At 45.2% G+C, this 71,063-nt stretch overlaps 3 protein-coding genes across 19 annotated transcripts in view; all 3 read right to left on the reverse strand.

The window, feature by feature from the left end:
* Positions 1-3,421: 3,421 nt before the first annotated feature.
* On the reverse strand, positions 3,422-25,690 carry drn (zinc finger AN1-type doctor no). 8 transcript variants are annotated; one of them, XM_077626884.1, is made up of 6 exons: positions 25,238-25,466; positions 24,575-24,688; positions 22,289-22,507; positions 16,069-16,196; positions 5,678-5,846; positions 3,422-5,078 (listed from the first exon to the last, which is right to left on the reverse strand). In XM_077626884.1, the coding sequence occupies exons 3-6, from the start codon at positions 22,440-22,442 to the stop codon at positions 4,930-4,932; spliced, it is 600 nt and encodes a 199-aa protein (XP_077483010.1). In that variant the 5' UTR covers positions 22,443-22,507; positions 24,575-24,688; positions 25,238-25,466; the 3' UTR covers positions 3,422-4,929. The 8 variants fall into 8 exon arrangements, with proteins under 8 accessions (XP_077483010.1, XP_077483015.1, XP_077483008.1 ...); XM_077626889.1 differs by having other exon boundaries at positions 5,678-5,828; positions 25,238-25,462; XM_077626882.1 differs by lacking the exons at positions 24,575-24,688; positions 25,238-25,466 and adding an exon at positions 25,540-25,690.
* Positions 25,691-28,650: 2,960 nt separating this feature from the next.
* Positions 28,651-44,538, reverse strand: FeCH (ferrochelatase, mitochondrial). Of its 7 annotated transcripts, none has more exons than XR_013306284.1 (12): positions 44,201-44,536; positions 44,077-44,118; positions 43,281-43,403; positions 43,047-43,187; positions 42,459-42,531; positions 41,384-41,552; positions 38,761-38,859; positions 37,982-38,089; positions 34,688-34,852; positions 33,140-33,199; positions 32,196-32,424; positions 28,769-28,905 (listed from the first exon to the last, which is right to left on the reverse strand). XR_013306284.1 is itself a non-coding variant. In XM_077626880.1 (12 exons), exons 1-11 carry the CDS (start codon positions 44,251-44,253, stop codon positions 30,596-30,598), a joined length of 1,074 nt encoding a protein of 357 aa, XP_077483006.1. In that variant the 5' UTR covers positions 44,254-44,533; the 3' UTR covers positions 28,769-28,905; positions 30,558-30,595. The 7 variants fall into 7 exon arrangements, 2 of the variants coding, with proteins under 2 accessions (XP_077483005.1, XP_077483006.1); XR_013306282.1 differs by having other exon boundaries at positions 43,047-43,195; positions 44,201-44,535; XM_077626880.1 differs by lacking the exon at positions 32,196-32,424 and adding an exon at positions 30,558-30,628 and having other exon boundaries at positions 43,047-43,195; positions 44,201-44,533.
* A 7,965-nt stretch (positions 44,539-52,503) lies between these two features.
* The window catches only part of chb (CLIP-associating protein), a 141,814-nt gene continuing 123,254 nt past the window's right edge, over positions 52,504-71,063 (reverse strand). For all 4 annotated transcript variants that reach the window (XM_077626891.1, XM_077626890.1, XM_077626892.1 and 1 more), the window contains 3 exons: positions 63,831-63,899; positions 61,173-61,292; positions 52,504-54,616 (listed from right to left, as the gene is read on the reverse strand). In XM_077626891.1, the coding sequence (XP_077483017.1) occupies positions 54,515-54,616; positions 61,173-61,292; positions 63,831-63,899 (291 nt within the window). In that variant the 3' untranslated portion in view covers positions 52,504-54,514. The remainder of the gene's footprint in view (positions 54,617-61,172; positions 61,293-63,830; positions 63,900-71,063) is intronic.

The raw sequence follows: 71,063 nt of genomic DNA on the forward strand, positions 1-71,063 counted from the left end.
TCTTCAGCGCGTGGAGTCCCTACTCCAGGGCCCCATTGGATCTGGCGGCTTTCACAGCATGTTGTACCAGCCTTCGCTGGGAGGCTGGATTGTGGCTGGGAAGCGCTTCCTCCCACTGCTCCCGACACGGTTCTTTCTGATTATGGAAACTATAATTGTCCTTGCACTCCCACGTTCTGTAATACATTGTGGGTCTGCCTCCGCATTTGGGGCACGTGTCCCTGTACTGGGTTGGATACATCTTATTTAATATGAAAATATTAGCTAGGGTTTCTGTTTGGAGCCTCTTCCACATGAACGCCTCTTCCTGAGTCAGGCTAGAGTGCAGTTCCGGATATCTTTTCCTTACCCCCCTGTAGTAGTTGGTGATTTCTGAGAAGGTGGGCATTACGTTTTCTGAGGCCCCCTCCGGGCTGAGTGGATGTGAGGCTCGGTTCGTGGAGGCTCGAGCGGTCTCATCGGCCATGAGGTTGCCCCATACTTCCGCATGTCCGTGTACCCAGAAAACAACATGCCTCGCCTGGTCCTTTTTTGGAGCCACTTGTGCTAGGACCTGTCTTGCACATTTACCCATCTTTCCTTTCATATAGCTCCTGCACGTCTCTTTCAAGTCCGTTAGGATGATTAAAGATTTTCCGATCCAGTTGCCTTCGCCGATCACTAGAGCAACTGCGAGTTCCTCGCCCTCATCAACCATACCGTTTTTAATGGATGCGCTAGCGAATTCTACGCCCTCCCAGTTGAGTGCTACCGCTGCTATTCTCACGCCTCTTCCTCTATATCTGGACGCGTCCACATATACTGTATTTTCTTTGACCGCCAGTTTCTCTTTGATGTATTTTGCTCTCACCTTTCTCCTAGCCGGGTGTAGGTTTGGGTCCATGTTTTTGGGGAGCGAGCAGACTTTGATAGTGGCTCTGATGTTGTCTGGGATGTCTGCTTCCTTTTCTAGTATTTTTTCCAAGTTGTATCCGAACTTTGCTAGGATTCTTCTGCCGTTTCTTGTTAGCACCAGCCTTTCCTTTTGAGTCTAACTGTGCCTCTTCCAACTCTTCGAATCAATGGAATGAGCACCAGCCTTTCCTTTTGAGTCTAACTGTGCCTCTTCCAGCTCTTCGAATCAATGGAATGAGCAAAGTAAAACCCACAACTTTCCAGCGAGTGGTGGACGAGACGCACCTGGGATGACTGAATGAAGCTTTATTTGTAAAGGGGAAGCAACAAGGACAGCGGGGCAAAGTGTTAGCCATGGTGGTGGCACCTAAACTAGATGTCTCCTTATCAGCTACCTAGTTTGCATCTTCTATTCGCTTGGGGGATGCTACTTTTCGGCCATCAACTGCATCGAGGTTGACACTTGTAGTGCGACGCACATCCTCGAATCTCCCACCTTTCCTTTCATTAAATTACTTTCTAGCCCCAGCAGAGGTATGGCTGGCCATGTCCAGATACATCACTGGTCTGTTCACAACAGCCACTTTGCACTTTAATATGCAGCACTCCTCACACTATAATCTTCTAAGTTTTAAAAAAAGTTGCAAAAACATTTGTCGCTCACTATTCACTGCAATCTGTCGGCAAGTGCAGACATCGCCGAATGATGAGGTATATTCCTTTCAAACTGCAATTAGATGCTAATGCACCAAACTTTAACAGCAACCCAATTCTCACTTTACTGGAAATGGCGAGATTACAAACCATGCACTCTCTCACCTCATGGAAGCAATGACCTATCGCCAGTCTACTGAACAATCCAACAGTTGGGGAAAAAAAAAAGATTACGGTACTTCTCAACGCAAAATTTGAGCACAGCTTGATTGTGCGATATATATCAAGGGAGAAAACTTTGACGATGCTCAGTCTACCTTAAGAGTACAATGCGAAGCATTGCCATTTGTGGCAGAAGGCCTTAAGGGGGGTCACTGGTCTTTGGGACCAAAAAATGACCCAAAACCAATTTTTTAAAAATGACATTTTTGGAGCCTGTAGATAATATTCTTCAACTCTAGCAGTTTTCTCCTGCAGGAAATCGGTATTTGGCCATATTAAATTTAGATCACTGTGTGGGCTCAATTTGTGCAGGAGCAGGCGATTGAACACCATGAAAATTTTTGACACTTGGCCGTCTTAGTACGTCATTATTTCAACTTCTAGGACAGATAGACATGTCATATTGTTTGCTAAGGGAAGCTGAAGGCACAATGCATGCAATAATTGAAGCACAATTGTTCAATCACGCTTCAAGAATTTAATTTTGCAAAGTTTATCGATGGATAATATTCACACTTTAAATGCTGCTATTCTTGCTGTAAAATTACTAAAGAGGGTAAAATGGAAAAACTGCTTTGATTATTGCACTCTTTACTCACCATACTATGTAGCCATGGGTTAAAAGTAATTTTTATTGGGCCATAAGGTACTAATAAATGACTAATTAAAATTAATTATCGTAGGAACTAATGAATTAAAGCAATTTCATATTTGAAATCAGTATAAAAAACTGAGCAACATGATACAGTTTCATTAGGATTGGACTAAAAATAAGGAAAATAGGTCTAAGACCAGTGTCCCCCCTTAAACTACCGAGCTGAGCGGCACGGTGCAACCCTTGCAGTGTTGGGGAGTCCAGTGTTTGCGGCTCCCTGCAAGAACGTGTTGCAATGTGATCGTCTCTGTGCTTCAAGGAAGAACACTGAAGCCACAGAGGACAAGTCCTCGTTTTGGAGCAGGCCACCGGCACATTCAGTGTAGCACATGCCTGTCCCCATGGTGAACTGCACAGACTCCACAAACAGCCACCACAGACGCCCATGTATGCAACCACAGACAGTTTGAAAGCCAAATAGCAGACTCCAGTTGTGACTAGCAGTTTTGTGGCAGATGTTAAGCTGATTCAAATATAATCAGCCATGCACTTGTCTTTTCAATATGTGTCGCCTGAAATAGGGGGGTTGCAGGAGTATTTGCCTACAGCCGAATCCACCACTGTCTCTTATGCACAAGGTGGTTGCAGTGCACGTTCTAAGCATGACAGCTTAGGCAGTCATTTAGCAACAGCCGGCGCAGACAGACCTCTCTCACCTGCCCCCACAGTATCCTCCTCCACTTTCAATCTTTCTCTTCCAACTCTACCCCTCCTCCACATTTTAATTTTTGCTCTCCCTTCAGCATCGCCCCACGTTCATCCTTTGCCCCCTCAATTTCTTCGCTTTGTTTTCGCTCTGCCGGTTATGCCGATGAACGCAAAGCAGGTACGCGCGCCTATGATCTGCACTCCAAAGTGCTCAGCACTGTTCAGCAAAGAAAATCCAAGTAAAAGGTCTTATCTAATTAGGAAACCCAAATTCTCTGCGACACCCCAGGAAAAAGGACATTTCACAGGTCAAACGTATTGATGGTTACAAAATCCAACCAAACCAGCTGATTTCGAAATGTTTATTTGTACAAGAAGATATAATACAAAGTGGTCTCCGCATTCAGCAACCACTGCCTATTACTAGAAAAAGAAACAATCTTAACTTCGACAGTTACCACTGCACAGTATAATTTTACCAATACCCAAGTGAATGACCGGCCACAGCGCTCAACAGCGCTCACACCACACACATGCACGCACAAAAAGTAGAGGCAATTTTTACTGTGCTAGCTTTGTACCGCCAAGGTCAAACAGCAGTCAAAAGTTTTGGACTATAAACCATGCAGTTCACAGCATACAAAAACAAAATTGCAGTGCACCCGAAAAAGCCGCTAAGCTTTAGCTCTCAAGCTGCGTGATCTTAGCAGCCCATACTGAATCATTTGCAGTGCACCTCTTTCAAGTTGCCTGCTATTACAAGCCCACTGGACGAGTGCAACCGCCTCACTTTGCTAGCCACTGACAAGCGAGTCTGGGAACTGTATCTGCCAGTCTAAATGTAAATTAGAGAAGAAATCTTGAACATCAACGAAGCCAAGAACTGCTGCTGTGGTGTCTAGTACTGCACATGCTTTCTGCATCAGGACTAGCAGTGCAAGCCAATCGGCACTGGCCTCCAGCAGTCCTGGTCACAATGCATAGCTTACACCAATCACTAAACAAAAACAACAAAGTATGAAGGAGTCGCCGAGAGCACAACAATTGTGCAACACCATTTACTGCAAAGCAGCGCATTGGCTTAGCCCTGGTCAGATAAAAAAAAACTAAACCACACAAGCGTACTGCCAACATTCTTTTCGTGAGGCAATGACACCTGCACACCACTGGTGCCCATCAAGAAAAATGCCTGCATCCAGCTATACGCTTCATTTCATTATAAGCACAATGGCAGGGCACGGGGCACGAGGGCAAGTCAGTCTCGTCAGATTCACACACACACGCGCACGCACACACATACACACACCACTCACGTGCACATTCGCTCCAAATTAAAAGAAAAGAACAGAAGTCTCACACAAACAAGAAAGAGTGAAGCAAGATGTGCAGAGGAAAAAGAAGAAAAATCTTTACAACAGTGCACCGAAGAGTGGGCACGCTATGAATTTTTTAATGTACCTAACACTTCTTGGTCTGCTTTTTGTTCCTGCTAATATGTCGAGTGGATGAGAGTAGAGAAAGAGCAGCATAGTAGCACTGTAGCAAACTGAAAGGAAAAGCAGTACACATTCACAAAGTTATAAAGAAAAAAAAAATAAAGAGGGCACGCAATTGCCACTATAACAGTGGCACCAGCAGCAGCGACTGGCAATGGCAGGAAATAATAAGGAGTGAGAATGAAAGAAAAAAAAAAGCACAGAAGGCGAGCGAAGAAAGACTGCTAAGGCTTTAAAGAAAAAGAATAACTTGGCTGCAATCTTGCTTGCGTGATGCTTTTCTTCTGCCCTCCTCGTGAGCACACAACCCCTCCCGCACGGACCAAAAAGGATGCAGCACCCTCCTACACTAGGGGGCCCTCAAATCTTCTGGATCTTGTCCCCGACGACCACCGGATTGTTCTTTCGGATCTCCTGGGCACCCATTTCCTTATAGTCAAAAGTACAATCGTGCTCGTTGGAATATCTATGCAGACTGCAGAACAGGCCTCCACAGCGACACTGGAAGCCTGCACAGCAAAGAGCGGCAAAGAGTGCAAAATCAACCACACACGACCGAGATCTGCGCAGCAGCTTGTGATGTCACACAAGCATGGGCCAAAGCTGTGCGCTATTCTGGCTCTGTTCTGGCATTAGGCACAGCAACTTGCCAGCTAAACATTGAGCCTACCCCCCCAACTCTCAGGAGAGTACTCACAGAACCCCTGGACCATTAGAAATTAAGAAAAATGGGAGGCTGCTCTAAAGCTCAGCTCAGACAAAAAAAGTCGTCATTCAAGCCCAGGCAGCCGCCAGGTACCACGGGATCATGGTAGAATCCTAGCCTTGGAGGTTAAAACCTCCTTGAATTTTATTAAAGCTTTCTCTCTTAAAGAACGCCATCAGAAACCAGAGCTTCAAATGGGTGGGTCTTTATGCTCCCAACCTATGACCGGGCTGAGCAATGCCAAAAGTCATAATTGGGTACTTAGCTAATAACTTTTTGCTCAGCAGCAGAATGCCACAGCTGCTGAGCTATTACGAAAAGCAGCAACCTAAAGAATGCTTTCAACACACTAACTGACAGCTATTGAGTTAATGTCACAAAACGTGCAAAACAAATGCTCACCGGTGAGGCCGACTTTCTTGCGGCATATCCGACACCGGTTCTTCTTTTTCTTTTGGTCCTTCTGGTCATCCTGCTGGCTGCCTGTTTCGGAGGTCACACTCTCTGTTGATTTTGACGGTGCACCACATGCATCCAGGTTCAGGTCTGCCTTCTGCAACAAGGAACAGGCCTTATAGGACCCATACAGAGACAGGGTATCAGCTACTCTCACAACACACACACACACACACATACACACAATGCAAAACATAGAATATGCACCGGGAACAAGGCATGAAGCAGCCACATACAATACACCAATCTTCCACCTGCAGCACAGAACACATGGCTCATAGCACCCAGACGCCAAAATCTGTTGAGGAGCACGGTGCAATGTGAAGGAAAAAGCCATAGGAATAAAGCCCAAAGGTTATATACAGCAGCTCAAAGTGCACCAAAGAAGCAAATCGAGCAAGAAAGGTTTCAAACCCACACTGTAAAACCCCTTTAAATGGGATAATTTTGACTGCCACTAGAATCACAGCCAACGCCTACCACATAGGTGTTTTGAAATTGCTACTGATTTGAGGAAATTCGAGATTCAATTGTAATCAAACTCGAAGAAGATGCGCCACTTCTGCAAGGCGAACTATCGCCATTGACAGATTTCATTCTCTCACATTCAGCTGCCGCAGCGCCACCACTGCCAGCCATTAATTTGCAGGCATGCAAACAATCAGCCCATTAGTTTAAGGGGAGACGCGGGTCTTAGAAAAGTAAAAAATGGTAAAAAAAAATCGATTTTGAGCAAAACTCATTTTCGTAACGTTTGACCCTTCGAGCACCTATTCTCAAATTATTAACGCTAAATTTGGTCGGGAAATGCGATAAAATATGCTTTCAATATACTACGGCAGCCACGAAATTTGTTCTAACTTCCTGCGCGCGCCACGGACGCTGCAGCCAGCCGATCGCCACCATGTCGGACTTGGTTTGAAGCTGTTTTCTTTGTGCAAAATTCGAGTTCTCAAAATGGCGTCACTCAAGCAAAACGACGGCCCTGGCCGGTTTTCCGAAGACCGTTTCCGGGTCGCTGATTGGCTCACGCACGGTGCGCTTGAAAAGTGTGCCGTTCCGCGCCTGCCACTGACTGGCGTGACTGGCGCGTCATTTTTTTTTTCCTTTCGCTTTTGCGTTCACCAGTGCCGCTGCCGCTTAGTGCGCGTCTGCTTTTGCGTGGAACAAAAAGCTGAAGGCGTTGGCCACAAGCACGCCATCAGGATCTTCGTTAGAGCCAGCCGGTGCCTGACTCGCTGGATCTGCCAGGAACGTCAACCACGCTGCTCGCTGACGACACTGTGGGACCGAGTTCCAGCACAAATTGCAGCCCGGATCACGATACAGTTTCGTGTTGATGCCGTATACTATGCGGCGGAGCAGGCGCAGCTTGTTGAGCGATCGGCGCACACGAAGTCCGCTCTGTCGGAAAAGTCAGCGACCCAGCGCAAGTTTGAAGTTCTTGGCGTCAGCGCAGAGTGCCAGACCGGTGACGCTGGTACCGAGTTCGTGATTGTGGACTTGAAAGTTTTAAACAACTTTTTTGCGCAAGCGAAGTGCGGAACCTGCGGCGCAGGAAGTCAGACTTTGAGCAACGCAACTGACAAGGAGTATGGCTTAGCTGTGAAGATCCAGCTCGTCTGCGGCAGCTGCAACTTCGAAAGGAAGCAATTTTCTTCCCTGCGAGTAAGTGGAACTGCCAACATAACTCCCTTCGAGGTCAACATGAGGGCCATGAAGGGAATACAGACTATAGGGAAAGGCGTGACTGCCCTTGCAGACTTTTGCGCCTGTATGAACCTGTCACACCGAGGTCTGCACCACAAGGCCTTTCAAAGACACCTGAAAACTTGTGAAAGCCTGCAAGAGCACAGCGACCGCAAGCGAAGCTGCCTCTGCCAGCGTGGCAGTCATCAAGGATCCCTATAGAGGCTTCTTGAATCCAGTTGGGAACATTGACGTCATTTCTGATGGTTCGTGGATGACCCGAGGTCGTAGCTCTCACATCAGTGTGGGCTGCATTGTTGAGCTGTGCACTGGTCTTGTAATCGGCCACATTGTTTACTTGAAGGCTACAGTGACTGGCTCGCCACCCACGAGTGCCAGCGAAACATTGTAACTCTGGCCGCATGGAAGTGGAGGCTGCGCTGACCATGTTTCAGAGGTCTCTGGCCAAGTATGGTCTGCGCTACACGACCGTCCTCTCAGATGGAGACAGCCGGACTTTTCACGCTTTGTCAGAAGCAAAAGTGTACGGATTCATAAAGATTGACAAGAAGGATTGCATAAACCACGTTCACAAGCGAATAGGGACTGCTCTATGGAACCTGGTTGATAGAAAGAAGGCTCAAGGTAAACCTCTTGGCGGAAGAGGCAAGCTGACGCAGGAAAGGATCAAGAAGATCACTAACTACTATGGCTATGCCCTGAGGAGCAACAGTAATGACATTCCAGGCATGAAGAAGGCAGTGGAAGCTACACTCCTGCACATGACTTCTGCAGATGATGTCCCGAACCACTCCAAGTGTCCTGAGGGTGCTGACTCTTGGTGTAAGTTCAACAGAGCCTTGGCCAATGGTGAATATCCACCTCCACACAAGAATGCCCTCCCGGCTTGTGTTGGGGCTGCTCTGGAGCCAGTGTTTGCAAGGCTCAGCGATGAGAACCTGTTGGCACGGTGCAGTGAAGGAAAGACTCAGAATGTGAGAGAGCCTACACTCTCTCATTTGAACGCAAGCTTCAAAGAATGGAAATGCTTCTTTGGAAAGTGTGAAACGGGCTGCTGCTGAGGCTGTTGCCATCTACAACCAGGAAGGAGGGCAACTAATGAATCCATCACTGCAAGTCTGGGCTATGCTGCTGGTGGCTGCTTTGTTTACCGAAGCCTAGAAAAAGATGCCCTGCGCTTGCACAAGGCAAATGAAGCTCAGCTAAAGAGCACTAATACGAAAGAGACTGACAAGGCGGCACAAAACGGGCGTAACTGAAGATTAGTCCTGGACTGCTATGAAGACGTTCTCCAGCAGCACAGGGAAGCATGCTGCCTAACACCCAGGCGGTTCTTTTCAAAGAGAGAGTAGAAGACGTGTCGAGCGTCGCACCCAACGGTCCTTTTCAGGACCACCCAACTGCTTGCCGTGGTGGGGGCTCGGATCTCCTTGGCTTTGGACCGCTAGGTTTCTCAAAAAACAGTTTTCAGGATTCAAAATATTGTCTTTAGAGCTCAACACCCTAGCCCTGCATTCCATTGTCTCTAAAATAATGTACCGATAACTTCATCAGAAATCATTTTCTTTACAACTTCCTCACGCTTACACCTTCGACATTTTTTTATTAATGTTTCCTTGCATGGAATAAGACACTTTTTGTTTTGCTTTGTAGGGAAACCGATAGAGAACATCTAAATAAAATCCGTTGTTGAAGATTCCTCCCAAAATTTTCTGTAGTCAGCGCCAAAACTTTAAATGCGATTTTCTCAGCTTCATGTTTTTAGCCAATGTCACTAGCCTTACGGAACTTTTCGTTATGTTTTTGTGGTGCAATTTTAATAAATTTTACACCGTTGAATTCAGAAAGAATTGAACTGCGGAGCTATGCTCTATTTATGTGGCTAAGTTGAACATATCGAATTTTGTGAACAATAATGCCAGCTAATTATATTCCAGAATTGTGATGCATCGACATAATTGAACATTTTTATATGATGATATACCTTAATAACAATATAGATAGCATAGCTCCACGTGGCAGGTCATTGGCTACTGCTGGATTTTAATCGGAACCAAAAAATGGTGAGGGAAAGTGTCTTAATGACACGCAAGAAATGACCTAATTAGGCTTCATTTATTTTTTCATGAGTATAGAACTAATTGAGATAAGCTGAAACTAATTACATTTTTGAACACAGGAGGAAGAAATACATGTGCATACTTAATTTCATTACAATATCTCTAATATTAAAAATTTTCGTTTTAAGACCAGTGTCTCCCCTTAACCTGGAGGGTTAAAACAATAAATTGCAAACTGTGGGGTTTTAAGGGAAAATAATTAATTTTATTCAGGGAATATGGTTTCATGTGCCAATTCTAAAACAACCTATCTACTTGCACAATGAACCAACCCCTCACTTTCGTTGTTGAGAATTAACTTTTTTTTAACCTCGCATAAATATGCACCTAACCTTCAGGGCCGGTGTTCAGTATGTTCACATTATCTCGCCATGACTGGCCAGCACATCATCGACTACCGTAAAAACCTACACAATACGCACCCACATATAATACGAGGTGTAATTTGGGGATAGCAAAACCTGACAAGCAGTTTTCCTCCGCCTGCCCGAGCAACGAAAGCTGGTCAGCTCGAAGACGTTCCAGAAGTTGCGGAAACCAAACGCCCTCAGATTATAATGTGTACACCGGTGCGCCTGATATTATGCATGTAGCGAGAGCAGCAGGTATAGAGGTGTCGGGCCCGCTCCCACTGGCGTCCTGTGCAGACCAGTTCAGGCGTAAGCACTGGCGCGCACACTTCGGAAGTGTCCGTAGTTAGGTGATTGTTGTGTCAGGTGCGCCGTCTTCCGAGAGGCCCTTGTTAGAGATGACTTTTCACAGAAATGCCTTCGGTACCGTCCAGCACGTTCGATAACAGGTATTTCTTGAAATAACCACCGAGCTCCTCGGGAATGCTGGCCCAAGCATCCGAGATCCAACTGTCCTAGAGAGGTCCGTGCACAGCGGCACTAACTGCAGGCTCTCTGCCTCATCCAAGCCAAGTAGCAGTGCTCGATGAAGTGCCGATGCTTAAGGCAGGTACTACGGCAGCTACGGTCACTCTCCTTTTAAAATCAGCTGATTGCTGCTTCCGCGGTACCGACACCATGAGAGGTGCTATCACTCTCGGTGGTACGACCTGAAGACAGCGCAGCGAAATGGCATAGAAATCGAAGCTACCGACCTACGCCAACGCTATATAGCGCCTCCTCTTGCTAGAAATGCGATGATGGAGCTCGATATTAACGAAACCAGGATTGCAAATTTTGGGCTGAATTTTTTTTTTTGGATCCTCATATAATATGAGGTGGAAATTTGACATGCTAGAATCTGGGAAAAAAAAACTTCCGTTATAATATGCGGGTTTTACGGTAACACCAAAAACATTGGACCGCACCATGATACAGCAAACAACTTTAGATGCGAATGATACTAAACACCGGCGGCACCAACATGGGTGATGCGGGGCCGCAACTTGTTGAGAGTGCACTTTTGTTGATTATGAATAGACGGACGGGCGGCCAAGTGGACATAGACATACAATATACAATATGAAATTTCATATTGTACAAAGAAAATTTTACAAAAAAATCTGCCAAAAACTTCTCCCCCTATGTAATAACTCTCTTCTAATTGATGTAAACTTTTCTAGAAAAAAGTGGTTTCTTACACGAGTAAATATGGTATGTCATTTAATTTCATGTAAAACAAGTCGTTGTGCACTTGCACAATATGTCACGCAAGTCTTGTGGAGAAAGTGTTCTGGCCAGCGCATCGACTACCGTAAAAACCCACGTAAAATACGAACCCACATATAATACGAGGTGTAATTTGGGGAAAGTCATAATTGGGTACTTAGCTACAGGGAATTTGTCGAAATGCATGCTATTGGTTTTATGGGATTTAACGTCCCAAAGCAACTCAGGCTATGAGGGATGCTGGAGTGGAGGGCTCCGGATAATATTGACCACTTGGGGTTCTTTAACATGTGCTGACACCGCAGTCCACAGGCCTCTAGATTTTTCTCCTCCATCAAAATGTGACCGCCACAACCAGGACTGAACCTTCTTTCGGATTAGCAGCCGAGCACCATAACCTCTGAGTCACCATGGCGGCTAATGCGGCTAGTGCACTCATTTGTCAAGGAATGCAATAAAGGTAAAATTATTAACCTGCCTATCCTAGAAGATGAGTTACGAGGTGTTCAAGTCACCCAGTTCAGAAACAGGAGGAAAAGTTTGTATCCCTGTTTCTTGAGTGGCAACTTATAAACCCTATAATTCAGGTTCTACGATAGGCAGGATGATAATTTTACCCTTATTGCATTCCTTGATGTTATGAAAAAGTAATGTCATGCATTTAGGCAAGTTCCTTGCAGCAACATTTCTTAAAAGCTCTATCCAAAAACTTTCACAACATACTACATATGAGCATAAAGACTTTTACACGAAATTAAAAGATCTACAGTCAACGACCAATTTTTCAGACTCCAGAACCGCAAAAATGTCCGAAAAATCTAATTTGACCAGGAAAAGTCACTAACTTGCCAATATGCCAGAGGAAGGACTCGGTAGTTTTGTGCGAGTTCTGAAGCTTCTTATGACAATCTCGCTGCACATGTCGCCGAAGAATGCACAGTTTGGGACAAACACTAGACGCGAAAGCGAACTCACTGCACTGCACCTGCAGTACGAAGGGCCCAGAACCAAGGTGAAGATGACGAAAGGACAACAACCGACAAATGGACAAAGCAAGAGCTCCGTTAGAATTAGGCCTAGTGACGAGAGTCGAAAACCTATCTCTAAGCCAGCGGTACATTACTGCATGCACTCAACAGAGGCTTGCATGTATACAGGCGCCTTGACTGCTGTCAAAACGGCAGTCGACAGTTTTACGATAGAAAAGTAGGGGCTCTCTAATACCCTGTCACACGGCCAGTTTCAATCACCCTCGAGTTGAGGGTCTTCGAGATTCTCAATCGCCATCGAACTCGCCGCTGCTACACGGCAAATCTCAATGGCCATTGAAATGGTTCTCGTGTCTTACGCCACGGATGTGTGGCGCCACAATCGCTACTTTGGATTTTGTAAAAATAAAAATATTTGATAAATGTATACTAAATGCTGAAACACAGGCATACGCGAAAGTCCTTTTAATTGCACGTACGCGACGGACATATGCATACACTGCTGTAGCCACACTAATACAAAACGAGCCAAAACCAAGCCAGTCCAACTGCGTCGGAGCGCTGCTTCGTCAGGCTTAAGACCTGGGAAATCGCCAAGATATCTGAAAAACAAGAGCTATTTGCCTCTAGAAACTTTATGCGAGGGTAAGAATGGGCAAATTGAAGGCGAATACAACAGCTTAGAACACGATATTGCTTTGAGGGATTAGCGACGAAGCTGTTATCGCTGTGAAGCGGGCGGGCAGGGTGCCGCCATGTTGTCAACGCAAAGCAAGCAAGCAACGCAAAGACTGCAACGCAAAATTAATGCGCTTAATGCACTTAAAACCAGTCTAATATAATTTTAAAATAATTTTACAGGCTGCTTGCATTAAATTTTATGCGAATAATGTTTGTTCATGTTTTTGCACCGTGAATGTGTCGTGTACGAAAGTGCGCTTGGCGCCGCTCGAAGCAACGCTAGCAACCTTGGGCAGCGCTCGAAGGCCCTCGAAATCTCGATGGAGTTCTGCGATGCTCCGTTGACTCTATAGGCTATTGACTCGATCGCCATTGAAACTGCCCGTGTGGCAGCGCTCGATCGCCTTTGAGTCGGACTATCGGTTCGAGGGCCCTCGAAATGCCCGTGTGACAGGGGTATAAGCCAGCGGTACATTACTGCATGCACTCAACAGAGGCTTGCATGTATACAGGCGCCTTGACCGCTGTCAAAACGGCAGTCGTTGACAGTTTTACGATAGAAAAGTAGGGGCTGCAGTGCGTTTTGCTTCAGGAACACCGACTTCGCTTTGAAAAGCAATGCCATATTCTTCCGCTGGCCGTCTCCATGAGCCGTACGCCTTCTGCACGCTTCGATCTTCGATGCTACCTATTTTTGCATTCGGAATGAAAGACTGCAAAGGTGACTGTCCCGCGGACTGTGGCTAGTGTTGTGTGGACTGTGGCTAGTTTTTGTGCCGGACGACATCCAAAAACTAAGAATTCAAAACCATGCAGGCGCATTGTGCCAACCATCACAGCCAGTCACTGAAGAGGTTCCCATTTAACTTGAATTTAATTTTGTTGGTTCAAGTTTTCGAACTCCCTTGCAGCTAGAGTTAGTGGTTTATGGTTTGTGGTTTGTGGGGGTTTAACGCCCCAAAGCGACACAGGCTATGCGGGACTCCATAGTGAAGGGCTCCGGAAATTTCTACCACCTGGGGTTCTTTAATGTGCACTGACATCGCACAGTACACTGGCCCCTAGAATTTCACCTCCATCGAAATTCGATTGCCGCGGACGGGATCGAACCCGTGGCTTTCGGGTCAGCAGCCAAGCGCCTACCCAGTGAGCCACCGCGGCAGCACTAGAGTTAATGAGGTTCCACTATACACATTAGATGGCAGCTTGAATATTGGCAGTGAGTGCGAATGAGGTCCAAAAAAATCAAGCAGTCAGTTGCAACGCGTCCGAAATTTCAGGCATTCTCATACATTAGCTTTACGGGCAGTGTCACGGTGCCACGGAAGTCCAAATAATCAAGCATGTTTGAAAAATTAGGGTCTGAATTTTGGTCGGTGACTATTTAGAATCGACACACAAAAATACATGTTCCCTGAAGATTGCATAACTGCGACTTCTTTAAAGGAAGTGTCATGTGGCCTAAATTAGAGTGCATGCCGCGGCCATCATTCAGTTGATTAACCTTAAACCAAAACAGTGTCAAGAAGAAACTCAATTTTAAATTATTTAGCAATCATTGGCAAATACCACGGGGTACTCCATGTATACCTATATCTAACACATTATTTGAAGGAAAACACAAAAACAAAAATTCTGCGTACAGTTATTTAATAAAAACTTTTTAAACAGCAGGGTCCCTCAACATCCCAAAGAAACACATGAGCAATGAGGGATGCATCAGTGGAGGACTCCCGATTAATTGAGACCACCTGGGTGTTCTTTAACATGTACCAGTAAAAACAATGAACCAGTCTTTTCTCCTGCTGTGCACAGATGCATGCCATTTAGAACACTGAGTTGTTGCTGGTCTTTCCTTTTTGCATCTTGCCACCTCAATGCCGATGTGCGTTTTCCTCATTTCGAACCAAATTTGCTCTTCTGTTCTTTCTGCGCACTCGTCACCAGCTGTTTGTGCAGTGAAGCCTCCTCGCATGTAACACCACATGTGAAGAGGCTCCGTAGGAGACAGTTATTACGAAGCAGTCCTGCTTCCAACACTCCCGATAATGTGTATGCATTAAGGCACTACACATATCTGCAAAAAATCTTCACTGCTCACAGATTTCGTTTCAAAAGCTGATGCCCACAGCCCCAACTTTCACTAAATAAACTTCTTACACGAATGGTTTCTGGCAGCATATTTGGGAAGAATCCAATAATTCGCCCTTCAGATAATTTGAACATTTCTTCAGGTCCCTTGAAATCCAAATGAAGTTCCACGTATCACAAAGATCTCAAGGCAAAAGCTGCATGCCACAAAATTGTGTTTATAGAGGTACTGAGCTATTCCAACCTTATACAGTCGAACCTCGTAATAGTGAACAGATAAACCTGAAGATAGGTCAGCATAGCTGAAATGCATAATATATAAAACTTCCATCAAAAACACATGAAAGAACAGCACTGTTTAGTAAATGAAGGGGCAGCAACTCTGGTAACTCTGATTGCCAAACATATGACACTCCGCACAACAGGAATGTTGGGAAATCAGTCGACATCTGCCTAATGGAACAAGTCAGTAAAACGGCGAGTTGAGAGAATTGGTACATACCCGAAGAACAAAAAACAGCGCAGCAACAGCGCAGCCTGTCCAGTCTTCGTTCTTGTCCCTGTTGCTGCGCTGTTTTTGTTCTTCAAGTGGAACACGTCAACAACACTGATGCAGGGTATGGCAGCAAGCCGGCAAGACCTGTGTTTGATTATGAGTGCATTCCACACTTTTGACAATGTAAAATTTTGAAAAACACAATAGGCAGCTCATGCACAACATATACGAGGTGAACATCATACACAAGAATCGTTCATCCGGCGTAACGACGTTAATGAAAAAAAGATACTGACTCTCTGGATAAGTAATGCCGGCCAAAGTGACATAATTGATAATATCCATGGCATTCTTTTTGTATTTTAGATGATGCTTCATGTATTTATTCCAAGCAAAGCAATAAATTACTCAGCTTTTAGTCAGCACTGTGTCAAGTGTCTTGTCCGTGTCCTGTTACCCTGCACACCGTTTTGCCACGAATCATGCACTAATTGGCCCGGATGATTCCAGTGATACCTATGAGAAACGTTCCCTGCACAGCTAGTTCTCAACCAAGTGGACGTTATCCACGGCTCCCTGGCGTATTTTCGGGCACACGGATAAAAACAGGTACAACATTAGCAGGGCTCACCTCGCTGACAGCAGCGTCCTGGGAGGTGGAGGCCACAACGGGAGGAACCGTAGGGCTGGCTGTGTTCAAGGCAGGGTCCGACACGGCTGCGATGCTGGCGGAAGAGGCACTCTCACTGGACGACGAAGCTGAAAGTTCGAGCAGCAAACATCACAACCAACACTGTAATGGCACATACAGCGAAAAATGCAACTTAAATCAATAGCAACAAGGGGAGCAACGAGCAAGCTAAGTGCACAGTCCATGCCAAATGGATCCACACACTTCCTAGCAATCTGTTTTCAAAGTTCACTTTGAAGCCAGCACAAAAATTCATATCAAGACCTGAACCTACAAATAAAAAGAAATATCTTCTTGCCAACGAGTACGGTATGCTATGCGGGCTTTAACTCTTTCCTTACCACGGCACTAGGCGTCGATCACCGGTGATCGAAGTTTTTGAGCGCGCAATTTGAAAAAACCACAGCTCCGCCGGATTTGTGGCGCCATCTAGGTGGTTGTATACAAAGTAGAGTTTCCGTTTCTGCACGGTTCACATTTTTACCGCATGGCGGCGATTTTTAAAGGACGCGCGGGCTCAGAGGTTGACGCGCACTTGAGCGGAGCAATGGCGTCGACACCCGGACTCGCGCGCGCTCGAAAGATCGCAATTTTGCTCGATCCCGACGATCCGGCAAGTGATCTTTTGGACGCATCGAGCACAGATGACTCGGACATCGATGTTGCGTCGTCAGAGTTCAGCTCAGATGAGGAAAACGCAGCTGATCAGCCGGGAACATCAGCTGTTCCCCGCAGGTAATGGTTTCGGATTTGCCATCCCCTTTGTTTATGGATATCTAGAGTCTGTTCAATTGCCCTCTTGGTGTCCAAACTATTATTTTCTTTGTTTATAGAGTGTCCACTTCATTTGGGCAAGATGTGCTTCCGCCAGGTCAAAGAAGCGTTGAGTTTCGACCCCAGAGAGATCCGGGCGTTGACCTCGGGATGGCGCTCCGTAGCGGTCCGAAGCGGCTATCGCGAGCACTCGATTTTTTTCGCCTTTTCTTTACGGCGGATGTCATTCTTGCTATTTGTAGAAATACCAACAAGTATGCATGGATGCACATCCCCGAGAAACCTACCTACAGCGAGAAGGACGGTTCGTGGAAAGAAGTAACCCCAGCAGAAATGATGAAGTTCATCGCCTTACTATTGTATATGGAAATACTGGAACTGCCGCGGCTACATTTGTATTGGAGTACATCAAAATTGTTTTCCGGGCTTCTCCCTCCAAACATTATGTCAAGGCGACGTTTCACCGCGCTCCTGGCCATGCTGCATATTTCGGACCCGGAAACTAACGGCGCTGGCGCACAAAAACTCGACAAGGTGTCCTGGCTTCTTTAGCACATCAACGACTGCTCTGCATCATTGTTTCAGCCGTATCGCAAAATTTCAGTGGACGAAAGGATGGTGAAATCCAAAGCGCGCTCTGGAATTCGGCAGTACATAAGGTTGTGAAATGGGGCTACAAATTATGGGTTCTTGCGGACCCGAAAACCGGCTACACCATCCAGTTCATAGTGTATACAGGGAAGCGTGAGAAACCTAGTGCCAATGGGCTAGCCTTTGATGTGGTAACGAAGCTTTGCGACAAGTACCTTGATCGTGGGTACATTATCTATATGGACAATTTCTATACTTCGACCTCTCTTCTTGTGCACCTCTTGGAACGCCAGACACTAGCCTGCGGCACAACACGAAAAGATCGCAAGGGATTCCCCACAGAACTGAAAGGCGTCACTTGGGAGAAGAAAGCTAAAAGAGGAGACATCCGCTGGCTGAGAGACAAGGGAGTCTTGTATCTTCAATGGAAAGATCGGCGTGTTGTGCATATGGTTAGCACTGCAAACACAGCTAACTCGCACGTGCTTGCCAAACGAAGAGAAAAGAAGGATGGGAAGTGGCATCAAATCGCCATAAAAAAGCCACAGCTCATTGACGAATACAACGCCGGAATGCTTGGAGTCGACAAATCGGACCAGCTGACTGCCACGTACAATGTTTTGAGGAAATGCATCCGATGGTGGAAAACGTTATTCTTCCATTGCATCGACATCGCAGCTGTGAACAGCTATATTATTTTTCAAGCATATCGCACGCAGCATCCCCAAGCATCCGAGCTTTCTAGGCCTTCTCGATTTGACCAGCTGGCCTTCAGGACAGAGCTGATTGGACAGCTTCTAGAACTAGAGGACACTGCACCAGTTCCTGTCCCTCCCTCGCCAGCTGCACCACGCAGAGGTGTACAGCACAAACCTGAAAGAAAGGACGTTTGCCGGAACTGTAGGAAGTGTTACGAGGAGAAGGAAGTTGAACACAAGACGAATGTGTTTTGTCGCACATGCAATGTGCATTTGTGCTTCACCACGAGAAACTGTTTCGGCGACTGGCACACCAATCTGGTCGAATGAAACATTTATGGCTCCAAAAGTTATCGAGCTATGACTTTCAACTTTGCTGTGATATTCTCCTATGGAGTGTTAACTATTTTCTGTCTGTCATAAGCTTTGTAGAATTTTTTGCACTGAAAATTTGTTACTCATTAGAAATGTTTGTGGTGAATTTTATTAATTATTTGTGATTGCTAATTTTTATTGCGCATTTTGATATCACTGTTTTCCTTTCAAAATGTGCTTTTGTAATGTGCATTTAACACACGCGTTTTGGTATATAATATTGTGCTATAAGTTAATCTTTTTCTTGAAAAAAAATTGTATGTTGGACCAATCAAGAACTTGAATATTTCACTATGCATCATGTAAATTTTTCTAACTCAGAGTACTTAGTTTATGGGTATAATTTTTTAAGGCATTGTAGCCTATTAAAATACCCGCAATTTGTATATTTTAGAATTTCTCTAAAAAAATTTTTGCCAGAGATATTACTCTGTACTCAAAACTTTTTCGAGAATTCTTGTTTTTTTTTTTGTTCAATAAGTTTTTTTCATGGAAGTAATTTTTTTGCATTTAAAAAAAAATAAATGCTATTTGAAAGCGCGTTCATTTACCTTCACTTTTATGTATTGCATGACACTGTAAACTTAATAGCTGTTGCACAAAAATATCCTAAATTAACCATACAAAAAACAGCCATTTCCCCGTGGTAAGGAAAGATTTAACATCTATAAGTGTCACACACATAGGCTATGATGGACGCCGTAGTGGAGAACTACGGGTTCATATCGACCTGACCACCTGGGATCCTTTCCGTACCATGCCCACTGACCATTGTCAACCTACTCTATAAAAGAAATTTGCAGCATTCTTTAGAGTATGCCCCATGTTTGCGCAGCGTTTGTGAAGTCCTTCCAAGTAGTGCTCCCGGTGGACCATCTTTCCTGCCACGTTAGCAAGTGCCTAATTGAAGACATGAGCAGTGATGTATGTGACCGCCAATTTCAAACACTTCTGCGCCGTTGTTGTGACAAAAGCGAAGCATAGAAGTTAAAAATGGCCACCTCCACCAGCATGGCACATGCCCTGAAACGCAACGTATCTCGCGGTTCCAAGTAACAGCAACTGAGGATGCTGCTGATTAGAGTTTACTTCACAGAGTTTTTGAAAAAGACTAGGAACCAGACCCGGTTATCGGAGGCAGATCATTGGTCAATCTTATTTGGGTCGTTTTGCTCACCTCAGTGTCCATTTTGAAAAAGATCCTGATGTTACGAATGTTATTTGTCTTATCTGTCAGATTTCCATTCCATTTGGGCAGAACTTGATACTGCCTGCTCTGCAAACGGTTTGCCCGGCTTTCACCCAATCGCATGACCAACTACATACGGGGCGGGGCCTAAAGTGATTGTTTTCTATCCAGAAAACAAAGAGCTAGAACTAGGAGTATTTGCTATTTGACAGACAGACATTTTGTATCATTTATTTTCTTTGCAATTTGTTTAAATTTTATGTAAAAATTGATTTCAAAACTAAAATATGATGAAACAGGTCTATTTAACGAAGCTGCTGGTACAAAGAGCATTTAATTGGGCTTGTTTCGATGCATAGCATTACATTTTATACCTTATAGTTCCTAGACCAAAAAATTAACAAAAACCCACAAAATACGGCCATTTTTCCCAGAACAACTCCACTGAATTGTCTAAAGTAAAAATTGAGTCTATGGCTCTTTCTGGGCATGTTCATGTTTGTCCTGTCACAAAAGATGTAGTTACAGCAGAGGAAGTTGCACTTATTATCCCGCTGCTCGATTCAAACTCGCAACTGCTACACCTGAAAGAACTCTTGACCGCAGTTTTTATGTGATTGGGCCACCTTTGGTCTGCACAAAGAACTGTCAACACACTGCAATTTACTAGCAAAATCTGCTGGATGTGGCGACACCTGAATTTCGTTTCTAGCCCTTTCTTGCCTATAAAAACTGTTTTTGGCACAAACACAATGTGTCCTCATGGTCCTTTTCAAGGTGCACCGACATCTCATAACATGCGAGCATGTCGAGTTTTGCTTCCATTGGAATGTGGCCGCCCCGTTTGGGTTTGAATTCGAGTCTTCAGGCTCGGCAGCCAAGCACCCAATCAGCATTGCAACAGGGCTTTTTGCCAAGAAGGAAATTGGTATATGGTTTATGGGGTGTTTGTACCAAAGTGACTAAGGTTATGACGGACGCTATGGTGAAAGGCTCTCAGAATTTCGGCCCCCTGGGGTTCTTCAATATGCTGGAAGAATGCATTGACAATATGGACTCCAGAGCAGCATAAGCTGGAAACACTGCATCGCTTACGTTCCCACTACTGTAAATTATTGTTCCTAGTAAAATTTGATATTCTTGCTGCTTCTGGCTATTTTGAAGCTTTTCTGGCAGCAGAAAATTCATTCATTGCCAAGAAAATTGAATTTAAACATGTTCCCACCTGTCTATGCAAACTCTTGATGTCCTTACTGAGAAGGTCAGGTTGCCATAGTTTTGAAGTGAATGGTGGTGCCACATCGTCTCTAGGGATCCATGCCCAAAAATTGGAGTTGACGCAAGCATTTCACTTGCGACAGTGGGCAGTGATTGTTTTCAGTTTTTTGGTCTTTCCTAACTTTTAAATGTTCTGTTTTCAGCCAGAGTGGTCTTTTTGTGATTAAAACACAGTTCCCTATCTACACAGGCTAGTCTGTGCTACAAGTCTTTTGCAGCAAAAGACTCCACTCCGCCTACAATATGGTTTGTACAGATGGCGATTTCCACAAACATCCCAGTTTAGCATTACAGCAACTACACCAGCACCTCTTCTTTACGGTAAATCTTCCCTCAAAAAATGCTGGTGAATGAAAACGAGGTGTGTGGGAGGTCTTGAATGCACTATTTCAGTTGGGTTTCCTTTTCTTGCAACTTTCGCAGGAACAAACATGCAACCTGGCATTTTTCCTGCTGCCCGCTGCTGCAGCACTTCACAAGAATATATTGTGGTATGTCTGCCACTTAGCTGCTTATGTAGCATGTGTCTATATGCACACACATTCAGCAATTCTCCGTTTGCCCTTCTGCCAGACCTGGGCCTCGCAGGAAGCATGACTAACTGCCTCTGAATGAGATCCGTGCAAACCTACAAAGGCTATACAGTAAAGCCGGAGTCTTGAAAAAGCAGCCCAAATACCTATCACGGTAGATTAAAATTTATTTTATATGATAAAATTTGACACATAAGTGTCAAGACAGGCTTTAGTTTGCTATTTTCATAATGCAACTATTTCTTGTCGACTAATGTAAGCAGTAATTTGAAACCCAGGAAAGGACTTTGGAGCCTTTCAAGTGAAGTCCCATGTAAGGTGCACAGCGCCAAACTTGGCCTGAAAGGCTCTCTAGACCTTTTCAGGGAGCTCAAATAACTGAATATGCTTGCTGACGAATACTCCAGGCTCAGGTGAGCACGCCACCACTTTTAGACACCCAGAAAAACAAACAACTATTAGTTTGACACCATTGTATTACACAACAGACGAACTTGGCAAACACTTTTCGAGCCATCTATAATACAGCATTTGGCACCTGCGATGAAGGTCACAGCACTTTGCTAGTGGGCATGAAGGCACATGGCTGGTGCCTGCCGCAGTGGCTGCATTTCAGTTAACACAGTGTACACGACTAACTTCAATGCATGATCTGCAACCCTGAGCAGTCATAAGTTTTCCAGTACATTACACCTCACTGCCGCACGCACACACCAACGTACCTGTTGGGCTGCCCCGGCCAGCTGCTTGCTTCCGCTTCAGGGCATCCTTGTAGCACTGTGAGCAAAGCCCATCTGTGGCCGGACTGCCATAAAAGCCACAACCAGACCGGCACAAGGCCCCACTCTGAGACATCTGATTCGTGTCTCGCTCCATGATACCTCTTCCGCCCAGCGTCGCTCAGTCACGTCCGCACAGGGACCAGGAAAGCTGCCACACACCTGACAAACAAGCCAGATGAACACGAGTTGTAATAGACACACGAGTTTCCTCTGGACACATGTGCTGGCCACAAAAACATCCATGAGAATACCACGACATCAAGTTTGCACTACATGTCCAACATCTCTTGTCAAGCTGCGTCTTTAGCCCTAACCTCCAACATTCAATAAGACATTCTTCACATACAGTGAGCACATGGGGGGCATCAGACAACTACCTTCATTTCAAAGAACCAAAATCTGAGCTGAAAAGGTCCACGCTGCGTCTGTGGCACCCGTTGACAAATAACCGTCTTTTACGACAAACAAGTACCCGCAAACAGGTAGCGTACTGAGGCTGCTATGCACAAATAATGTTACTAAACTGCATCTATCTACCCATGATAGACACCAGCAACATTATTAAGGCTATGCAGTAGTTTCCAACCCAGCATATATCAAAAAGCATGAAAGCTCGTACTTCCTCAACGAATTGACAGCACAGCTATCAAAAACAACTGGCCAAATCATTAAAGTAAGCAAGCGCCAAATCAGCCCTAGCGTTACTGGGAACTTCCAAATGAGAATGGGTGTATCGAGATTGGTGTACATTCGTGTAGTGCATACATACTCGCTTCATTTATCATCTGTGCGACGCTCGGCAAATGAGCTGGCTCGCATTTCCATTCCGCGTGTCGCAATCGTGTCCACACACGCTAGTCAGTGGGCAAGACACCAAAGCTAGCAGTCAGACAATAAAAAGCCAAAGAGCCGAATACTCTTCGATTTCAATAAACACCGCGCCTTCGCACTTCCCTTGAACGCCCGTAGCAACAGGTTGACAAAGCGCGTCCCGAACAAAAAAAAAAAGGACAAGGTGAAGGGCATCACCTGATCTGAACCCGTGAACAATGGCTTGCGTGAGTACACCAGGCACGACGCCAGGCCAGCCATCGACAAGTTACAGAGTCCAAGCGCAAAACGCTGCCTTCATCCGCACAGGCGAAACCCGCTACGAGTCATTGCCCTTGAGACGCGATATGAACATCTCCGAAAAGTTTACGGCCATCGACATCAGCGCACGTGAACAAGGAAACAGGCGAACGCTAGCACATCAACGAGGCCAGAGTACGCACTTCAGGGCTTTGTCTTTCTTTATGACGTTCGCTACGCGTTCCGCGCTGTAAGCGAGGTATGCGTCACGCACAACGGCAACTCATTGCACGAAACAGCGGGGTCCGCGGCACGTAGGCAGCAAGGCCACAAACTCGTACCCCGTCTGAAGTCCATGCCCACAGGCTCAGCAGCCAAGTGCACTGCGCAAATAGCAGCAGTAAAATTCGCCGCTCTGGGGCACCCGGGGAACCGGGAAGTAAAGCCTTAATGCGGTGGGCTGTGTGTCACGAAATAAATGCAGACACTTCACAGAAGTGATCCCACCGCACACAGCAAACCTGCGCAATAGGCCTACAATTACGGGATCGCAACGCTACTAACCATGTCTACGATCGCGGTAGAGATCAAAAGAAAGCTCATGAGCTTTCTGGTATAAAATTGCGACTGCCAAATCTCGGCCCAAATATACAGCTGCGTCATTACACCGAGGGCCTCCTTATTAAATGCCTGGGCGTAGCATAGTTTTAGGCCTCACTTGTTCTCCAGCTGATAGGGGTTTCTCACCTAAAGTTGGCTCAGAGGCAATATCCCGGGTAAAATGTGCCGACGAAGGGCCGGCAGCAAGCACGAACAGTCCGCAATAAGTCACAAGGCTGGCGCAATAAACGTTTCCTTGTGAGCGAAGTGCACATCCACCACCAGAAAGACGAGGCAAAAATGGCGTCCACCACGTATAAGCGACAGGTATCCAACGAGATTTCACAGCCGAACAGTGTCCAGTCTACAAAAGCATCGTTCACAGACAACGCCGTCGAAGTTCTTTGTCTCCTGCGCTTCACGAAATAAAATGCATCCTGCCCAGGCAACTGCAGCCCACGGACAGAAGGGACAATGCTCAGCCCTTTGCCGCTTTCGTGATGAGCAGCAGATTGCCACAATCAAAGATCAGAATTTTGTCACGTGACCACAAACCTCGGCGGTGATTGGAGGAGGAACAGAGGCGCTGCTAGCGTTCCTTGCTCAAGAACGGCTATTTCACTTCCTGCGGTGACGTTAACAGACTTTCCGGTAGCAGTGACGCAAGCCCTTGACGAAAGAAAAAAAAACTGCTTTCATCTTCGCCGCAGGTGACGTTGCAGCTGAAATGCTCTGAAATTAGCCGGACTATGCGTAGTCGACTCGGCGCAAGGTCGTTACACTTATACCTATCCCGAATACTGGGTAATGCACGTGCTTAGGAGGTGTTGAACCCGTTTAGGGCAGCCACCTCTGAAAATGTCATGGCTGTTTGCTTGAGTGACTAGTTTCAAAAACGGCAAAAGAAAAGAGAGAGAAAAAACTCCAGGAGGAGAACTCCAGGAAGCAATAACAGAGAGCGCAAGACCGTTGACTTCTGCAATCTCGAGGAGTTTCTAATTTTTGCCCCCTACCAGGGAACTACGCCTCCGAGCCGAGGTGCGCTCCCAAGGTGAATTGCAAAACACAGCAATTGCGTAGCACTTGCCAGCTTAGCAACTAACGCGTTGCCCATTTAACGTTCAGTGCCAATCTGAAGAAACTGCCTCCACGGCTAGTCGGCGTGGCAGCGTGCTTTCTGCGCTCGGTATGTGCGCCAGAAGAAGGAACAATACGCACCTCACGGGCTGCGGCCCCAGCTGTGGTTATTCGCCGAAGATTCACGTCACAACCTGTTCCTGAAAACCCCAACCGTGCTTTTTTTTTTTCTTGCCTGGCGTCAAACTGAGTTTTCGCGCATAAAAGGTAACACAGCGCACGAGTGAGTCTGGCGGCTAGTTTTAGTTGGTTGGCAATTTGCTTATCGTGCCGAGCACTACGTTCGAACGATATGCGCATTTGTGGCCCATGACGTCGGCTCGTGAGGCGGCCGCTTTTTAACATGCGAAAGTGCCACGGCTGTCACTTGCGCGCCTTCTTACCGTTGAATTTTGACGCATGCCTTTTGTCTTCGGCCATAATTTGGAGTGATGTGGCGAGGCACGTGATTTCCGCGGTAACGCGTGGTTGGGGCGACTGCGCGTTTTCTTTTTCTTTTTCTTGCTCGTCGTCGGTAGCGAAAGCGCACCAGCAACGATTTCGTCATAACTAGCGGCGCAAGTGACAAATTCGCATGCATCTAAAATGCTGTCAGTGTAGTAAAGGAGTTTTTTGGTGGATTTTGTGGATGAGAAAATGTGCATTTAGGAGAACGTTCGAGCCGCCTGTACCCCGCCCGTAAAATGATGAATTTTGCATATCAGAAATTACATGCTTGAAAAACTGATCTATGAATGTTCTAGCTTAGTAACAGTACTTACCGGAATTTTGACATATAAAACAGTGGCAATGATAGAAAGTTGTCATTTTATCTAGAACGCTGGTGTTTACAGTATTTACTCTAAAGCCGTGTTCAGCTGGACACTGCAGCAAAAAATGTGTGTAGCTAGTTGTGCAATGCTAGTTTTACATGTAGCATGCATTTCAAACAAGGTAATATAGCAAACTATGCAAGCTTATCTATATTGGAGGTGCTGGACACAGAGGCCATGCATTTTAATGAATGCATCTGGTGTCACTACCGTGTTTGTTTGGTTTCGCAAAATACTGTCTGTAGTGCTCCTTGTAAGACCTGCTAACAAAAAAATTGTGAAAGGTCTATTTAGGCCACAGTGATTTAGACAAAGCTTCCTCTGTGTATGTCATGGGGAAAGAAGCTGGAATCATCAGCTGTAACTATGCAAGTAGTGTGAGCACAAGTATCATTCAGTTATGCTCAAATGAGATCTTTGCTACAGCTTTCAAGAATGTTTGTGGATGCAGTCCAGGTCAGCCTGGGACTGGGTGCACTTATAGGAAATGGGAGCAGCTTGTGCTTTCACTTCTTGCCTGGGAAGGGAAGAAAGTCTGGTAATTTTAATCTATAATGCACTTTCAATTTGTCAACATTTTAATCAGCTAACATCAATAATATGTGCATAAATAAAACCATGCTAGCTTAGTTCTGTGAAAATTCTTGCGGATAGGCATCCTCCCAACGCTGCCTTGAAGCTGATGTTACTAAAACACCTGCTGCTCTGTGCAAAAATTGACTAAATGAAATCCTTGATTATCCTTGATTTTCAAGAAACTGTTTCAAGGGCCCTTGAAACTCATTCACTTCTGATGCACTCCTTAAATACCTTGAGACATTTGGATCGACCTAGTTTATCTCTAATTAAGCAAAGCTACAAGGTGACTAGGAGTGCCCCTCGAAAGTACAATGGAAGACTGGGAGAGGATGGGCAAAACCCTTAGCGAGGGAAGGAAGGAAAGAACTCTAATGGAATAGGAGCTGTCTCTGCCTGGTTGTCGGCCTGGCATGCTACTCCAGCCCTTAGCGAGGCATCTGACCACATCAAGGTCATGGGTGACGACCACTCTCTTCAAGGCCTACTTCCTGCTCCCATTTCCCACTTTCCTCATTTCCTGTACGTTTTCTTGTTTCCCTGACTCCCTTCCCCTTTTTAAAACAAGCTGCTGTGAATAAATCAGTTTCGAAGCAGGCCCTATTGAGAGCGCATTGCTTCCTTGAGAATATTTCTGGTGGTGAGGGACCTTGTTTTCCCAGTCCTTTTCTTGTCCATCATTGTTCCCTCTAAGGGGTGCTCCCTTATTTTCAACACCACTGACTCTGGCCTTTAATTCATCGAGCGCACTCGATGTTGTCGCACCATTTTCTCTTTGCGCTTTCAAGCCAGGTGGAAAATGCAAGTTTTGGCCTGCTTGGCTTGAGCATGTGGATTGTGATGGGTGGGTGGCAGTGGACTTGAGCGATTTGCAGAGAGCAAAGTGCATGTTGTGCTAGAAGACAAGTGATGTGGCGACATGGGCGAATTGGCACTAAAAAGTCACCTGAAGAGCTCAAAGCACATATGTATGTCAGCAGCATGCAGAAGCAGCTATGCTATCGGAAATTTCAAGTAAAGCCTGGAATGCCTGCATGTGATAAGGAGAACGCAGCTGAAAGTCAGTAGTAGAAGGTCAGCAGGCACGTTGGAAAATGAAGGCAGTGGAGCCGGAGCTTCAGAACTTTAAAAAAAATACACAGAAATGTAAAAAAGTTCTAAAACTTCTGTGCAAGTCAGCAGATGGTCTTTTCGAGGATGCTGAGATTAAAAACAACATAACTGTCCTTGTCGAGGCTAACAGTTTCTGCTGAAAGGCCAGGAAAAGGAAGCAGGGATAGTGGCTGTGGAGAGAGATATCTTAGCTGAGCAAGAGCTGAAGGATTCCCAATATGTGTGATCCAAAAATGATTTCTTGCCCTCCATGATTATTGTCCCATTGTATCCGTGAACTCCTGGAATACTTGAATTTTAGGCCAAGAGAGAGAGAGAAGGTTGATTGATGGGAAAGGCAGAGAGGTTGGCCAGAAAAATGAATATCTGGCCTGCTACTCTGCACTGGGGAAGGGGAAGAGGAGAAAAAAGAGGGTCACGATGGGGATGGTGATGATGAGAGAAGGCAGATGAAAAAAGACAGGCACATTTTCTAACATTAAAAATGTGGGTCAAGGCCCATGTCACTTAAAAAGCGTGAGAGCGCCGCGTTGCCTGTAGAGTTTTCTAACTCTCTGGCCAAGCACCTAGGACCAAATCCTCTAAGAGGGGCCTGTTGTCAAAGGCTTCAAAGTAGATGCGAACATGAGTATTTCTCGTGCATATGCTGGGCATGCGACTAAAATATGCTCTACAGTCTCGAGCACGCCACATATGGAACAGTCTGGAGAGTCCTCTTGTCCAATTAAATGCAAGTACTTGCGCGTGAAGGCGACATTTAAATATGACCTATGTAGTAAGCATGCAATAGGGCGTGGTATTCCACGAGGAACAGAAAAGGCCATCACCAAATCTAGCCATTTAAGGCTTTCTCACGCATAATCTTGAACTCCTTAGTATGCTTCATAGCTCTGACTTTAGTGCGATCATAATGTGAACAGAGTGCAGTCACAACTTTTGCTCATACGCTATGCTATAATGGCACATTCAGTGTCAAACTCAATGCACAAAACACTCCATAAGAATAGCTTTATTTTTGAATAGATTTGCAGCATTTTATAAAAATATTACATTATGTGTCACAATTATCAGTGACCCTCTTCATTTTTTCTGTGGAGCCATTGGTACAGGAGCCAGTCACGGGAGGTTCTTGACCCACTCCCTCATTTTCTTGCATGTGTCATTTGTACACATGGGGCATGTCATGAGAAGCTGTGGAGAACATTTCTGTTGCTGTTTCAGATGCTGCTTGACCAGATCGGCTAAACCCTGGAAGGCAAAAATTTTCACTTTTCTTCAGAGGATTGCGAAGGGTGTCTCTTCCACTACAGCATAGGTTCTCAATGTATAACTTTAAGGAACCCCACTTGTCCTGGCTTCCATTGCTTCTCCCGTGATATGCATGCAAAAATAGTGCATAAAGGTGCATGGCTGATAAAAATATGCCCAAATTTAATTAATAATGACTGGCTGTGTAGTGATGTGTCTGCTGCTAGCAAATGCACATGATTAGCCCCAAAATAAAGTGGGTTAAAAAAAAGATGGGGGTGCTGAGTAAAAGGTGCTCAGAGAAGCCAGAAAGCACTCTAAGGGACCCAATTTGGGAATTCATGAACTGCATGCAACCATAAAAGTGCATTTGATGGTAGTTGCTCACAAAACATGATTTGTCAAAATATGCATGGTTTAAATGTGCACTGTGGGTTTACAGGAAGTTGGGCTAGTTGGCGCAGAAAAAAAAGAAAATTGGTTACAGCAAACTCATGGTATTTTGAACTTGAAGGGAACAGAAAATTTTAATTTTTGCATACTTTCAAATTGCAGAAGCCTTTTTAATACTCTTGATATTGATGGGGCCAAGGTGTCTGTTCGAATTAACGAATGTTAATACATTGTTGCAGTTCAGTTTTCCTTTCCACGTCCATTTGTGTTCATGAGATGGCTTCACTTCTGCCCTATTAGATGTATGCTATTGCAAGTAATGGCATAACTAACAATGGAAGATGTTCAAGTGGATGTTGATAAATGGCTGTATATACTGCTGAGCCAGCTCTAGAAGAGGCTGTTTTGCCTTTAAGCATTGGCCTAGACCTTTATCTCTCCTTTTTATGTTTTTTTAGGGGTGGGGGGGGGGGGTGCTTAAAAGATAGAAAAAGGAAATAATAACCTATTTGGAGCATGTGCTTCATTGCTTAATTTTGTATTGCTAACTTGTTCCTCCTCCTCCGTACCACTAAACCTAATGCTATTGTGTGCTACATTGTATATCCTGCTGGTTGTTTTGGTCACATTGGCTGAGCCAGTTGCTTATGCCTTTATGTGGCTATGACTTGGTCAAGCCAGGTTGGTGACGTGTATCTGAATAAGCACCACCCACAACACAATGATCGGTGTTTCTGTGGTGACTTCATGGATGATCTCACTGGCCACGTTAATAACCTGAGAACTGAATTGAATATACTTTTTTCATGAAAAATTGCACCACATTTTGCATAAAAAGCTTTGGGCATAGTTTAGAGAGGTGATATGCCAGCAGGCATTGCATGAAACTGTCTTTAAAGTCTGTTCTCCCAGCAAGACAAGCACAACATAATTGCTTGCTTTGAAGTGTAATAAACAGTGTGGAAGTATGCAAGTACCTTTGCCAGCTGCAACCTTGAGCAGGGACATGTGCAAGTAGAGTCCCAGAGGGCTACCCACTTTGACAGGGATAATGTGACTATGCACCGACATTGTATTTCTCATGATCTTTCATTTTGTGTTCATTTCATTACACTGCTACCATTGCTGTAGTGTGTCTTTGCAAGCAATGAATGTAGCCTTCTAAATGCTTAAAACGTAGAAATATACTGGCTTGGCTAGGCACGTATTGACTTCCCTTATGGCTTTCCAGTCATCACAGCTCCTTTTTTTCACTTTACCTCTGATTTTTGAAACGGTGAAGAATGCTTGAAGGGCTTCATGCGAGTGAGTACAGAGTAGGCATGAATATCTGAAAGGCCGAATGCAACGATGTTGGTGAAGAGGACGGAGTTGGCAAGTGATGCTGTCGCATTTGAAGAATCCTCTGCCATTTGGAATCAGCCGCCTAAAATTATTGTTGAGACATTTTGCTCTGTTATGGGCTCTCTGGCATTCCTGCACTTGAAGAGACATTGAGGACAACTCTATCCAATTGTTGTTCTCAGTACAAATTCATTCCCTGGCTCTTTCTGGCTATGGTACCCATTTGTTCAGCACCAAATGGTGCATTTATCCTAACAAAATTGGATTTCAAAATCTTCCCACCGGTCGATTCAAACTTTCGACATTCTCACTGAAAAGGACGGGTTGCCACCGCTTTTAATTGAATGGCGGTATAGCGTGGTTCCTGGAGTCCATGCCCAGAAATCGATGTCGAAGCATGCATTTTATTTGCAAAATCAATTGGTGATGGTGACACTTGTGTTTCGTTCTGTAGTCTTTTGTAGCTTATAAAAGCTCCTTTTTTGATGAGAGTGGTCTTTCTGTGATTAGAACACGATATCCTATCTATACATGCCAACTTATATTTTTTCTCAATGTCCCTTTAAAATAATTGCTTTGATGGTTTTACCGTTTCCTCTGTGATAAACTTCAGACTTTTGATGATGGCACTTTGTTTTTGGGACAAAACTGTGCCCTGCTGTTTGGTTTGTGAACCTCTCTAAAACCATGTTTAATTTTGTTTGCCTCAGTTTTTATGTAGTTTAGTGATTATGTAGATTAGTGTAGTTTAGTGTCTTGAAATTTCTAAGAAAGTTTTTGCATTGTGATAATAATAATAATAATTGGTTTTGGGGGGGAAAGGAAATGGCGCAGTATCTGTCTCATATATCGTTGGACACCTGAAAAGTTAAAGTGAAAAATCAGATTCCAAAATCGCCGCGGTGGCTCAATGGTTAAGGTGCTCCTCTACTGAGCCGGAGTACCCGAGTTCAAATCCGACCGCGCCGGCTGCGTTTCGTTGGAGGCGAAACGCAAAAGGCGCCTGTGTACTGTGGGATGTCAGCGCACGTTAAAGATCCTAAGGTGGTTGAAATTATTCCAGAGACCTCCAGAACGCCGTAAGGGAAGGGATAAAGGCGGGAGTGAAAGAAGAAAGGAAGAGACAAATTCAATTTTTTTGCAGTTTTTTTTACTGCTAATGAATTGCAAATGGGCATCTTTTCTTTAGTGTGTCTTAGCTCGTGTCTCATTTTGAAATGAAATTGGTTTTCAGGAAAGGAAGTGACGCAGTAACTGTCTGACATATATCGGTGGACACAGGAACCGTGCCTAAGGGAAGGGATAAAGGAGGGAGTCAAAGAAGAAAGAGGTTCTGGAGGTCTCTGGAATAACTTCAACCACCTTAGTATCTTTAACGTGCGCTGACATCCCACTGTACTCAGGCGCCTTTTGCGTTTCGCCTCCAACGAAACGCAGCCGGCGCGGTCGGATTTGAACTCGGGTACTCCGGCTCAGTAGAGGAGCACCTTAACCATTGAGCCACCGCGGCGATTTTGGAATCTGATTTTTCACTTTAACTTTTCTTGGCTCACCGAAGGCTCTCCTTTAACAAAGTAGAGTCTTGGTCACAAAGTCTCTGGTCGTGTCGCTCGCTGCTGGGCCATCAGTTTTTCAGTATTCCTGGGACACAAAAAATTTGAAAGCATCTTGATCCAAGAGTTCCCAGCCCATGAGGTTTGTGGTTGAGGCATCTAGTAGGGCTTGCATAGAATCCTGGTTCACCACAAATTTAAAGGGATGATGATGAGTTCCTCTCACCTCCTAGAAATTTGGAGTGCAGGTTGTACAACACCAGCCACACTGCAGAGTGCAACAGCAACCATGGTGACTCCAAAACTTTCTGACCAACACTATGCCATAACTGCTGTGCAGTTTCAGCCAAAGCCAACTTCCCAAGCCGTAGCTTGTTCTGTTTTTTTTTGCTCACTATTCTGTATTATGCACTGTAAATCCTCAGTCTAAAAATCACTATCCTTGGGCATTGTCATAAGCACGTGAGTGCACAGTGTGAACTTGTTTGTCCTAACCGGAGAAGCAAATTTGCAGACTTGTACAAGCATGAGTTCAGTATCCTCTACCCCATTAACAGCAATGAACCTGACATGTCACATGATCAGTTCAGAGTGCTTAAATAAATGTTTACTCTAAAAGCAAATGAAGAGTTCTGGCTTTATCTAAAAAAAAATTGTGTTCTATTGAGAATTCTCATGCTGACTAAAAAAAAAAGAAACGTGTTTGAATAGTCAGGCTATAACGTATGGCAGTGCAATATGTGCTCAGTGTTACATCAAAATAAGCCTTTCGATCTGTCTGTGTGCAAAGTGATGGTGAAAGTACCGTTATATAATATAGGTCAATGCTTCCAAATTTTATGCTTTCTGCATTACATAGTATGCAGCTATGTGGAATCTGATAGCCTGCATGCAAAAAAGTACTTAGTGCAAACATTTTCATGCAGCTGTGAAAGAAGACTTGCCTGCGCAAAGACAGGGTGGTTATTCAAGGCAGGAGCACGAGCAAAATTGAGGATTCCAATCTGTAAGGAAACAGTCACACAGCTCATTTTAGAATATGTCGTTTTTTTTTTTTCAGAACTAATATTTGGCGGTAAAATTTAACTAATGGAAAAAAAGAAAACTGATTTCTCCTATTGCATAGCAGCAGTCCAGAAATGTTGAGTTCAGTTCTTCACTTTCCTGGAGCTTGGCTCAAAGAAGCAAGCCACTCAAATTTTTTAGCCACAGTGAAGTTTAATGTATTAATGTTCACAACAAGGTCAGCAGTGGCATCTGTATTAATGTCCACAACAGCCAAAGTTGACCAGCTTTCATGTGGTGAATTTAATCTGTGAAGTTTATTGTGGCTTCAAAAGATATTATTTAATATATTATTAAAAGACTTGTGAGCAAGCGTGGCGTGCTGTCTTTACAGCTAGCTGTATTTATGATCCTTCTACACTTCACTACTTTCAGAAATTGACCTTGTTTCTAAGTAGAGCGACTGAAGAAGCAAGAAATCCTTATTTTTCCCTTCCAAATTTTGAGTAACTTTCCTCGAAACGAAATTGTGAAAACACAGGCTGTAACAAGGAACTGCTTTTATTATTACGTGTTTGCTATATTGATGTCATTTTACTACCATGCTTCCCTTCTGCAAAAAATACTAATAGGCAATAAAATATTGCAGCAGGTTTCTGTAAGTGCAGCAGCTTTGGTCAGAACTTGCGGAGATAAGTAGATTTATATATATATATTGCAGCTAATCTACGCACAACAAAGCCCTACATTATGCAGCATAACAGTGTAAAAGCCCCCATCACGCACGCAAAACGGAACTTGAATAGGCATTGCATGGTGCATGTACTGCTTGGTGCAGGCAGCTAATCATAAAGGTGTCAGTTCCATATAGTAAACTTGTATATTTTCGCTAGGTGGCTGTCACCATTACTTGTATTTTATCTCTATGCATGCTTTGAAGGGGCACAGACACAAAATTCGAACAAACGGCATGATTTGTTTTTTTGGGTGTAAGGAGATGCCCTCAAGCAGGTTTCAGTTGCAGGTGTTGAGTTGAACATAATTTAATATGATTTCGAATGTTGTCCGAAGAGCCGTTCGAATTTCCACCCACATTGAGTGATGTCATGGTGCACTTGCCCCAATTTTTGCGGCGTCACCAGACCAAGTGGTGGTTCTCGGGAACAAACAATGTTTGCCAGCAACACCAAAGTCATCAGTATTGTGGTAGTTCAGCGTGGCTGGTCGACCATGACGTCAAGGTGTACTTCAGTGCTATTTCTAACCGAGGCTGAAACTGCTGGTACAAAATCATTTGTAATTAATTATATACGTTCTGCACAGCAGGTGTTCTCAGCTCATTTTCGTGATTATTAGGACCCTTTCAGGCAAAAAAAACGGACATCCAAAAGCTTTGTGTATGTACCCATTTAACTGTATCTTATTATCAGTGTGAGCTGTCAGCTGTGCTCTGTTTCCCCATTGCGAGAGAAATTGTGTGCACTCACCTTGGGTGCCAGTTCCTGTCCCAACTCAACGTCCATGTCGTAAAGTGTCTCCACGTGCTCATTCACAAAGCTGACTGGCACCACCATCACGTGTCTGTGGCCTTCTTTTACCAAGGCCCTCATTGCTTCCTCCGTCTTGGGTCTCAGCCAAGGCATGGGGCCAACCTGCAACAGGCGTGTGTTCTCAGAACATTCGCGCCAAGGTTTTGTTTTTTACTGCTTCCACTCCAGAAGAGCACATTGTATTGGTGTGGTAATTATTTTTACCACAATCACAGTGTGTCTTGTTAAGCCAACTCGACTTTTATTCACCTAGAATTGAGTACTCAGCTGTAAGGTTCCAGGATGTAGTGCTTTTCAAGCTCCTGCTAAGTAAACACCAAGCCTGGTTGAATGCGAGCACAAACAGCACACTGTTGCTCTCATAACATGATAACACATTTAATGTCTCAAACATGGATACTTATATTTGTAACTCATTCTGATTTGTGAACTACTCTAAAACAATCTTGACCAACTGCAGTTCTTTGAGGTGCGGAGATATCTTGGGACATGGCTGCTGTTGTATTTTTCCACCAATGAATTATGGCTGCCATGGCTAGATTAATAAATTAAAGTTGTAGCCTTGTACTCATAGTCGTTGCCACTGCATACTGTGTTGTTTGCCTGTACTTCTGCTGTCCACGGTGAGCAAAGCTTCATATGAAGTACAGTAGGGATATAGCACAGTCATTCAATAGCTGGTTATAACCTTGGCAGTAGCCTAGAAGTAGACAATCCACCTCATATGAAAAGAAGCACTGATTTCAAACATTAGTAGGCTCCTACGGATACATGAGTTTTGTTCAAGTCTTCTTCGACTTAAGGCCTGGCTTTTTGCAATGGTTAGACAGGGTTCGGTCAGAGAGACAGGCGGCATTTTTTCCAAGCATTTCCTCTTAGAAAAGCCGAGCTCAAGGTATGGTGGTGCTTGTGGCCATTTTAAACACTGGCAGATTCAGCAGTACCACAATTCAAACCCAATCTCTCCTGCAGACAAGGCGGATGCTTTATTGCTAAGCCTCTAGCTGTTGCAGTTTGGATTGGCAAGCCAGGTGGAACCTTTTTTTTTTAAGCATTTCTGCCTTGGATAAGGTAAGGGGAAGGTTGGCGGACGCTTGTACTCATTTGGAAACCAGCGGTTTCCCTAATTTTGGTCGATTTTTTACCCCAGCCTCTTGTATATGAAGTGGATGCTCTTTCACTAGGCTACAATTTCAGTTTAGTCTGGTAGACTGGTGGCACCTTTTCCAAGTTTTCTCCTGTGTGGCTGCTGAAGAGCAGGCCAGGGGTATGGTGGTACCTATTAGGAAACCAGTGGTTTTAGGAAAGGTCCAGAATTTCAACCTTGCAATTTGTAGGGTGCCACCATTGGTGCCATCAACATGTGCAACAAGTGTACAGGCACAGCCATAAGTTCGTTATGGTGCACATAGTTTTATGAGTGCTCCCAGGCGTGGTATATATCTTGCGGCATCAGCAGAACTGTCAGTTTTGCGCAGCAGTTTCCTTTACATTACAGTTTGACAGAATAGGTTGTTGCTCACTGTGGCAAGCACTGAGGGAAGCAATGTTTTGTAGGTGTTTAAGAGTACTGACTATTAGCACACCAGTTGTTTCCCCTTCCCGCAGGGCTAGTAGTGAAATGATTTCACACTTTTCCTGTTCAAGCTTCGAAGAAAGCCGTGAAAAAGGATGGGAAATGGTTGCTGCGGGAAGTTGCTCCTGAATTCAGCTTGTGATGGTATATGCGAATAGAACGAAGCTTCAGGTGCAGTTTCATTTTAAGTTTAAAGAAGCTTGCGGTTCTTGCTGGCTTGGCGTACCATGCGCTACATATGAATTTATTTTTTAATCCTTTCAACCCCTCTTTCTTTATTCCATTCTCCGGATAGAGCTTATGTGTCAGAGGCACAAAAAGTCTCTGCTGCTGCCCCATGTTTATAAACTGCTGGCACTAAAACCTCTAAGTGACAACCATATTGTCAAATGTCCTGAACGAACCATAAACTCATCTCCTCAGCATTTATTTAGTGGAATTGCATTTCTTCAGCATTTTTTAGATACTTTCTTATGAGCATTTCTAATCCTTTAGAGCATCCTTTGGACCATTTTTTTTAGCATTTCATTAGCACATTTTTTTTTTTTTGTGCACTGAAATAGGTAAGGCTTTTACAACTGTCATTCATTTTGCATGGCAAGTTCTTTTTCTAACCGATGGACACACAGATAAATGAACTAATTTGCATTTCACTCTCTTGATGCCTGATGTCAAAAACGCATGTGCCATGATTGAACCAGTCCGTGTATGGCGACATCACCAGGGGGCTTTTTCTGCTCTCTTTTTTCATGTTTTTTTGTCCTTTGCATTCGTTAATCACCCATCAGTTCTATTTTTTTTTAATTTCCTATGCAGCAAAATATGTTCTTTTATCATTGTTTATTTCTCACAAGTAACCTGTGAAATGCAGTCAGTCAACTTGCCTCTCACTAAACTCTTTATTACTCTTTGTCCATTCCTAACGCCACTCAGTGTCATCACCCATAGTGCACACACTGCAGCGAGTTGCTGCAGGTACTTGAAGTTTGTGCATGAACCTAGATTCACTTTACGCTGCTACAAACCTAATATCAATATAAAGTTCATTACGGCATTTATCCAAACAGACGCACTTCTGTCCTTTTAAGTCTGTGAATAAGATATAAAAAAGTAATGTTTTCAAAAGTTCCATTACAAAGCTTCTTATTTGATGTTTCACAAGTTAATTGGTAGATATTCTAATTCATTTGGTTTGGTTCAGTAACTGATTTGTGTGCCTTTGCCTTCATTCTTGTAAGGTCACTGATTCAGTTGTAGCCTATGACCACAGGAGTAATGTCTGGCAGGTGTGATTATACAAATACATAGGCAGGCATCCTAATTCAATATGGCTACTTCATGATGACAGAGATGGCGCGGGGTCTAAGGAGCACCATGGCTAGCATGTTTTGGTCTGCACAAGGTAGGGTCAAACACCCAGTTTTTGAACCACTTTTCCCTGAAGAAGCTAAGAAATTTTAAGCACTCCCAGTAAATTTGGTGCTTTATCAAAATTTTGACTACTTATAAACTTCTGCTGTTGCCAAAAAATAGTTAGGACATGGCATTACACAAGCAAATATGATGCTGCAATGATCTGTTATACTCGTATTTAAACTGCGGCAGCATTACCATGCTGCTATTCATGAGCAATGTTCCTACACACAACTCCTTACCTTGGACTGCCATACCAGACGGTAAGGGTGGCTGTTTTTGAGCTTGGCCATAATGCTGACCACAGTGGCAGCCACCTCAGCAGGGTATGTGTCTCCTCTTTCGACAACCTGTTAGGACAGTAAGTTGGGTAGAGTATAATCTGAGAGTAAATATTGTTGGACTTGCACATATCATGAGTAAGTTCTCATCTATCCACAATCTCAGTTTGTTCCACTTGAAGTGGAAGAAACTGTGTGCATAAAAAGGATCTCATGGTGTCTCAAAACAGCATGCTACTAACATTTTGCCTCAGGGAACATCAGCCAAGGTCCTATATCAGCAGCACAGACTTGCTCAGCTTTAGATCTTTCACTGGAACAAGCAAAAGGCTCCTGCACAAGCTGCTGATATCCATAAGCTTGCGAGCTCAGCTTGGGCTCGCAAATGCAGTTTTGCATGTATCCTTCTTATGCCCAAGTTTGCTGCCATTCACCATCAACAGAGATTTTAGATGTTTCAAAAGATGAGCGCAGTACCTGAAAGTAAATTTATCATTTCTATTCCCTAGAAAACAATGTTCCAGACAGTCATAAATGTTGGCATTCTAATGTTAGGAACTCTCTTGAGCACATCTTGCCTTGTAAGCTCACGGTGTTAAATTTCATGAAAAGCACACCTGATCTGCGCCCAGGAATCCAGTTACTGGCTAACTGTTTTTAGATTTTAGTTGTGGTTTAGTTTGTTATTATTTGCAATGTTGTGTTAATGTTCATATGTTGAAAATAACCTTAGCCCTCACCTTCATTGGAAGAGAGTGAGCAGAAAATAAGATAACTACTTGTTGTCGCATATCCTCTGGAAACTTATTGAGCTCTTCCTTTATGATGTCTGCATATGCCTGGAAGAAAAAAAAAGAAGAGGTGGCTATGGGAGTGTTGCAGTGGCAGACCACTCTCGTACAGTCTTGATAAACTCGGCACAGCACACCATCAGAAGGAATAATAGAAGTTTTTAAGGAACAACATTCACCTAAGCGGGAGAATAATTTGTATGTCTAGAGTATTTGCATGCTACATCTTGGAACCTTCATAGATTAAGCAGAATTAATGACAGTATGTATAAATAGTACTTGCATGCTACATCTTGAAACCTTCATAGATTAAGCAGAATTAATGATGTGCTCTCGATATTTGTTAAACGGCAAGAAGCATGATAATAGTATGAGACATTATTTGCAATATTTCTTTAAAGCGCGGGTTTGGATAAGTATTTCGCGGTCTATTTGTCATGACATATCCTGTGATAGCTCACAGTATGGACCAAAAAAATCACTGGACGTTTACCTTTGTGGTAATGTGAATTTCAGTGTTGGCGGGGGGATGCGAAATGCTGATGCCAACTGCAGTGTTTATTAACTCTGGGTAAGGGTGTAGAGTAAGGGTGTGGGACGGGGGCAGAGGATGCGTGTGCTTCCCGCACGGCCATGTTCCATGCACTGTCACACTCGGTTACTCCTCCATCCATTTAAGGCAGGCATCTGGTGTGACCAGCACACTGAGGGAAACGGTTGAGCAGGAGAACCAATCAGTGCGGCACACCGCACCTGTTGTCTTCCTCTCCTCCTGCCTTGTCACACTCCGTGTTTTGACGATGCCACGCAAGTAGGAAACAGCCCTAACAGCTGTCACTGTAAAAATGATTTACCTAGCTGTGGCATTTACGCTCTCTGCAGAACCTGCAGTTGCTGTTGTTGTGTTGCCACATAATCACTGCTGGCTAAAGCCACTACTAGCCTGGCTAAAAGAGACTTGTGGCAACTTGTGCTTGCTGCTGCCGTGGTGTCTGGGTTCTAACCAATGCAGCTCTGTTGTTGCATAAAAAATGAGTATTTGTTGCCGTATCGGATCACTTGCAAAATGAAAGTTGTAAATTTGGGAGAAATTGGCAAAATTTAGCTGAGCTTGGTTAGTTGTGCAAAGCCTTTTGGCATAAATTACCATTTATCGAGGTGCGTTCCATAGAGTACCTGCACTCGGGGACGGATTTATGGGTCACTCTTGGATGGGGCAGCTGAGAGGGGAAGGGGGTCCATTTGATCCATGTACAGTTAAGCCCACTTGTAATAAACCTGACGGTCACGCGGATTGCATTCATATGTTCGTAGGAAGTGGATTGCCCGTATTACAACCAAAATTATGAAGTGCATGAAAAGTGCCTCTAATTTCGTAAAAACTGCTTCATGAGCATCCACGGTGCCTTCCAGGCTCTCCACGGTGGTCACGTTTTCGCCGAGGCCCTGGCAACCAAAAATATAACAACACAGCAACAGCATGGTTCATGGTGTAAACAGTGAGGGCAGCTGGCAGCAGGTCGACCACATTAATCAGGATTCTAGTGGTTGGGGAGTGCTCATACTTTGCGTACAATGGCCCTGCGATGATGTCTTTGCACAAACATAGTCATCAGAGTCGATAAGTGGCCATCTATTCATCAACGATGCAATATCATAAATCTACATGCGTCTGATCACTTCTGTTTTTCGCCAGCATCATCTTTCGTCCCTGGGCACATGCAGCAATGAAAGCAGCGCAGTGAACGTGCGCACAGAATGTATCAGCTGCACTGCCTGTACATAGTAGGAGTGGAAGGAGCACACAAGGCGGAACCGGCACAACCATAGCATGGCATTCGAACTTCTTAAATCACTGCTGTTACTTGACCCACGGCTATACGTGGTAGCTTCTGCTTCCACTTTGGATGCTTTGACTAGCCAGAGCATATTCAGGCAATGATTGACCTTGTAGCCGATTGGCGCTTGCTTGGCTGGGGGTTACCTATAGTTTCAGTGCCAGCTCATTTTCTTTCCGGGGCACTGTCGCGGGGGCCAAGAAACACTCCTCAGTCTCCACACTTGCTGTAAAGTGTGAATTTTTCAACTCCAGGGCTTAGTTTACGAAGCCTCCTTGTTCGCTATAATCGAGTTGTGTGTCACCGCAGTTGTTTGTTGCATCTGAGACGAATTGCCATTGCCCTGATGCGTATTTTGATGGTAGCACTGCCCTCGTCCGTAATAAGCAAGCATTCGTTATATCCGTGGCCGTTATAAGCAGGCTCAACTGTATTTCTCCTATTTTTTTCATCAAAAGGATGGGGTTCATCCTGGTTTTCTTATGTAAAATTTCTCACTTCAGGAGGGCAACAATCCCCAATGCCTCTCTCCCCCCAATAAATCCACCCCTGCCTACACTGATACTAAACTGAAGTGTGCAGCCAAGTTTAGAAAGATAGGTTTTGAAGAGGGTTGTGACAAGTGTTAATGCAAAGGTCAAAAAATTCCAGTGTGGAAAGCTAGAGAAATTCTATACTTGAAAACATACGCTCTGTGGAAGGCAAACAGTGTTGTTCAATTACTTCTGGATTACCTGTGTAATGGCATTGTGAACAGGCCAGCGATCAATAAACTTCCACTTTGCTGTGCTTGACTGCCGTTGACTTTTGTAGAATCTGTACATGGCATTCAGGTTGCTTCCAGTAGTGCAGCAGCTGTACTGTGGGTACTGGGAGAAGGCCACCACTTGCTCAACACCTTCTCTGGAACACAATGTTAAGCACATCTGCACAAGCCCTCTAAAAGAAAACTAACAAACGCCGCCCTGCTATCAGGGGTAGTTTTTTAAACACTGAGGCTAAACTGTCATAACTACTGAGTGCTACTTCTATGAGACTAAGACTTGTGAGGTGGTAGGACTCGGTTTTCAGCCTCAAGTTGTTATGAGCCAGTCCCAACATCAGGAGTGCATTGTCAGACTAAAGTGAAAGGAAGAGATGCTTGCTTCAGCCATTTATAACTTCTACAAATCAGCTCGGCATTGTGTTTCTGCAGAAAGTATAAAGATATTGTGCAATGGTATAATAGGAAAATAAAAATTTGAAGGGACACTTAAGCTCCGCCTGAACTGTCTGACACGATAGCATTAATGGGTCCCTTCAGCGGCCTGGAGCCCTCTTTGCTTATTACTTCGCAAACACGGTGATTTTTTACATTGCGAGACCCAAATTGCTCACATCTGGGCAGGATGGGCAGGTTGTGATGATGTCGCAAGGTTACGTTGCTGCTTTTCCACTGACAATGCCGTCAACGACAACGTCGACAGTGCCAATTTTTCTGCACAGCAGGAATCTAACGCTATCACTCTAAAAAGCGATCATTTATTATTTTTTTTCACCGAAGAAGATAAAGATGACTGGAGTGATGCTTTAAGCAGTACCTGTAAAGTCCACTCTTGAATGCATGCTGTAAACTTCAGCGTAGTGTGAAAAAACAGCAAGCACATTTAGCATGTGCCATGTGCACACACTCACGTATGTACACAATTCTAATGAAGAAAAAAAAATGTTTTTCCTGTCATCTTCATAGAAAATTATCACTAACGTGCTGTCATGTACAATAAAACCTGGCATTTCTCATTTGTAAAAAGCATGGTCTTATGATCTCACCTCTCAATTTCCACCAAAGCATCCTCAATCAATGGCTTGGAATAGCGGAAACCAATGAAATACTTGTGAGGTCCTGTAGATGTGTGCATAAAATGAGGCAGGCTTTAGTACTGTGTCATGTTAGCTGAATTGTTAAGATATGGGTTGACTTAAGAACTTTAACGACAGCACAACAACCTTGCAAGCATTACTCATGGAGTTTCCTCAGATTGGACCGCTTGAACACACGCATGCATGACCATGGCCTGTGAAAGCGTTAATTGTTTCATAGAATTAAGATATGCTAGCTTGCTATGGGCAGAGAGGAAACATGAATTTTTCTGCATTAGTGTGGCCAAAAAGGAATGCATTCAATGTGGATGAATTCATAATTATAAGGGGAATTGGTAAAAATAAAAAAATATAGGAGGATGGCTTACTGCAGGTGTGCACTCTACAGTTTTATGCACGTCACTGCTGTAAATATAGTAAACATTTTTCTCTGTCTTGATGCTGGCACCATTTTTCTCTGTCTTGATGCTGGCACATGGCTTAAGCAAGTGCAATAAGGTCAGGTTGTGACTCAATCCATGCAGGAAAACAGCACACCAGTTTCAGGCGATATCTTGTTCAGTATTTCCGTCATTTGTGTCCCTTGCACTTCAGTCCATTCCAAGAGGCCTTTCCCTTGAGTCATTTTCTTGTACTTCTGCATGAGCTTAGGCGCCCTCCTTTTTGCAATCAGTGGACCTAGAACACTTTGATATATATATATTACAGTTTGTATGTCATATGGATCTCAGTATATGACGGTGTTGACAATGTGTGATATATGATACTTGCCTCTGAAAGGGAAGCGATATGATGTCTTCATCAGTGAAGAGCCTCTGCAGGTAAGATTCGACATCATCTGTGTGGTGGGAGTCACCCATGTTGTGCATCAAAATTGCAGTTCTAACTTGCGGTCTTTGGTGGGAGAAAGAAAGAGGGAATTTTTTTACTTGACTTCCTTAAGATTGTCAATTGCAATTGTGTTCGTGTCTTTACGAACTTTTTAAATTCCTGTAGTTCTGTAGGCAAGCAGGTGCAGAGTATGATTTACGGTTAATTGCGGTCTTGAGAGGACTGTCCTGTGATGCAGCTGCAATGCTGACAGTACTGCTCAACTGTGTGTACGTTCTCAAGCGTATGCTTATTATCACTATGGATGATGTCGCTATATATAGATGACCCGGCCACATTTTTGTATGAGTGGAAGGGGCTCGTGCTTGCTGATGTGGGCTCGCACGCGATCCAGCTGCTATACGTACGGTACATATTCCTCGTGCAGTAGCACGCAATACCCACGATATGAACTATATATATGCATACACAGTGTTAATTTGACTAGTGCTTCATCCCTGTCCATAGGTGTGCACAGGTCTCTCCATAAGGAGGGGGGGGGGGGGGGGGGAGGCATAAATAGTAGCGCCTCTTCAATTCTTCTGGGTAGCAGGGAACAATCGGGGACAATATTTGCGCCCCCTTGCTTTTTGAGAAGGGCGCTGCCTGCCCCTGCCCCGCCCGAGCACGCCTTAAACCAAACATTACAATTTTGGTTCTTTTACTCAACACCGTGCTCGGCAATATCCATACTTACTTTTGGGAGTGCAACCTGGATAACTGGCTCCTGCAAGCTCCCCTGCATTTTTGAACGCCTTACGTTTATATTCCACGTTCGGCGCCGAGAGATTTTTCTGAGCATATATATAATTGCTTCTCACCAGAGACGTTGGTGTATCAGCCTCTTCATCGGGGGATAGGACAGTAACAGCATTTTGTCGCTGTTTGGTCGAAGCTGTCGAAACGGCTAATCCTGCAGATGTTATCGCGACTTGTCGCGTGTGTGCCCTTCCGAGCACATAGTGCCCCGTTATATATAGAACTCTTATCAGTGACTTCATCAATGGCAAGGCTCGCACGACTAAGGCGTAACGTAAACAGACTCGATCTACATCATTAAATTATTCTCCTTCTAAAGAAGGCCGGTAAAGAGTTTTGTCGAAGTTTGACAGGGCTCGGTAGCTGCGGAACCGAAGGGGAAGCTCGTCTGCTACCGGAAAAGCACGCGGCGCAAACATCTCCACTAGGAGCTCGAGGCTGGATGCCGCATTTCCGCTTTCCGAAGCGGGCGCTAGTGAAGCCACCGGAACGGAAAATTGCACCGCAGGTTTGACGGTATGTTCAGAAAGTCCGGTTAGCACGGTTAGAGTCACTAAATAAAAAAAAATTTTATTTAGTGACTCTAGGCACGGTGTACGGTGCTTGCTGTGTATTTCAACGCAAAAAGTCGCGTCTTTCACCCTTTCGTTCTGTTTCTTGCGTTGTTCTTGTGTAATGTCTGCTGTTATATCAAATGAATAGCTGAACGTAAGAAATGTGAGCATGGTTTGGAGAACCGTGTAATTTCTACGGAACCGAATAAAACGTTCATGCAGGCCTCGCCCTGCTGCGGCAAATTAAAGGGGTACGTATACGTGCATAAAACGCTGCGTTCATATCAGGTTCTTCCGAGCGTACAGAAGCAGTAGTGGAATCACGATGAGGCGTAGCAAAGAAAAAGGCGAACGATGACGCGGAACGACACTCGAAGAGCCGCTCGTTGTTATAGAGCTTGCAGTTTCAGTTTCGAGTTGCAGTCGGTCGATGACTCGTCTCATAGATGGAGGATTATTTTTATCACTTTAGGGTGTCATTTACCTCCCAGACGCCTTTAACCTAACTCCATAACACAGCCGCGTTTCAGCCGCACAGGGCGAGAAAGCGATCGACTGACAAGAAAGACGAATGCTTGCAGCGCGCGTGACGAGCGCTGTTAGGAGTCAACTGCACCAAGCATCACGAATAAAGCCCATTCAGGCATAATTTGGCGCTGTACGAAGCGGTACGTACTTGACAAACTCCGTCGAGAAAGCAGTACCATACCTTTCGGAGGCGCTTATGTGAACCACCACAACCGTCGGCACCTCACCGGATAGTAGCCTTGCCCTCGCTCCGGTTCGATTGAAACATTATTCGGTGAAGCGGTCTCTGCGAAGTCGGCTGTCTGGTGAAAGTTTCCACCTATTCTCTCTTAAATTTATCCCTCGTTGATGGTATGACTTGGGCTTAGAGGGCGGGAACGTGCATCACAAAAAATTTTGAGGGCACTTAAGTCTGCTTAGGTGGAGGAATGCGAAAGCATTTGTTTTGAGAATAACTCGCCGCCTCTCTTTGCTCCTTTTTTTCCTATAAAAAGGATTTCAGAAGCAGGTTCGCACAGTTACTGTAATTAAATCCCCCTTTCAGCTCACACATTTTGGTTTTTCAAATTTGGCGCCCATTGCTGCTTTCTTGGCCACCTACTATATCCCCGTCTAGCCTATTCGGCCGTCCAACAACTTTTGCGTCAAATATATGTCAATCAAACTTTTCGTTCGATTAATTATCACTCATAAAACACGTTTCAATTCATTTCGAACTTTATTTCCACTTCGTCTATTTCTTCATTGCCTATTTTTCCATTATTTTGTTCCAAGACCTACGGAACTAGAGACCTGCACATTTGGCGGGGTCCTATGCACTGCGTGCGCCGACTTTCGTTAACTTTTTGGCCGTTGAGGACGCTCAGTTGACCTGTTCGTCTGTCATGATCATCATCATCGTTTGCTTTCGACAAATTTTTCTCTCCTCTCACTGCCTCCCTGTGCATTTGTCACGTCTTATTGTTTTGAAACCTAGTAATGAACGACGCAAATATGACATTTCTTCAAATCCTAGCGGTGAATATTTTGTTCGCGCGCATGCCAGGCGTGAGACTTTCTGGCATGCTTTCCAAGGTAGATGTACACGTGCTTTCTGGCATCTTTGCTAGGCAATGGATGAATGATGAATACTCACAACGTAGACAAATGGCAAAACTATTACATCGTTGAAGTAAAATATTGACGCTATCTTGATCAACAGGTTAATTGTAGCGCCAAGCCGCCCGTAGTGTATGTTTCTAGCGGCAAAAGGCATGAACTAAAAGATGCGCGCTGGAGCAGTGCGAAATGTGCAAGTCCCTAGTTCAGTTGGTCTTGATTTTGTCATCCACAATTGTTTTCCCATCCGCTCACTATATCGACGTCTGCGCTATTTCGACGAGTTTTCGATTTTTTCGGTTCTGTTCTATTGACACCAAATCACCAAATTTTGTCGCACATCACCCTCTATCGATTACAATCATTCCTTTGATCCTAACTGTTCTGCGAACGACCCAACGGCTGCCGACACATTTTACGGCCACGACCTCGCCGACATAGCCAAATAAGCAGAGTTGGCGACGCTAGCGAAACGGGATGACACAGAGCAGATCAGACGAGGCTCCGTACGTGCTGTGTAGCGACGTCCTGTCGTCTGCTGCTAGTGAAACGTCTTTCCCGACGACTCTGCTGGCAGTGGAGGGCGCAACAGGTAGGCATTGTCGTGGAAAAAGACGAGAACGGCGAAAAGAGGAAATGCTGATGTGAAAAATTTGGAGGACGCTTAATAATAATAATAATAATTGGTTTTGGGGGGGAAAGGAAATGGTGCAGTATCTGTCTCATATATCGTTGGACACCTGAACCGCGCCGTAAGGGAAGGGCTAAACGAGGGAGTGAAAGAAGAAAGGAAGAGAGAGGTGCCGTAGTGGAGGGCTCCGGAATAATTTCGACCACCTGGGGATCTTTAACGTGCACTGACATCGCACAGCACACGGGCGCCTTAGCGTTTTGCCTCCATAAAAACGCAGCCGCCGCGGTCGGGTTCGAACCCGGGGAACTCCGGACCGGAGCAGCAGCCGAGAGAGACGCGACAGCGTGTTGAGGCGTTGCCAAGGGGTGCACGGAACGCCATCGCCCGTTAGGCGCGACGCGTGGCCCGTTGGACAATTTAAGGAAAGGACGCCTGCCCCGCATATCTCGGTGGACACCCGAACCGGGCCGTAAGGGAAGGAAAATGAAATGAAAATTGGTTTTAAGTAAAGGAAATGACGCCTGTCGCACAATTCTCGATGCACACCCGTACCGCGCCGTAAGGGAAGGAAAAGGAAGAGGCGGCCGCGGTCCGAGGAGGATTTTTCGCGGACGGCCAACGACGCCGACACCGGCTTTTCTGCGACAGGAGCTCCTTAACCCTGTCGCGTTAAAACGAAAGCTGGAACATGCTGAGGTCTGATTTCGTGCACGCCAAGGGCTGACTTCTGGGTCGAGGCCGCTTCCTTCCGGTGGACTCACTTTAAGGCGCCCGTAAAAGGGTGCAATGGCGCAGTCTGCTGCGCATGCGCAAGTGCGCTGAGACAGCGGCCAAGTGGAGCGGGCGCAGCAGTTTGCAAACGTTTGGAAAGTGTCTTGGCGAGACATGTAATAAATGACTTGGAAGATATTTCCAGATACCTTTCAGACGTTCTGTAAATGTCCTCTAGCTCAGCTAATGCTCCACCTATTTGAGCTACAATATGTTTTTAGAGGGCGTTTAGCAATAATCGCAAGTTACGGCTACGGCTCTGCATTGAGCACATCAACGCCCAAGCTGAAGAGTACGCATGTACCCTTGCCCGACAGAACTGGAATTTGCTACGAGACAGCCTCCAAGGCACTCTCGGAGTGTCTAAAATGTGGCACTTATTAACAACCCTCCTCATCGACCCTAGCAAGAGCAAATCCGAAACCTCTTATCCGATGAACAAGATCGTTCACTCCACCCTGGGCGCCAAGGAGGCTATACTAAAGCAGTTGCAGGACAGGTACTTACGCGTAATCCCACAGATACCTTCATCTTGAGTATGTTGCTCTGCCCAACGAGGCCTTTGATGCCCCAGTCAAGGTGGAAGAAGTCAGGGCGGAACTCGCTTCCACGAGAAAAAAACGCACCGGGGCCAGATAAGGTGACCGCCCGGCTCCTATACAATCTCCCCGAGCTGGCTGACATATGATGTCAGTATAAAAACTTGCTGGCCGTTCCATAGAAATAAGTTGTCAGTCAGCGCTCTGTTGTGATGTGTGTGTTCCTTCTGTCCCGTCTTTAGCGCTGTAGATATGGAAGTTAATAACCAACTCTCCCAGCATACTGTATTGTGGGACTTCATTTCTAGTACAAAGGGCTCTTTTGCATGTGCTCGTTTCTTTCCAAAGTGGTACCAGTAGTCGCTGCGGCGACATGCAGAGCTCGCTTGCTCGGCTTTTGCGTTCGGAAGAGGATGCTTCCACCCGACCTTTCCGCCCTATTTGGTGGTGTTCAACCCTCAGCAAGCCATGGAAGAAGACTCTACAAGCTTCTCCGTCGGAATGGCAGCAGCAAGTGCAAGCGTACAGGGAACACCTGAAGGTTCAGATCATTCAAAGATCCACTGGCACCAGCTATCAAGATGTATTCACCGCACCACTGAATTCCTTTGGCAGCAGACGCTCCAAGCACTTCGTGGACTACCTCCAAAGAAGACCCCAGTGATTGGACAACAGATCCATGTCATGGAGGGTGTCTCCCTTCCACACATCAGGCAAGCCTTCAGCCAGGGGCCCAAGTTCGCAGTCGAGCCGAAAACATTTAGAGCGGAACTACTGAGCATGGTGAGACAAGTTTTTCAGCGAGCGGAAAAGACTGAAGCCGACTAATGCATCTCTGAAGGTGTGGACGTTTTAGTTAAGTACAGGCAGTCAGGGAGAAATCTCCCTTTGTTTAAGACTGTTACTTGGCTAAAAGAACACTCGCTGTCCCTTCTTTCTGCCAATAAAGATGGAGGCTTTGTTGTTTTAAGCAGAGACCAGTATATGTCGAAGGCATCTGACAGCATACTTGCTGTGTTTGACATGCGTGCCGATCTTCGATCCTCGAAAATTAGGAATCAGGCGAAGTGGCTGGCTAAAAAGTTGAATTTGAACAAGTTGTCGAGCATGATTGAAAACTGTAACAAGTGCAGCCTAACCATTTTTTTCACAGCGAAAACCCATAAACATGACTGGCCATTTCGCGCAATAGTGTCAGAAACAGGGACTTGGCAGAAGCATGTAGCAAAGTACCTGCAACAGCAACTCAGTGCTCTGGTTATTGATGACCCTTCCAGAATAAAAAGCTCTGATGAGGTAATCCAGTTCCTAAAAAGTGATCACAATATTGGGCTTCAAGGTTTTTCAATTGACGTTAAGGACTTATACTAACACGATTCCGCAAGCCGAAATGTTGTCAGCAGTCAATTATCACATAGAAAAACCTGGTGTTGTGCCATTTCAGAACAAGTGTGGAATTTCTGCCAGTGCTTGCCTCGAACTTTATCGTTTTACCTCAGCTCAACGTTCGCAGAATGGAATGGGGATATGTACATTCAGAAAGATGGTATATGTATTGGGTCATGCATAGCCCCAGTACTCAACGATATGTTCTTGGCTTTGCGTGACAAAAGATTGCAAGATCGTCTAGGTTTTCGTGTGCACCATATTTTCAGATTTGTAGACTACTACTTTGTATTTTTACAGTGACAACCTCGAATTTGAGCAGCTGTTTTTAAATGTTTACGCAGTATTCGTGGAGTACCTTGAGCCATTGTCATTAACTCATGAAACACCAGTTCAAGATTTCATCAGGTTTTTGGATATATCATTGCATTTCACTCCTTCCCACATCTGTTGGTCTTATGAGCCCAGAGCTCAAAAACCCATCCTTCCATACTCATCAGCCCATTCCAAACTCATAAAACGAGCCATTGTTCACTTCGTTTATAATAATGTTTTAAAAAAGTGCTGTGAACATGGCATGGAACAACGCTTTGGAATACAAGTCGATCGTCTAACAAAGGCTGGCTACCCACCCGAAGTTCTGACTTCAGTGGCAGTAAAACTGAAAAAAAAAGTTTAAAGCACCAAAAAGAAAAAAAGGTTGTTGTCGTGCCGTACCTCCATCAAGTTTCGCACAACCTCAGAAGGATTGGAAACCATGCTGGTGTTCATGTGTTCTCAGCGCCAAAGAAACTGTCTAGCATGTGCAAGCAGGTAAATGGCAGAAAGTTTCAACCGCGCGGGTGTCCAGTTAGGCACGATGAAAGTTTTGTTTCCTGTCAAGAAGGGGTCGTCTATTCTCTGCCCATGTCCTATGGGAAGAGGTACGTTGGACAGACGGGCTGCTGTCTCAACAAAAGATTAAAAGAACATCATGACAATGTCGCACGTGTGGCCACTTAGGCCACGTAGCCAAACACTGTAGGGACTGCAAAACAGAAGAAACGGAAGAAAGTGATAATGAAGCCTGTGAACCGCTGTACAGATAATGCAGCGGGATAGGAAAATAGGAAAACATCGCGACGTCCTGACAAGAGAAATAATGGAGGCACATATGATTGCAAGATTGCAGGATGTTTGTACAAGCGCGCCTTCAACAGCATTGTCACAAAAAGAAATAAAATATATTGATTGCGAGATCTGACACGTGCCACATTTCCGCCGGCGCTAGTTACTTCCGTGCATGTTTTTTCCGATGTTTTTGTGCTTTCTTTCCTTTCTGGTAACCAGTAAGTATAAAGGCTTACTGGCCGTCCAATTAAGATCAGTTGTCAGTCAGCGCTCTGTTGTGTGACGTGTGTGTTCCTTCTGTCCAGTCTTTAGCGCCGTAGATATGGAAGATCTATGAGAGTGTCATCACTACCAGGCTTACCAGATACTCTGAGGGCAGCAATCTGCTGCCGCCAATGCAGTATGGATTCCAGCCGCATCTCTCAACGCAAGACGTCCTGCTATACATAAATGAAGACCTTCTTGAGAAACCTCCAAAAACCCAAACCAGGGCCATTTTAGCACTGGATCTTAAAGGCGCATTTGACAACTCTTCCACTCCAGTATCCTGAGTGGCCTAGTCGACGTCAACTGCAGTCCCAAGACATACTACTACATCAAAGACTTCCCAACATCGAGACGGGCCGTCCTCAACCTGTGGTAATGTGACAAGCGCGGCAGCCGGACAATCAGAAAATGAAAATTGGGTCTTTTGAGGAAAGGAAATAGAATATCTGTCTCACATCTCCACTTTTTTTTTCTTTCTGGGACATATTCTAGGGGATGGGGGTCCAGCCCATGGTTACGGGTTCGACTGAGGTGAGAGGTCAAATTCATCCCCGAGTGAAATTCAAATCACCGCCGGCAAAAACAGAGGAGCTTCATTTCCTCGTGCCTCAGGCAATTCAGCCATTGCCGCAGCTTCTCGCACTGCGCGCATGTGCTGGAATGATTCATTTATAAGCATCGGTTCTCCCCTCTAGTCACCAGATGTGCTGCAGTAGTTGACATCAAAACTAACTGGAGTTTTCTACCCCTGTACCAGCCGTGGCGGCCAAGTTTAGGCGGAGGCGAAATCTGAGAGATGCTTGTGTGCTCTGCGACGTCAGTGTACGTTAAAGGAGCATACACACTAAATTTCGATTGGATGTTTTCTTTGTAACGATACGCAAGGTTTTTCTATACTGACAGTGCGTTGCTCTGAAAAAAATCTGAAGAAAAAGTTATCAGCTTAACCATTCGCTTGTTCGGGCTCAAATTTCGCACAGAGGTAGCATTTCCATTCTGGTGTGACGCCGAGCGCACAAGGAGAGTTGGCAGCGCTGAGGCACCGCAAGTTCGCGGTTCTTGGCAGAGTCTGGTGAACGGGGCAACCGGTACATGTTCAAACAGGGTGTTGCAGGCAGTTATCGTCTATCAGCTCCCAGCGTAACAAACCATGTAGGAAAAGCTATGCACACATGAAGCAAGTTGGGGATGTGGCCCATACATGAGTGCATGTGGTAATATAGCTGCAGGTTTTCACAAAAAATCATCTAGCTGCCTTGTCACACTGCACAATGCAGTGTCAGCTTTTGTCTTTGAATGCATGCAATGAAATACCAAAACAGGGCATCTGCTAACTAAATTATATTAGTTCGTCCATTACTTTTTGCAGTGCATTTTTTAGTAAATCGTATTTCATAAGTATGTCTGTTTTGCTAATTAAACATCACTGGGTGGTGACAACCTTGAGTAAGCAAGAATCAAACAGCCATCTCATAAAATCAAGAGAGTAAAAATGTTTATTCCTGACTTGTCTTCTCAGAATAAAATCTTAAAGCGCAAAGGCCTAATGATAAAACAGATGTTAGGACGCGGCTTTCAAAGTGTCACCAGGAACAGTGAAGAGTATCACTGTATAGAAAAAAAAAAGCATGGACTTGCATGGGAATGTACACTATACAAGTAATACCTTTGCAAATGAAAGGCTTTGTTTCGTTTTTGATCCTTTCTAAACAAAAAAATGACAAAGCATGCAAGTGAAGAAAGTTCTGGCACTACAATATAAATAGCTCACTCAAGCATCTCGAGTCAATTAAGCAGTAGTGTGCAAGTTACATAAGATGAATGCCTTCAACTGCCAGCAGCAATTACTCTCAATTACAAATGTTAATTTCTTTTGTGCAGATGTAACTTTACTAAATGTAGGCGAAAGCAACACCCTTGCTCTGCAGTGACAGCCATAATTTTTTTTCTCCACTTTTCTTTGCCAGTGTTGTCAAGCGCTCAACACATTAAAAAAAAAAAGTGAAAGGACTATTACAGCACTACACCTCATGGCAGCCTCGCAAGATGCCACAAACTAAGTCACCTTGTAGAAAACACTCTGCACAATCACACACGCAGGCCACAAAAATGGCATCACTCTTTCACCTGCTTCACATTCCATTGGCAGCAGGCAGCAAGGAAAAGAAAAACAACATACAATGACCGAAGCAACGGCTTACAAAGCCACAAAAGGTTTGGCAATGTTTCTATTTCAACATGAATAGCAGCATGTTAGATGGCTCAGCATTTCTAATCAATCACATCACACTTACTCCAACTGTGTACATATGTATATATATACAGGATGTCCCATGGAACACAAAGCAAGCTTCAAAAAACAACCTCATTTTACGTGGAGGAAGGTAAGATTTCTTGTTAACGACGCATTGTCAGGCCTGAGAATGCTTTTCAAGTGATTAAATAATGAGGATAAAACCGATCACAGAACTCGCACAATTTACTTCGAAGCTTGCAACATGCTGAGAAGGGATGAACAGATGTCAAAACAAAGTGTAGTGTGTCATCAGCAGGAAATCTTATGCCTTCCCTTTAAGTACAATGAACAGCCGTAGTTCTAAAGCATGTTCAATGTTACACAGGCCACCCTGCAGACTGAATGTATGGTACCAGCATCAGCACTCAGCCACAGGCACTAGGCACCTAGGTTACTGGCACAAAACTAGCACTAGGACACTAAGCAGCAGCAGCCACAAATCTCCCTGTGCAGCTAGCTACCTTGAAAAGGCAACAATAAAAAAAATCAGCACTGTAGCAGCTCTGCTAACAATGTTGCTTGTTACGTGAAAAGTGCTAAAAAGAGAACTGAGCCCAGCATACAGGGCTACTTGTCACATAGTCAGCATGAACACAATGTTATCAGACCTGTCTTTGCCATGCAGCAGACCCATGTGACTCACTGTCCAAGATTGCAAAACTTGTTAACCAGGAAAGGAGCAGATATCTCTTTTGAAGAAATGACAATATCTTGCTCTTTTTAACACCTCAGTCAATAACGGAAAGCAAGAGTGCAAGCATAATCAGCTGGAACACATCTCACATACAAGCATGTACTTTTGTTGCGAGTGGTCGTCACCAGTCTGGGTCGTCGTCCCACTTGTGCAAATCAATACTCCTGTTACCGGCCAGCGAGCTTTCACAGGCGCTGGGAGCGTGATGAAGGTACATGCATGCATGCACACACAAAGGGCAACAATGAAATCCCTGAAAGCAGCCAATGTGTTCACGTGGAGGTGGAGCACTGCTCTCTCGCAGGCATGTCGTGAAGACGCGCACTGCAGCAAAGACAGAACACATGCTAGAGTCTAATAAAGAAGACAAAAAAAGTAGGCGCCTGAGGCCATGGACATTTCCACCGAAAGAGCAAGTGATGCTCAGCACAGGGTCACGGCCGTGGTAGTTAACCAGTAAAGCAGGGAGCGTGGATTTGTTAGGCGATGTTTCATGTCATCAGGGATTGCTTGAGGAAGACGCCGTGTTCGAAGGGGAGCCTGGGGTGCTTCCGCTGCTGTTGCCCTGTGCTCTCTGGATATACAAGTTGAGAAGCTTCAACTGCGGCAAGAGAGAAGGGAAAGAAAGTAGGCCTTTACTACTGATAAACAACAGATTAACAGGACAGGTCAAATAAACCAGGGTCTGGGCTCTTACCATTCAAACGCTGCCCAAAAGTTAGCACTTATCCCCCTTAATTTGAAAAAACATACTGAATTTACACGAATACAACACAAGATTTTTTTTTCCAAATTTGTCGCTTTCAGAATGCATCTTGCGTTATATTCGGAACCAAGGCACGAATATAACGCAAACTTTTTCCTTGCTGCTCCTTAAGATAGCTACAGTAGCCTTCACCACTACACTCAAGAGCTGCTAGGAGAAGCAAGCTTTTGGTTGACCCTGGGGCCACACAGCATGCACAAGGAAAGTAGAGGCTGGCTGTGAACATTGAAAGAAGCCGGCATGGGCTGTTAAAAGAAAGACTAGTCACTGAAAGAGTGGAGCGGAACAGGGAATGGAAAGAAGGGTGAACGGGTATAGGACATAAGAGTGGCATAGCAGCAGTGGCACGGCGATGACTGTGGCCGCTACTGCGTCAAAAACTGTGTGCGTTACCACGTCGGAGCCTTTGCGGTGGCTGATGATGTTGTGCTCATTTCTGAAGTGTTGCCTCTCAAATAATATAGACATATCCGTTGCAGATTTTTTTCAAGTCCTCGGGGCCTCAGCTGTAGTTTGAACAGCCTGTGATTTAGTTATACTAATAGTAAATTCTTCGTCTTCTTCATTTCCTTCTTTGTCGGTGTCCTGTTCGCGCTGTTTTAGAATGGGCACCGAGCAACTCGCTTAGGCTTCTACTTTGGTATAATAATTTTTTTTTCTTTTTTGTGAGTCCTCAAAACTCCTCCCTCGCATTATATTTGTGGCTGTATTATTTCCTAGTGCCATCAATTTTCTCTGTGTAATACGCCAAGTCCAGAGGCAGCTAGTGTGTTAGCTATTATGTTGGAAGTGGGCTTGCCTCACGAGGGCCAGCTGGTTTCACAACTGGTTTGAGGCAAGCAAAACACACTCCACGAAGGAGTGGCTGGGTACGGGTAATGTGGCGACTATGGCTAATGGGCATGCAAGGCGACAGTAAGAAAGATTGACAGTGCTCTGGGCAATTGGGACATCAAGGTGTGGACCGCCAACAGTAGATACGCTCTAGCCAATGTATAAAGGATGTTAAACTGAATTTTGCGCAGGAGACGAATGGATGCAGTGAAGATTTCAAGGAGGTGGTGATGGAATGGTCTGCTTATTTTATCGAAGGTTATCGTAATGCATGTTGATGTTCAAATTGCTTACAATATGACACTTGTCTGCCCCCCCCCCCCCCCCCCCCCCCCCCCCCCCACACCCCGCCCCCAAAAAAACCCCTTTGCCTATGAATATCTTAGCTAACAGCCAGGCCTGCACAGATGTTCTTGCACACCTAAGGAGCTTAGTATGCACCATCGTAACAGTATGCAATGCTACTAGAAAAATTAACATTTAGCCTTTTTACCCAAAATGGCTGCTTGGCGGGCTAGTTGGTTCATATCTAACATGTGTTGCAGCGCGAACCACAGGAAGGGACGACGACAGACAGAGTGAAAAGAGCGCTGACTTCCAACTATTTATTTTCCTGATAGGCCACGCATTTATACACATTTGAACCTTCAGCAGGAAAGGGCAGGCAAAGCAATCAGCATGAAAGGCATAGGAGATTAGGACAATCACCATCGATCCAGAAACTTCAGCTCTTTCAGGAAAATATCAGGAAAATAAATAGTTGGAAGTCAGCGCTCTTTTCACCCTGTCTGTCGTCGTCCCTTCCTGTGGTTCGCGCTGCAACACATGTTAGACTTTTTACCCAAATGTAACAATTTTCTTTCTACTGATAGTAGAAGTAAAAAGTCACTCCCTACCATAACTGAATCTTGTGTACAGACAGCTGTGAAGGTTATACCATTCTAAAGTTCAACCTCTAACTTTGGGAGGCGAAAAAGAAAAGTTCTGTAGGTCACACAATGGAAGCTCCAAGCCATTAACACTCAAGTAAAGTGACTGGCATAGTGCATCACATATATCAAAGCAGCAGCAGCATGGCGAGAAACTTGTCACTGGAAATAGCACACTAGAGGTCTCTCTGATTTGGCTGCACTTCCTGCAGCAGTTGAAGAAGTGCCGCATTCATTCTGCCAGTGCAGTGTGTGCCCGCTGCACTTCAGTCTTTGTTTTGCAAAAGTGCCAGACTAGTGCAGCACGGGTTCTTGGCTGGCTTGCACTCTCCGAAGTGGAAGTGCAGCTGCAGTGCAGCAATATGGCAGTGCCCATGTGTAGGTAGGAGAAGCGAAGATATGACAGTAGTCTCTAAATGAAACAATGCCAGTTCTTTCTTGAAAGGAGGTGAAGAACTGTTCATGGCGTCTTAATTGTAAACCTAAGCAGTCAAGTCGAGCCTCCATGGGCGGCATTTCAGCGCATATTCGTAAATCGTCTGCGTGTATACATGCACTGACATTCTTTTTTTTTTTTTATGAAACGACTATTTCCTGGGGCTGGTTAATGGCGACACTTCCTTGAGATTTCCTGCTTGAGAAATACTAAACGTGGTTTGGGATTCTGGCACGCGTTGATGTCACTCGCACGCAGCTGGCTGTAATTTGGTAGCGACACCAAGGCTAGCAGATGACCAGGCCTGCACTCGACCATTCGTTTTGGAAGCAGCCACTCCGAAGCTGCACTTGAACTGACGCTGCACACTGTCGGCACCGCCGCTTAAGGGGGGACACGGGTCTTTGGGACCAAAAAATGACCAAAAAGTAGAATTTTCGAAAATGGCATTTTCGGAATCTACAACTATTAATCTCCAGTTTCACAAATTTTTGTCTCCCAGAAATCAATATTTTTGCCGTATTACGAAATGTAAATCACCGCGTCACCCGATTTTGTGCATAAGCAGACGATAAAAACGGTGCATTTTCTACTCCGCGGAACGCTCGTCTCAGCGCGCCGATCGCAGCCATCTTGGTCTCGTTTGAAAGAAGACTCTCTACGCTTCAATTTCCCGCCGCTTGTGCTTGCATGCCCTGAATGGCCGCGGAGAAAAAGAAGCACAAACAACAGAAAAAGCGCAAGGTCCGATTCGCTGATATGAGCACGTGACTGAAACGAGCCCTCCCATTGGCGGATTCTCGCATGCTTCGTCTGCTAGGGCTTGCTGCTGGTCGCTGGCAGACGCGTCCCTGGCGCCATTTTGTTGAAAGAAGCGAGACCGACGCACAACGATGTCGCCGATTAAATTCCACTCGCGGCACAAGTTCGGTCAGAGGAAAAGAAATAAGCGAGTCAACAACCTTCCTTCACGTCCTGCATCATCGGAAAGCACCGATAATGCACAAGAGCCAGCGGCCGGTGAAGCGGCGTCAGCGGACGTCGAAGTAAGCCTAACGAGCTCGGCGACAGCTACGCACAGCGGCCGCATACGCTGCGACACCAGGATGCTACAGCGTTCGGAATTGCTCGAAATCGAAGCGAAAGCTAAAGAAAAGCTACAAGCTCTCGATTCGACTTCAGCAACGCAGAGGAAACAGGATTTCATCGGCAACTGCGACGATCGCCCGCTTCGAGACGCCAACGGCAGTGTACACGATAATGCGTTCACTGTTGTGAATCTGGAATCTTTCACCGAACTGCTGAGTGCCGTCAAGTGCAATGTGTGTGGCGGAAACGTGGACGTTTCTAAAGGTGATCGTGAATACGGTTTAGCCGTGAGGCTCGCTCTCTTGTGCGTGAACTGCGGCGAGATTTCATCTGCGTGGAGTTCGCCGCGCGCTCAAGGGAGCCAAAAAATAAGTCCATTTACTGTTAATATTCTTGCTGCACGGGCAATGCAAAGTACGGGAAATCGGCAAACCGCACTGAACGATGTCTTTGCAGTAATGAATATCTCCCATAGAGGGCTTCACAGTAAAACCTGGCAAGGTTACATGAAAAACAAGCTGACGCCCGCGACAACACGCGCAGCCGAAAAAGTGATGATGGACAGCGCCCGTTCCGTTCGCGAGCTCTACACAGAGTTGCACTTGGACAACCCTGGAAATATCGCTGTCTCGTTCGACGGTTCGTGGATGACCCGGGGTCATTCATCGCACATCGGTGTGGCCGCAGTGATTGAGCTGTTCACTGGACTTGTACTAGACTATGTTGTGTTCAGCAACTTCTGTGCGGGGTGCAAGCGCGGGCCTACGGAAAGTGACCCATCGTATGAGGCATGGAAGAGCAGCCACAGGTGTCAGAAAAACACGGAAAAAAAATCTGGCGAGATGGAAGTGCAGGCTGCACTTGTCATGTTTCAAAGGTCATTAGAGAAACATGGCCTTCGATACACGACAGTTTTGTGTGATGGAGATAGCCGCACATTTCTGGCACTGCAGGAGGCTGATGTGTATGGTTTTATAAAAGTGCAGAAAGAGGACTGCACAAACCATGTGCAAAAGCGCATGGGCACGGCCCTGCGCAATGTGATTGCTAAGCACAAAGGCGAGGGAACAGAGAGCCTCAGTGGCAAAGGCAAGCTCACGGGCGACCTTGTGAACAAGTTGACTGCATACTACAGCTGGGCTCTGAAGTCTCACACCGGAGATGTCGAAGCAATGCAGCAGGCAGTGATGGCCACGTATCACCACGTTACATCAAATGATAATGTGTCAAATCACAGCCTGTGCCCAATGGGCCCAAGCTCATGGTGCCGCCAAAATGCTGCCGCAGCAAAGGGAGAGCCCACTCCGAAGCACAGATATAGCTTGCCATTGCATGTGTGCAAGGCACTATTGCCAATATATCAGCGCTTGGCAGACCGAAAGCTGCTGGAGCGTTGCCAGCGAGGAAAAACTCAAAACAGCAACGAGAGTTTGCACTCGCTAATATGGTCACTGGCACCAAAGGAGCGCCATGCATCATTATTTGCGGTTCAAGCCGCTGTTGCAGAGGCTGTTGTCCGTTTCAATGCAGGCAGTCTTCAAGCGTCTTCCCAAATACTCAGCGAGCTGGACATTAACCTTGGCCTAAGTAACAGGAAGAGGATGGCTGAGAAGGATAGGCGACGAACAACCGAGTCTATGCGCAAACGGGCCTCTTCTGCAAGTGTGCAACGGGCACTGCAAAAGCGGCACTCTACCCACAAGCAGCTGTCAGACTACATGCCTGACAGGAAATATAAATATGCAGATATCATCATGAATATTCAATAAATTGTGGCCCATTTGGGTTTTTCTCATTTTTCTCAATTTGCAAATTCTTGCCACCCGGCTGTTTTGGGACAGTGATATCTCTGCATCTAGAGCAGATAGAGATGTAATTTTTTTTGCTAAAGGAAGCTTAAGGTGCAGGGGTTGCAATGTTCAAGACAGAATTCCCCTATCAGGCTTCAAAAATTAATGATTTTGCAAACTTTTGAATGCTTGACAAGCACATTTTGAATGTTGATGTTCAAATTTTCATTAAATTACACACATGGGTAAAATGGAAAAACTGCCTTGAACATTGCATTCTCTATTCATTAGGCTATGTAGCCATGTTTAAAAAATTAATTTTTGCAGAGCCATTTTCATTGTAGTGAGGTTCTAATTAATGACTAATTAATGTGATGTAACTTGGGTAATAACTAGCTTAGAAAAAAAAGAAAGGCATATTTGAAATCAGCACAAAAAACTGGGCAATATAGTTAAATTTCATTATTATTGGCATAGAAATAATGAAAATAGCTTTAAGACCAGTGTCCCCCCTTAACTCCACAGAACTAGTGCAGCGAGTGCAGCCAAATAGAAGAAACCTTAGGGCACCAATGTTCTGAGGAATGCTCATTAGAACATTTGAGATTTAAAAGCCTTCACTATGTTCTATTCAAGTTTTACAGACACTAAATGCCTGCATTTTTGTCGATATTGTATGTTAACAGCAGTAATACTCTGCAGGTGCATGGAAAGCTAGCAGCTGCTACTACACATGTTAAGGCTTTCTTGCTGCTTTCCTCAGCATTTGACACAATCACTAGCAACATTTGGGAGGCATGACTCATTGCTCGGTTGGGCAACTGAGAGAGTTTACATGTGCCTACAAGGCACATGGTTGACGTAGTGATAGCATGGCGAGACTCCGCACTTATCTTTGCACTGGCCTTCTCTGAGAATCTTTTCTGTGGCTCTCTTGATAAAGGGACGCGTGAAACCTTTGCACAGTAACGGTGGTAACAAATCTCGTTAAAGCTCGAAGGTGACTGAGGAATACCTTGGCCATCGTTCTATGAAGACTGGAGATAGGAATTCCAATTTCCGAGCTACTTCTATTCACAAACGTTCATAAAACTTTCAGTGTATTGACTTTCAGTATATTGCAGTCTTATCTGTCATGTTACTACTTTCATTGTCAGCTACATTCAGGTAAACACAGTAGATGCTCCAAAGGCAGAGACACAGTCCATTCTTAAAACAGAAACAACGCTATCACATCAAGAGAGCCTAAAGCTGTGTAAAGTTAATTTAGCTGATCTTGAAAAAATACAGGAACAGAAGAGCTCCGAGCCTACCTTGCATCCCGTAAGGGAAGCCAAGTGTGGCCTCATCAATTCAGAGCCAACCACGCCATGCAGCGTCACCATGCAGAATACTGCCGCCTTCCGAACAGAACTTTCATTGTGATCGTACGCCTGTAATTGAGAGGAGAGAGGAATGAAAATTAACAAAAAGTAAAAATGCGACGGAACAAATTGAATAATAATACAGCTGAACCCCGTTAATAGGCACAGCTGTAATGAACAATCGGGAAATAAAACGTTTCACATACTAGGTTGGCTGCCCTCTCTCCCATTAAGCACACCACTCTTGTAACAGACATCAGGTATAGAACATTCAGTAATAAATGACGTTATCTAAGAATTTTGACCACCACTCTCGCTCGTAATTAACATATTAACAAATAGTGGCAGTTATATGCAACTCCGCAGATACAATACCATCGCTCGCAAACTCTGTGTGTGTGCATGCTCGAAGGAGATAAAGGCACAATCAGGGAATTACAACTTCAACTAATACTTGGTGGGCCGGCTAACTGCAAGAGATCAGTGAAGGTCACCTCAAGAGCAATTATTGTGTAAAGGGCCTCCAACTTATTGGCCAGGGCAAGGGCGTGAGCGTGAGGGCATTTGCCTGCACTGAGTATGGCGGGGCACACAACATATGAATCTTGCATGTTGCGCTGCGTGCGGTGGGCTTTCCTACTCGTGCCGCTCCAACCAAGAAACTCAAAACTTAAGGGCAGGGCAGTCAGCCAGCAGTTTGCATAACCTGCATGTTGCACTGCAACTAATAAGAAAGCCTCTCCTAGTGCGCCACAAGGCTGCAATCCTTGCTACTACACTGTGTCATACGTTTTTGGTGCCATGCCGACTGCAGACGAATGCCACCTCTGCCTCCAACTTAGTTGCTAGGCGAATTTATGGTGAAGACCTTGATGAATTTATGGCGGGACATGAGGCAAGTCCATTTCCCAATGCAATGCGAGCACAAATGCGAGAAAACGCGCCTCCAGAAGAAAGCATGCACTGTTTTCAGGGACACCATAATATGTCACGTAGACAAAACAGCTACTTCTGCATATAATAAACCACTGCAGAATGCTTGTGGCCTTCTCTTGTCTTAGTCACTGGGTGATAACATCGAAGTACGAGCACATAAGTAATTACCGCATGAATGCATGTAAGGGCTGCACTTTTAACACAGCAGCGTTAAGGGGCTTATGTCGCAGGAAATCCAGTGACATCAGTGTCACTGACCGTGAGCGAATCATCCATGAAAAATCCCCAGAGATGCAACCTAGGAGGCAGGTGGGCCACCTAGATCGCGTAATCTTGAGGTGTTATCACAACCTACCTACCGGATTGTGAGCAAACCATGGGAGGTGGCAGTTAAATTAATGATTAGTCGCTAGAGGATACTTGGCAAGAGCAACCTGGGTCGCACAAGCCCCACCGGTGACAGCGCCTGCCATTGCAGTGCAGTGGCGCATCGCTTAACCGCTGCACCACTGTGCCAGGAGTGGTATGAGGACTCCACGAGATCTATATAAATAATAACCAGAGAATGACCAAGGCCGCATCATCACCATCAGCCTGACTACGCCCACTGCAGGGTGAAGGCCTCTCCCATGTCTCTAATTAACACTGTCCTTTGCCGCCTGCAGATACTATAACTCCGCAAACTTTTTAATCTCATTCGCCTATCTAACTTTCTGCCGCCCCCTGCTACGCTTGCCTTCTCTTGGAATCCACTCCAGCGGTTATCTTGCCTTTGCATAACATGCCCTGCCCAAGCCCATTTTTTCCTTTTGATTTTGACTAGGATGTCAGTAACCAACGTTTGTTCCCTGATCCAATCTGCCCTCTTCCCGTCTCTTAACGTTACACGTATCATTTTTCGTTCCATAGCTCACTCGTCCTCAATACAAGCTGAACTCCTTTTGTTAGCCTCCACGTTTCCGCCCATAGATGAGTAGCGGTAAGATACTACAGCTGTTGTATACTTTTCTCTTGAGGGATACTGGTAAATTGCCATTCATGATCTGGGAGACCTTGCCATATGCACTCCGTTCCATTCTTATTCTTCTAGTCATTTCCCTCTGATGATTCGGATCAGTGGCCCCTACCTACACTACGTAGACGTATTCCCTTACTTTAATAAAAAAAGCGCTTCCTACGTTATTTTCCTTGTACTGTATGCTATCTAGCCACATGTTAATAAAATAGTTTACTGATCAGTTTTTTTATATTGTTTCTGCAAACAAAGGAGTGAACATGACTAATATGTTGAAAACTAATTGACATATCAGAAAAGTAGTTACATATTTGAAACCAGCATAAAAAACTGATTAAGACTATGCATTTTCATTGCATTCAGTCCAGAAATAAAGAAAAAGTTCCAATATTCCTGTCCCCCTTTAATGATGATTATGCTATCAACAATTGCAGTGTGATTAGTCCCAAAAAGTGGGTAAAGGAAAGGTTGGGTTGAGGCAAGCATGGACTTGGGTGCTTGGGGAATCCCAAAGAGTGCTCCAAGGAACCGCTTGGTTCCGAAAAACCCGGTTTAACACCCCTGGCCTAGTTAACTGCGTCTGACAGAGGGTACAGCTCATAACGATCAGACAGCACACAGAGCCACAAAAACAGATGAATGTTTTCAACAATTACCTTCAGCAAAACTGGCATCATCTGAGGCAGAAGATCCACAATTATCCTCTTTGGATGTACCTCCACAAGCTGAAATGAGCGAAGCAGAACACGTAAGATGTTGAGAAAAATTGACTAGCAGTTGTCTGCTCTTAGCACAAGCGACGCAACAAACCAAACATATGGCATTTTCAGTTCCACTGCTGAAGAGATGTTGGCAGGCATAAACAAACATCACTATAAAGACTCGTACACAGAAGGCACCTGCCACAGCTGTGGCGAAGGCTTTGCAAACAAATTCTTAGCACACAGGTAAACTGCTCTTGCTCACTTCCTTTTCTTAACCTAAATCAAAAAAGCAACATGCCGCTAAAAGGCTGCACAAATACAAACAAGAATGTCCCCCACTTTCCTGGCCTTTGTCCTAGCACCCAGCACAGTACATGATAAGAGTCTGGCTACTATCGGCTCGGCCCAGTCAATTACTACCATATCTACACGCGTAATTTGTGACCTAGCATAGTGTCACGAAGTGGTTACTGCAATCCGAGGAGCAGAACGACAGCGAAGATAGCGTCTAAACAAAACTTTATGTGGGGCTGACTTGCACCCACAATGGAATGAATCAATCGGCGGCAGCGCAGCAACAAGCGTGCTCGGCAATCGTCAAACAGAATGCCCGCTGCTGTCGGCCGTGCTAAATTTAAAGCTGATAGCGAACTTTATAGATAAAGAGTGCAAAGTTACTAGAACGTTCTGGAACAAAGCAGCGTGGCGGCACATTTGAAGAATGAACAAACACTGCAAAGATTCGTGGAGATAGGTAATTTGAGAGCACCCCTAAATTATCACCTGCATTTACGCGCGCGCGCGCGCGCACACACACACACACACACACACACACACACGCACACACACACGCGCGCACGCGCACACGCACACACACACACACACACACACACACACACACACACACACACACACACACACACACACACACACACACACACACACACACACACACACACACACACTTCTACTCCCATGTTTGGTTTTACTCTCCCTGCTGCACAGCATGCATGCGGGTGCGCGCAAGAGAAGCTTGAGAAGATCAGCATGGCCGTGTCATTGTGTGTGCAGCTGCGAAAGGTATGAGTGGCAAAGGGATAAATTGCATGCCATTCACCTGACTCGCTTACGCTGACTGTTGCTTTCCCGGACAAATAATAGCAATTTGCGAGAGAAAATTTCTGGTAACCTCTGGCATGTGCCAGAGTCCGAAACAACCGAACCATTTCCCATTCGGTTTGCCACTCATGGTTTGCCACTAGTCAGTCAGGACACATGCGAGGGCGCCATTTTATCCGACTTTATCTCCGTTTACTTCTGACTGCTGGCTTTACGATTATATCATTGCGTGTTTATTGCTTTGAGCTGCGCACGTGCAGTCAAGCGATCCTGCAGGGAACTACAGAATGTGGGGCGGGGCGGGAGGGGGTATCAGTCTTATATTAGGCATAAACTTTCTTTGGCCAGCAAGGAGTGCGAGTTGGGGGAGGTAGACGTGTTGGCAGCAATACACAGTATATACTATGCATTATGACCTTTGAAGAGTTTTTAGGACAAGTTCGCAAAATCTTTGCATAATTTGTGCAGCCTCTTTTTTGAAGCCTTAATTTTAATAGAAGCAAGTAAATGAAAGGTTATGTCAGGGTTCACACTAAAATGTGGGACCTATCTGCACATCTGGGGTGCGATGAAAGGCTGGATAGAACGCCTCACTTCATATACAGTCAACGACCAAATTTAGGGACATGCCCGATATTTCGGACGTCTTCACGGCACTGCCACGAGCCCCACAGAATCAATGTACTATAAGGACATCTGAAGTTTCGGACGCTCGAATCCCCCGCCATCCAATTTTCCGGACTTTTTGATGCGACGGAAAATCCTCGGAAGGTCCTTTGCCTCCTCGCGCAGCGCTCTTGCGAAGGAAATCGACTTGCAGCTGAAGCGTATCACTGCTTTGAACAACTAGCAGAATATAGCCGTCGAACCAATTCAGCCTGGCCACACTGGCTATGCTCACCAGCGCCTCCTCTGCAGTTTCCGGAGGCACCGCGGCGCCGCTTCGTTTGCGCAGTCCACATGGTATATTTGGCTAGCCTGGTGTGTGGTTGTGCTATTATGTCAAGTCTGCTCTGCGATGCTAGGCCAGGTGGTTCGATGCTCGTCAACAGACTCCACTGTTCGCAACATGAGAATTTTGCTTGCCTGCATGGCCCCAAGACATCGAAGCGCGGAAAACAGTACCGTAGGTTAACGATGGAGCAGAAAGCCGCCATTATTAAGCAAGTCACGAGCGGCTGATCGCACGCTAACATCGGCAAGGAGTTCGGCATTTCTAAGCAAACAGTTTCAGATTTCCTCAAGAACAAGGGCAAGATCTTGGAAGCGGCCGAAAAAACCATCTGGTGCCCAAAAAAAGAATGCAAGCCAAGGTGTTCATCCAAAGCTTGCGGAAGCTCTTGTCGTGTGGCTTAATTCTATGATTGCAAAGCGGTTGCCAGTCTCGGGCTGCACCTTGAAAGAAAAAGCGGAAACTCTCGCGGTTCAAATGGACACTGAGAATTTTATGTTTAGTCATGGATGGTTGAGGAACAGTAAACATTTAAATGACCTCAAGTTCAAGAAGATGTACGGTGAGAGCGGCGCCGTCGACAGTGCAGTTATTGAGCAGTACCGCGACGAAAAAATTCAGTCTTTGTTGCAGCAGTTCTCTGCTGACATTTTCAACTGCGACGACACTGGTTTGTTTTACAAGATGTTGTCGGAAAGAACACTGGCTTTTGCTGGTGACCCATGCCATGGTGGCAAGCATAGTGAAGAACGGCTGACCATTCTCGTCAGCAACAACATATCTGGCAGCAAGAAGCCTCCCTTGTTAGTAATCGGGAAATCAAAGAACCTGAGGTGCTTTAAAGGGGCAATGCTGCCAGTGTTGTACGAAGCCAACAGAAAGGCATGGGTGACTCAGCAGCTGTGTGAAAGTTGCGTCCGCAGGTTGTACAGGAAGTTGAACTTCTGAACAGACGTGGTGTGCTCTTCACTAACAACTGCACCGCTCATGGTCACATCAAGAACTTGAAGGCTGTCCAGCTGGAATTCATGCCGCCCAACACGGCTGCAATCCTCAAACCGATGGAACAAGGTGTCATCCGCAATTTAAAGCTTACTTTTGTACCGTTCAGGGGTAATAAACCGTATGGTGCTGTGTGCGGAAAACTGCAAAGGCTACAACGTTCACCTTCGGTCTGCTGTCGGAATGCTTGCAGACGCATGGAAGGCAGTGAGGCAAGACACTATTCTTGGTTTTGCCACGGGGGCTTCGTACTCTCGACAGAGGCAGCAGACTTGCCTGAAAGTGACAATGTGATTGATGTATGCTGGCCCATGGATGACATGATCGACCTCCGCTCAGCTGGGGTTTCCATACCCATGGAAATAACTTTTGAACAGTTCGTCGATGCTGGCAACGAGCTCGACTTCTGAGCGGAACTAACCAACGAGAAAACAGCCCGTCAGGTTGTGGGGGATTTGGAAGACTCCGATGTTGAAAATGAGGAGCCAACACTTGTGCCGGAGCATTGTTGACGCTTTCATCGGTGTACAGTGCTGACATGAGCTTGCTCAGATCGCGGCGAATATGATCACATGCAAGCGGAACACTGTCCAAACAACGATCAACAAGTTCTTCAAGCCACTGCAGCAATAACACCAGCTGCCCCGACGACACACATAATAAACCAGCTGTCGGCTGGCCATACATGTTTTTGAACAGTTTTATGAACAGAGTTTTTGAGCAGTGAGGTGACTTTTCACAGCCACCTCACTGATGCTTTGACAGGGTTTCAGAACCCTGGTACTTCGCCCTTGACCCTCTACATCTGATAAATATCAGTAAAATGGTGCGTTTCTTGCATGCATTCATTTTTTTGGGCTGCCTGAATTTTCGGACGTTTTTACGTTCCCTAGTGGGTTCGAAAAATCGATCGTATAAGCTCTCTGGCCGAAGCAGCAAAAATTGCGTGGTTTTCAGTGACCGAAAAACCAAAGCCGGTAGGAAGGAAACAAATGTGGCGTCAAAACCATGGACTGCACCGAAGGGAATGCTTCAAACTATTCCTCACGCTGCCAAAACATCATTGAGAGGCTTGGAAAAGTACAGAAACCTAAAAAAATAGTTGGTGTTTTTGCAGTTGTTTTCTTCCGCAGCGCGGAAAATTGGTGAACCGGACCGGAAGGGCTGCGAAGTGGGTAATAGTTTCGGACCACAAAAGGTTCATGCCATTTTTCTGCATGCAGTAGCATGACAAAAAAGAAAAAAGGTTGACAATGACAGTGAGTGGAACAGTGCTATGTGTATGATAAGAGGAGGCTTGACAGGGTGGCAAGCAGAGAGGAAGGAGGCTGTCAGCACTAAAAGTGGCACTTAAGGGGGGACACTGGTCTTAAAGCTATTTTTGTTGTTTTTTGACCAATCTTAATAAAAATGCATAGACTTATTCAAATTTTTATGCTGATTTCAAATATGCATTTATTTTAAGTGTAGGCCAATTAGTTTTCAAGATAATTAACAATTAATGCCCATTGTTTGAGGCCCAAATAGCAAAATAATGATTTTATCTAAAATTAATTTTAAGGCATGGTTAGATAGCCAGAATAGTGAATTATGAAATGTTGAGAGCAGATTTTTGATATGTCAATTATTACTCATTTTACAACCTTCTGAATTTCAGTATAAAATATGTGTGTACCAAGTAATGGTAAATTAACGAAAATAATAATTTTTTTAAGGTAAAATGAAAAAATCTGCTCCCAACATTTCACACAGCATACATTAGGCTTTCCATTGCAACCGAAATTTCAGCTCTATGTGACTTGGTTGCTGAGATATCAAGGCCTCAATACTGCTAGCAGTCAACCATATGCATTTTGAGAAAAGCCCCCAAAACAAGCAGGGGACAGTTTAATAAATATTTACAAGTGCAGTAATATATTTACAATAGGAAATGGCTAGTAGCCACCAGGAATGTAGTCCTTTTGATTGCCAGTAGTATCCAGGTGCCGCTTCTTGAGCACTCCTTGAATATTTTCCGCAATGGAATGCTTTCGAGCGCACTTTTGCTCTCGGCGCTCATCCTTCTCTCGCATTCTTTTTGCGCTCATAGCATTCGTATTGAGGCCCAGTTCCTGTAATATTGCTGCAGAAGTTCTTTTGCTGCCTGCGTTGAACCGCATTACTGCCTCAGCCACGGCAGCCTCAACAGTAAACAATGATGCGTGGCGCTCTTTGGGTGCCAAGGCCCATATCAAAGAGTGTAGGCTTTCATTACTGTTTTGGGTTTTACCCCTATGGCACTGCTCTAAGAGCTTCCTATCAGACAGTCGCTCATAGACAGGGAGCAATGCTTTAGCAACATGGGGTGGAATGTTGTACCGATGCTTTGGAGCAGATTCGCCTCGGGCTGCTGCCGCATTTTGCTGGCACCAAGAGTCCAGTCCCGATGGGCAGAAGCTATGGTTTGATGCGTCATCAGTAGAGGTAATGTGGTGGTAGGTGGCCATCACAGCCTCTACATCCCCATTATGGGATTTTAAAGCCCAGGCATAATAGGAGCTTAACTTTGTTATGAGGCTGCCTGTCAGTTTGCCTTTTCCTCCAAGGTTTTCGGCACCTTTGTGTTTGGACAACAAAGTCCGCAACGCTGTTCCCATACGTTTCTGCACGTGGTTTATGCAGTCTTCTTTTTTTTACTTTGATGTATCCATACACATCTGCCTCTTGCACAGCTAGAAAAGCCCGACTATCACCGTCCGAAAGCATTGTGGTATAGCGAAGGCCACACTTCTTCAACGACCTTTCAAAAAGAATAAGGGCTGCCTCAACTTCAATCTCTCCAGCCTTTTTTTCTGAGTTTTTTTGGCATAGGTACCCAGCCCTCCAGGACTGGTATGATGGGTCACCTTCTTTCGGGCCTCGCTCGCAGCCGGCACAGAAGTTGCACAATACAACATAGTCCAGCACAAGCCCGGTAAACAGTTCGATGACGGTTCCCACACCAATGTGGGATGTGTGGCCGCGTGTCATCCAAGTGCCATCGTATGATACTGCAATATTGCCGGGGTTCCCAAGGTCCAATTCATTATAAAGTTCTCGAACCGACCGCGCACACTCTTGTGTAACTTCTTCGGCTGCACGAGCTGCTGCAGGTGTCAACTTTTTTTTCACATAGTCTTGCCACGTTTTATTGTGGAGACCGCGGTGCGAAACGTTCAGCGATGAAAAAATGTCATTTAGAGCTGTCTGCTAGTTGCCAGTGCTCTGCATTGCACGAGCAGCGAGCACATTCACCACAAAAGGGTTGATCTTCTGATCGCCACGTACCCGCGGCGAACTCCGTGCAGACGATGCGTCTCCACAGCTCGCACATTGAAGAGAAAGTTTAACGGCAAGGCCGTATTCTCGCTCATCTTTTACGAAGCTCAAGTCATTGCCGCCACACGTTTTACACTTCACAAGTTTCAACAAACTGTTGAGCGATTCCAAACAAACGATCGTGAAGCTTGCCTCGTCGAGCAGACAGTCCGACGCGCTGCCGTCACGTAAACAACGAGACTTCCGCTCCGTTGCTGGAGTTGAGGCGAGTTCTCGCAGTTTTTGTTTAGTCTTCGTCTTATTTTGGAGCACATCTGAGGGCTCCAGCATCACTGTATCACGGCAGATGCGGGCGCTGCCGCTTACAGCTTCCCGTGCTGCGGAGCGCGTTAGGCCTACCAGCGCGGCCTCGCCGACACGATCGTTCAGCGCAGGAGTTTCATCATTGTCGGGGCGCACAGCAGGGCGTCTCTTGAGGTTATCGACCAGCGACTTCTTCCTTTTCTTGCCGAATTTATGCCTTGAGTGCACCTTGCGCGCTGAACCAGGCATCGCTGCGCGTTTCTTGCACTGCACGGTCCGGCACAAAGAGTCGCGTCTCCCCGCGGCTCGGGCGCGTCAAGCAGACGCTGCCAGCCAGCTCCACCAATCGGATGACGACCTGCTGTCACGTGATCCACGGCAGCCAATAGGATTTTGAATACTACCTTTTCTTTTTTGCTATTTTCTCGGCAACCAATGGGCGAACGGAAGCCGTAGTGGCGGGAAATTGAAGACGAAAGGCGGCTTTTTCAAATGAGACCAAGATGGCTGCG

Source organism: Amblyomma americanum, chromosome 6 (genome assembly GCF_052857255.1).
Source record: "Amblyomma americanum isolate KBUSLIRL-KWMA chromosome 6, ASM5285725v1, whole genome shotgun sequence".
Lineage (NCBI taxonomy): Eukaryota > Metazoa > Arthropoda > Arachnida > Ixodida > Ixodidae > Amblyomma > Amblyomma americanum.

What these genes read in the sequence shown, in the direction of transcription:
- drn (XM_077626882.1), bottom strand. Translation starts at nt 22,442, where the DNA reads ATGGAGCGAGACACGAATCAGATGTCTCAGAGTGGGGCCTTGTGCCGG. An exon ending in AGGACGCTGCTGTCAGCGAG is followed by an intron (nt 5,847 to 16,068) that starts GTGAGCCCTGCT and finishes GGGTCCTATAAG; the next exon opens with GCCTGTTCCTTGTTGCAGAA. An exon ending in CAAGAAAGTCGGCCTCACCG is followed by an intron (nt 5,079 to 5,677) that starts GTGAGCATTTGT and finishes TTTGCTGTGCAG; the next exon opens with GCTTCCAGTGTCGCTGTGGA.
- FeCH (XM_077626879.1), bottom strand. Translation starts at nt 44,253, where the DNA reads ATGCTGTTACTGTCCTATCCCCCGATGAAGAGGCTGATACACCAACGT. An exon ending in GCTTTGGTGGAAATTGAGAG is followed by an intron (nt 41,553 to 42,458) that starts GTGAGATCATAA and finishes ATTGTGTTCCAG; the next exon opens with AGAAGGTGTTGAGCAAGTGG. An exon ending in TTCACAATGCCATTACACAG is followed by an intron (nt 38,860 to 41,383) that starts GTAATCCAGAAG and finishes TTTTTCTTCCAG; the next exon opens with GCATATGCAGACATCATAAA.